This window comes from Tasmannia lanceolata, unplaced genomic scaffold (assembly GCF_043159265.1).
Source record: "Tasmannia lanceolata isolate RefF3 unplaced genomic scaffold, GAP_Taslan_0.1 ptg000023l, whole genome shotgun sequence".
NCBI classification, from domain to species: domain Eukaryota; kingdom Viridiplantae; phylum Streptophyta; class Magnoliopsida; order Canellales; family Winteraceae; genus Tasmannia; species Tasmannia lanceolata.
The window spans coordinates 25,142,303-25,214,391 of record NW_027518700.1 but is presented as its reverse complement, the minus strand read 5'-3'; the positions used below and the strand labels follow the sequence as shown (position 1 = coordinate 25,214,391).

At 40.3% G+C, this 72,089-nt stretch overlaps 3 protein-coding genes across 3 annotated transcripts; 1 reads left to right on the top strand and 2 right to left on the bottom strand.

Moving 5' to 3' along the window:
- Positions 1-13,708: 13,708 nt before the first annotated feature.
- On the top strand, positions 13,709-19,718 carry LOC143856497 (chlorophyll a-b binding protein CP29.2, chloroplastic-like). Its single transcript, XM_077366737.1, has 3 exons — positions 13,709-14,081; positions 17,730-17,963; positions 19,359-19,718. The coding sequence occupies exons 1-3, from the start codon at positions 13,842-13,844 to the stop codon at positions 19,716-19,718; spliced, it is 834 nt and encodes a 277-aa protein (XP_077222852.1). The 5' UTR covers positions 13,709-13,841.
- A 6,331-nt stretch (positions 19,719-26,049) lies between these two features.
- On the bottom strand, positions 26,050-54,028 carry LOC143856260 (cis-prenyltransferase 4, chloroplastic-like). Its single transcript, XM_077366427.1, has 3 exons — positions 53,344-54,028; positions 53,189-53,256; positions 26,050-26,882 (listed from the first exon to the last, which is right to left on the bottom strand). Exons 1-3 carry the CDS (start codon positions 53,806-53,808, stop codon positions 26,426-26,428), a joined length of 990 nt encoding a protein of 329 aa, XP_077222542.1. The 5' UTR covers positions 53,809-54,028; the 3' UTR covers positions 26,050-26,425.
- LOC143856261 (uncharacterized) lies at positions 43,919-53,169 on the bottom strand. The gene is made up of 2 exons (XM_077366428.1): positions 45,066-53,169; positions 43,919-44,416 (listed from the first exon to the last, which is right to left on the bottom strand). The coding sequence occupies exons 1-2, from the start codon at positions 45,396-45,398 to the stop codon at positions 44,120-44,122; spliced, it is 630 nt and encodes a 209-aa protein (XP_077222543.1). The 5' UTR covers positions 45,399-53,169; the 3' UTR covers positions 43,919-44,119.
- Positions 54,029-72,089: the final 18,061 nt, after the last annotated feature.

Here is a 72,089-nt window from a genome sequence, read left to right as displayed (position 1 = left end):
TGAATACACATTACCCACAAGAAATCTAAATGATTGGACCGAAGCCGAACAAAAAGCTTCAAATTATAATGCCAAAGCTATGAATTCCCTTATTTGTGCTCTATCTCCCGGAGAATTCAATAGAGTATCAAATTTGAATTCGGCTAAGGAAATTTGGGATACCTTAGAGGTCACCCATGAAGGAACCAATCAAGTCAAAGAATCTAAAATGAATCATCTTTTTCGGCAATATGACCTCTTTCAAATGACCCCCGATGAAACAATTGCCGACATGTACACTAGATTCACCAATCTTGTAAATGGACTAAGGGGTCTTGGAAAATAATTTTCTAATAGAGATTTAGTGACCAAAATCCTTAGGTCCCTACCTTTGTCATGGGAATCCAAAACCTCCGCAATCACGGAAGCCAAGGACATGAATACATTAAACCTAGATGAACTAATAGGGTCTTTGATCACCCATGAGATGATTTTCAAAACAAAAGCACCCGAAATTGAAACTAAAATTGAAAAAGGAAAAGGAATTGCTTTTGCTTGTAATGTAGGTGAAAATGAAGATGCAAAGGAAGACATGGAAGATGAAGTTGCCCTCCTAACAAGAAGGATCAAATTCTTGCAAAGGAATATGGGAGGAATGAGAAATAGAAGGACCAATCCTCCATTCAAGAAGAAAGAAGAACTTGGTGATGGATCTTCTCAACCCCGATGCTACGGTTGCAAGAAGCTTGGACACATTCGCCCGGATTGTCCACTCAACAATGAGCCTTCTTCAACCAACCGCTTCAAGAGAAGAGAAGGCAAGAAAGGAATGACCGCCACTTGGGATGAGGAAATTGAAAGCGAAGGCGAACAAAATGATGGCGAAGATTGCTTGATAGCAAGGAACGTGTGCTTCATGGCCTCAACAAACGACAATAACGAGGTAAACACTTTAAATGATGTCATTGTATTAAAAGAAGTTCTAGATTCCTTACAAAATGCAAATGATGAACTTGAAATTCAATTTGATAAAATTGCATCACTTGAAATTCTCTTGCTAACATGACAAAAGAATTTGGTTGGTTAAAGAAAGATCATGAATTTTTAGATGATAAAAATGAAAAATACAAAGTAAAAATTCATGAGTTAAATGCTTCTATCAAAATCTTAAATGAAAACCGACAAGAACTTTCTAATGAAAACAACAAGCTAAATCATGAAAATGGTAAACTATCTTTTGAATATGATGAACTAAAGAAACTTTTTGAAAAATTTAAAAATAGTTCATTGAAATTGGATTATCTAGTTAATATACGAAGAATGTCAAGTGACAAAAGTGGACTTGGACATAAATGGAATACTACAATATCTAACTATAAAAACAAACTTGAAAAGGCTTCTTCTAGTAGTACCAAGATTTGTTTTTATTGTGGTCTAGAAGGTCATTACAAGGTTTCTTGCTTGCATGCTAAACAAGATAAAATCAAATTGAACTCTAAAGTGAAAATAAATGAACATAGCAAGATTAGGAAGTTTTGGGTACCTAAGGGATCTCACTTGCCTATTCATATGTAGGTATGCCTTAAAAGCCATAACAAGAAGAACACATGATACCTTGATAGTGGATGCTCTAGACACATGACAGGAGACCTTACATAATTCGCATCCCTATCACTCAAGGATGGTGGAGACGTTACCTTTGGAGATGATAAGAAAGGAAAAGTCAAAGGTGAAGGCACCATAGGTAACTCTACCTCTCCCATACATGATGTACTATTTGTTGATGGCTTGTCCCATAATCTTATTAGCATTAGTCAATTATGTGATAATGGGTTTGAAGTAGTCTTCAATCCCGACAAATGCATTGTTAAAAATAAGATAGATGGAAAAGTAAAATTCATAGGTTCTAGAGACAATAACATTTACACAATTAGACTAGATGATCTTAGACTCCAAAATGTGACTTGTCTTAATGCCATTAGTGAGGATTCTTGGCTATGGCATAGGAGGTTGGGTCATGCCGGAATGGAACTCATTTCGACCCTCTCCTCAAAAGAAATTGTTAGAGGATTGCCTAAGTTCAAATACACCAAAGATCACATTTGTAGAACTTGTCAATTAGGAAAACAATTGAACAGCTCATTTGCACCTAAAAATATGATTTCAACTTCCTACCTCTTGGAACTACTTCACATGGATCTTTTTGGACCAATGAAGACAAGTAGCCTAGGTGGAAAGAGGTACGTGTTTGTAGTTGTGGATGACTACTCACGATTTACATGGGTCATATTTCTAGCACACAAAGATGAAACTTATGAAAACTTCCTTATACTGTGCAATCATATACAAAATAAAAAAGGTATTGCTATCTCATACATTAGAAGTGATCATGGAACGGAATTTGAAAATGTACATTTTGACACTTACTGTAATGAACATGGCATAAAACATAATTTTTCCACACCTAGAACACCTCAACAAAATGGAGTTGTAGAAAGAAAGAATCGAACTCTCCAAGAAATGGCTAGAACTATATTGCATGAAAATGATCTCCCTATATATTTTTGGGCGGAAGCGGTTAGCACCGCTTGCTATATCATAAACAGGGTATATTTAAGGCCAATTTCTAAGAAAACACCTTATGAGCTTTGGAAAAACTTGAAACCAAATATAAGCTATTTTAAAGTGTTTGGATGTAAATGCTTCATTTTAAACATTAAAGATAATTTACACAAATTTGATAAGAAGTCGGATGATGGAATATTCTTAGGGTACTCTTCACATAGCAAGGCATATAGAGTATTTAATAGAAGAACCCTAGTTGTCGAAGAATCCATGCATGTGACATTTGATGAGAGAGAGCCAACACCTCAAGAAATGCCACATGATGAGGATGAACCTAATGAACATCTCTTACCTAAGTTAAGTGCTCCTCCTCATGCATCTACAAGTCATACATTACCTAGTGAGGAAGCAGAAAATGTAGATGATGACTCACCACCTAGGGATAGGAGAACATTGGTAGATCATCCTGAATCCCAAATTTTAGGTGATGCCACATCGCCAGTGAGAACTAGATCATACTATCGTAGTGTGAGTAACAATTTGGCGTTCCTATCCGAATTTGAACCTAAATCCATCAAAGAAGCTGAAAATGATGAATATTGGTTAATGGCTATGCAAGAAGAGTTAAGTCAATTCGAAAGGAACAAGGTGTGGAGGCTAGTGCCTAGACCTAGTGATCATCCAGTCATTGGCACGAGATGGGTGTATAGAAATAAATTGGATGAAAATGGAATTATCACTAGAAATAAAGCTAGGCTGGTAGCCCAAGGGTACAATCAAGAGGAGGGAATAGACTATGATGAGACATTTGCTCCTGTTGCCCGTATGGAGGCTATTAGGATACTCTTGGCATATGCATCTCATAAAGGATTTAAATTATATCAAATGGATGTCAAAAGTGCCTTCCTAAATGGCTATATCCAAGAGGAAGTGTATATTGAGCAACCTCCAGGTTTTGAAGACTTCAAACATCCAAATCATGTCTTCAGGCTTGATAAAGCTTTGTATGGGTTAAAGCAAGCTCCTAGAGTTAGGTATGAGAGGCTTTGCACTTTCTTGGTTGAAAAATGATTTGAGATGGGAAAGGTGGATAAAACATTATTTATCAAAAGAGAAAATCAAGATATCCTCATTGTCCAGATATATGTAGATGATACCATATGTGACTCAACTAATCAAAAATTGTGTGATGAATTTGCGACTTTAATGAAAAATGAATTTGAAATGAGCATGATGGGTGAGTTAACCTATTTCTTAGGACTCCAAATTAAACAATACAAAAATAGAATATTTTTAAATCAAGAAAAATATACAAAGGAGTTATTAAAGAAGTATGGCATGGATAGCAGTAAGACATCAAGAGTTCCCATGAGTACTAATGCTAAGCTAGAAAATGATGAATTTGGCAAATCTGTGGACCAGAAGATGTATAGGAGTATGATATGTAGTTTACTCTATTTGACAGCCAGCAGACCAGACATTATGTTTACTGTCTGTCTCTGTGCTCGATTTCAATCGGATCCAAAAGAGTCTCACCTATCAGCAGTCAAGAAGATCTTCAAGTATTTAAGAGGAACACAAAGTCTAGGACTATGGTATGAAAGATCATCTTCCTTTACTCTCATCGGATATTCAAATGCAGACTTCGCCGGATGTAGAGTAGATAGGAAAAGCACTAGTGGGACTTGCCAATTCTTGGGTAAATCACTTGTTTCATGGTTTAGCAAGAAGCAAAATTCAGTAGCTCTGTCCACAACAGAAGCAGAATATGTGGCAGCTGGAGCTTGTTGTGCTCAAGTCCTATGGATGAAAAGCACATTGAAGGACTATTGCATTAAAATGGAAAATATTCTCATCCAATGTGACAACACTAGTGCTATAAGCTTAACAAAGAACCCCATACAACACTCAAGAACAAAACACATTGAGATTAGGCACCACTTCATTAGAGATCACTCACAAAAAGGGGATATTTGCTTAAAGTATATCAACACTGAAGATCAATTAGCGGATATCTTTACAAAACCCCTTAGTGATGATAGAATTTGTTATATCCGAAGTGCCTTAAATATTTGGAGTGCGGATCAAGTCAAAGAAATTGCCAAATAAATACTTTGTGCCATTCACCAGCTTATCTATATAGTATTTATATATATCATCTTTGTTTGGTAGTATCTGCATGAATGAGATGTCAAATATTAATCTTAAAAGTCACTCAATTGGTACTCTTAGCCTTCTTAGTTTTCTAAGTTGGAGAGGTACTTTCACTTTAATTAAAATACCTAACATTTTGACATATGTCAACATCTCGATCATGAGCAGGTATATGTGCATCACTTGGTTATATATATATTTTTATATATCTTTATACCATAAGCATTGATTTAGGGGGAGTACCTAACTCAATCTTTATCTACTCCTAAATTGCTTTATTTTTTACACCATTTTCTGTCGATGACAAAAGGGGGAGAAGTTTGAAATTGATTATCTATTCAATTGACTTTATGCACCATATGCTTTTAATTGTTATCATTTATCTGTGTGCATATATTGAGGGGGAGTTCCAGTATTCACTTGCCTACTATGTCACTCCACACACACCTCATAATCAATTTCGTTTGTCATCATCAAAAAGGGGGAGATTGTAAGCCTAATGGTCTACTCTCTTATCTTGTTTTGATGATTCTAAACATAATTGATTGTGTTTTTGAATACTAATCAATTTGCTTTGAAGTGTTGTGTTTAAGATAGGATTGATCATTGAAGAAACCAACACACAACATGGTCATGCTTGAAGATGTACCCAACAAGAGTCAAAGGAGCTAAGTGGAGCTCACATCATCTCTCAAGCAATCATACAAAGATGGAAGATCAACTTGAAGACCAAAGCTAAAGAGAAATTGAATGTTGCATAGGTATCATTGTACATCTCCTCTCTTTAGATTTTCAAGTCAAGGCAAAGTATTTTCAAAATATTTTTCAAAGAACACTTAAAGAACTTTAAAGGTTTAGTGAATGATTATACGGTTGACTAACATGTTGGGACCCTCATAAACATTCCATAATTATCATAGGAGTTGAGTTCCAAAAGCCAAAAATCAAACAAGCAATAAAATCTCAAATTTGCTGATTTTTTAGGCTTCTCGGAACTCCGAGAAATGGTCCAGTAGAAATTTTATTTCTTCTGGCCGTTCTCTCGGAACTCCGAGAATTTATCGGAGCTCCGAGAATGGTTCTCGGAACTCCGAGAACCTCGCGACAGGTGAGAATATAGCCGTTGGGATTTGAATAAATTTGTGATTTTTGTTATTGCCACCCCCAAACGGTCATATATAGAGAGGCTATATGTACAACATCTAGAGGATTCATTTCCTCTCTCTTGATGATTTGAAAACCTCCTTGAGCATTAAAGAAAACTTGCAATCCATTTGTGCTAAAGATTTTATTTTCTTCCCAAACTTGCCTTGCACTTGCAAATTTCTTGAGTTGGGATATTTAGAGCTTTCACTTGCAACTACCATCATTGAAGAGAAATCAAGGGTCTACAAAGAGCATCAAGCTTTCAAGAAGAAGCCAAGCTATTCAATCTTCATTTCTTGCAAAGGTGGCTAGGGCATCCTACCTTAATACCCTAGGGAGCACCGCTTAGAACTCTGCGGAGAAGGAGAGTCTTTTGTAAAGGTGTAAGGGCATCCTTATTTAATATCCCTTGGAAGTGTAACCGCCTCGGAGCCGGGCATCGTGGAGGTCTCCAATAGTGGAAATCCTTAAGGACGATCTTAAGAAGAGTGGAGTAGGGCTTTGCCCGAACCACTATATATCGGTGTGTCATCTCTCATTTTTGTACTTTCATTCTTGTTTTTGGTTTGGTATATCTTTTGTTTTCAATCTTACTTGCACTAACCAAAAAACTAATTTAAAGAAGAAAAATTCTAACTAGGTTCACAAGTAATTGTCAAAAGGGATAATTTAGTGTTAAAATTCAATTCACCCCCCCTCTTGTTAATTTAACTTAGGATTTTAAGAAATCCTTGAAACATTGCAAAATATGGAGTCCGACTGGTTTTTCAGACGACCTTCCTATTTTGACGTCCTTCAACAGAAGCTCCTTGATGAGCTCTTTTGGCCGGACTCGTATGTACGAGCACCTCTGGCCGAGCTACAACTTAGGATTTTAAGGAATCCTTGAAACATTGCAAAATATGGAGTCCGGCTGGTTTTTCAGACGTCCTTCAACAGCAGCTCCTTGACGAGCTCTTTTGGCTTGTGCGAGCACTTCTAGCCGAGCTACAACTTAGGATTTTAAGGAATCCTTGAAACATTCCAAAATATGGAGTCCGACTGGTTTTTCAGACGGCCTTTTTATTTTGACGTCCTTTAACAGCAGCTTCTTAACGAGCTCTTTTGGCCGGACTCGTATATACGAGCACCTCTGGCCGAGCTACAACTTAGGATTTTAAGGAATCCTTGAAACATTGCAAAATATGGAGTCCGGCAGCACTTCTAGCCGAGCTACAACTTAGGATATTAAGGAATCCTTGAAACATTCCAAAATATGGAGTCCGGTTTGTTTTTCAGACGACCTTTTTATTTTGACGTCCTTTAACAGCAGCTTCTTGACGAGCTCTTTTGGCCGAACTCGTCTGTACGATCACCTCTGGCCGAGCTACAACTTAGGATTTTAAGGAATCCTTGAAACATTGCAAAATATGGAGTCCGGCTGGTTTTTCAGACGACCTTATTTTGACGTCCTTCAACAGCAACTCCTTGACGAGCTCTTTTGGCCGGATTCGTCTGTACGAGCACCTCTGGCCGAGCTACAACTTAGGATTTTAAGGAATACTTGAAACATTGCAAAATATGGAGTCCGGCTGGTTTTTCAGACGACCTTTTTTATTTTGACGTCCTATAACAGCAGCCCCTTGACGAGCTCTTTTGGCCGAAGTGAGTATCCCGGGGACTGGAAGTAGAGGTATGGCGGTTTGGAGCCAAGGAATCCAAGCGTGACACGTGGGTGGTGCCGATTCGTGGGAACGAAAGGGCGTAGTCAGGACCTCGATTTTCACCCACTGCTTATATAAGCCTGAGGTAAATCCACATTTTTCACTTTTACCTTCTGTTTCTACCCAAGATTTTTCATTCGGGTGCCTCTTTGGGGAGTTCAGCTCTCTTTGTTTTCAGGATCGAGAAACCCCGTTTTTCTCCGTTTCCGAGTAGGTATTCTCTACTTTTAGGTTGTCGCCGTGCTCATTTTGATTTGGTTTTCTCCTTCTTCTTTTTTATGTCTTCCGAACTTGGATCTCCTTTGCCCCAGGGGGGCATATCGCTGATGAGGTACGGGCTGATCCTCCGGGAGAGGTCGCGGTCTTAGATGAGCGAGAGGGTCCAAATATGATAAGGGCCGAGGCCATAGTAGCCGCCCCTGAGGCGAATAGGGTCGTCGCTGACTATGAGCGCAACCTGCTGAAGCTTAGTTACTTAGAGTCCGTTAGGGAGGAGTTTCACATCCCTTTGGAACTCCAGCTGAGGCTGCCCCGGCTCGGGGAACGGGCGAGTTCACCTTTGCCCGATGTCAGTCTGTACACAGAAACCTTAAAGGGTGGTTTATAGATTCCTCGTCCACCCCTTCATTGTAGAGGTCTTGAATTACTATGGTCTTGCCTTAACCCAAGTAGTTCCGAACTCCTGTCGAGTGCTAGTCGGTTTCATTTTTGTCATGAAATGAAGAGGGGTGAATCCTACGATCACCTTGTTCCGCCGGTCTGTCTCTTCGAAGAGGCATAAGGAGTACGGCTGGATGTATTTCAGCTAGCGGGTCGGTGTGGGGCTCGTCTGTAACTTGCCTACTTCCATCCACGGATGGAAGAATAAGTACTTTTTTGTCCGTTCTAATGTGAACTGGCCTTTTACTACAAGATGGAAGGACCAGTACGTAGACGAGGTCAATAAGATTCCTTAGCTGAGTCCCAAAGAGTTGTTGATCTTTAAGGATCTTTGTGATGATGACCTGATAGACTGTACGGAACTGACAGAGGAAAGGCTCTTGAAGTGGTGCGGGATTAGCTCGTTTATCGAAGCTCGTGAGTGTCCATAGGCCGAGCTATGACTTAGGAAATTTTGCTTTGTTTTCCCATTCTTTGTTTTCCTTCTCACGCGGTTCTTTTCTGTTGGCAGAGATGGATCCTGCTGATCAGGCCGGCATGAAGAAGGCTTCGCAGAAGAGAAAGAGGGGCACGGCTTCCTCGTCTACCTCGCTCCCTGCAAGACTGGATCCACGCAATGCCAGACCGCCCCCGGTCCAGGTTCCTCGTATCGAGGTGCCCCCACGACCTTCTACAGCAGGGAAGTCACCGGCGGACATAAGAGCTTTGCGCGAGTCCCAGATAGGATCTGGAGCTCGAACCCACCCTAGCGGTGGTGACATAGCCGTACTGGCTCAGCCTGCTCCAGGGGGCCAGCCGTCCCGCCCAACTGCTGGAGAATTTAACGAAGTGTTCGAGCTGGACTGGAACGTCAATAAGACGGACACCGGCGTCGGGGACACTTACGTCGCCTACGAAATTGTTTCCAAGGCTCGCCTTCACAGGATATTGCCATGGTGAAGCATCAGCCCGTGGGCCTTCTTCGAAGAGGATGGGCTTCTTCTATGCATAGTGTAAGTTGTAGTTCGGTTTGCTAGCGTTTTCTTTTGCCCGTCTGTTTGCCTTCTTGAAGTGATCTTCAGTTCAGGCAATGGTTTATGGTGGTTCTCTGATGGACCAATCTTTTTTGGTCGGTGAGACCATCACCGACTTGAACAGTAATGTTGCTTCCCTGGAGTCGAAGAAGGCTAAGCTCGAGGCCGACGTTCGGACTCAGGATGAAGTAATCAAGAAGCTACGGGCCGACCTTAAGACAGAGGCCGAGAAGGTAGTCCGGGAGAAGAACAATTCGGAAGAGCTCTTGCGGCGAGCTGAAAGGGCCGAGGCAAAGTTAAAGAGTAAAGAGGACCAAGAGGCCCGGGCCATAGCCGAGGCATTAGATCGGTTCAAGGCATCACAAGAGTATAAGGATGCCATGTACGACTTTAGCACCCTTGCTTATGAGCAAGGTTTCAATGATTGCAAACGGAAGGTGGAGGAAAAGTATAATGATCTTGGGTTCGTGATCGATGATATCTTCATTTCTGGGGATGCAGGCGGTGAAGAGGAGGCTTTGGCAACCTCTCCGGCCCGCATTGATGGTGACCAGGAGGTGGGCTAGAATTCGGCAACCTCTCCGGACCGCACCGACCCCGCTCTCGTTATTCATGACCTCGATGCCTGACTCGTACTACTGGGCTGTTATTTTGCTTCTTTTTTTTTTGTAACTCGGCCTAGAAGCCCACTGTGTATCTTTTCATATTATTAATGAGAATGACTTTTGTTATGAATTTGGTTGATTCTCAGTTCGTCCTTTCTCATGGCTCCGCCTTACCGGCGACCCTATATTGGTCGTCCTCCAACCGCTGATATGAGGAGTTCGTCCATTGGGTGGACGAACTGATCCAGACGAGCTACAACTTGGGATTTTTTAGAATCCCTCAAACGTTGCGTCATATAGGGCTCTACTAGATTTACGGACGACCTTACGTTGATCGTCCTCCAACCGTTGATATGAGGAGTCCATCCATTGGGTGGACGAACTGATCCATACGAGCTACAACTTGGGATTTTTTAGAATCCCTCAAACATTGAGTCATATAGGGCTCGGCTAGATTTATAGACGACCTTACATTGGTCGTCCTCCAACCGTTGATATGACGAGTCCGTCCATTGGGTGGACGAACTGATCCATATAAGCTACAGGTTAGGATTTTTTAGAATCCCTCAAACGTTGCGTCATATTGGGCTCGGCTAGATTTACGGACGACCTTACATTGGTCATCCTCCAACTGTTGATATGAGGAGTCCGTCCATTGGGTGGACGAAATGATCCATACGAGCTACAACTTGGGATTTTTTAGAATCCCTCAAAAGTTGCGTCATATAGGGCTCGGCTAGATTTACGGACGACCTTACGTTGGTCGTCCTCCAACCGTTGATATGAGGAGTCCGTCCATTGTGTGGACGAACTGGTCCATACGAGCTACAACTTGGGATTTTTTAGAATCCCTCAAACGTTGCGTCATATAGGGCTCGGCTAGATTTACGGACGACCTTACGTTGGTCGTCCTCCAACCGTTGATATGAGGAGTCCGTCCATTGGGTGGACGAACTGATCCATACGAGCTACAACTTGGGATTTTTTAGAATCCCTCAAACGTTGCGTCATATAGGGCTCGGCTAGATTTACGGACGACCTTACGTTGGTCGTCCTCCAACCGTTGATACGAGTGAAGATTTAAGCGTTCATTCTCATTGCTTATATAAAAAGAAACTGATTACAACTGGGTCAATTACACTGACTTCCTCTTCCTTCTTACTGATAGAACCTCCTAAGGTTCTTGGAGTTCCAGGCATGGGGGATCGTTTGGCCGTCCAGTTTTTCCAACCAGTAAATCCCAGGCCCGATGATCCGTACTACTTTGTACGGACCTTCCCAATTTGGAGTGAGCTTCCCCACCTTTGTGGGTTGTGAGATAGCGGTCCTCCTTAACACTAGGTCTCCTACCCGGTGTAGCCTCTCTTTTACCTTAGTATCGTGGTACCTGGCTACCCTCTGCTGGTATGCCGCCATCCTGATGCCCGCCCTTTCTCTTGCCTCTTCCAGTAGGTCCAGGTTTCTTCTTAATCCTTCTGGGTTGTGATGTTCGTTGAAGTTCTCGTTTCTAAGGGCGGGAGCACCGATTTCCACTGGAATCAGCGCCTCCGTTCCGAAGGTCAGATTGAAGGGGGTTTCTCCTGTCGCGGTCCTTGCTGTTGTTCGATATGCCCAGAGAACATAATACAACTCGTCAACCCATCGTCCTTCGTGGTCATCCAATCGCTTTCTTATCCCTTGCAGTAGGATACGATTGGTTACTTCAGTTTGCCCGTTAGTCTGGGGATGGGCTACCGACGTGAACCACTGCTCTATCTCAAGGTCTGTGCAGAATTTCCTGAACCTGGCATTGTCAAACTGTCTGCCGTTATCGATGATGAGGATTTTGGGGATACCAAATCGACAAACCACCGTTTTTCAGAAGAAATTCATGATGTTTTGTTCAGTAATTTTTGCCAGGGGTTCAGCTTTGACCCATTTTGTGAAGTAATCGATTGCAACGACGTCGAATCTTCTTTGCTCGCTAGCTGGAGGGAAAGATCCCAAGATGTCCATTCCTCACATTAAGAAGGGAATTGGGCTTAGGATCGGGACTAAGGATGTTGCGGGGAGATGGTCCGTCACGGCGAACTTTTGACATTTTTTGCATTTTCTGACAAGCTCCGACGCATCTTTTCTGAGAGTAGGCCAGTAGTATCCTCTTCGGAGTATCTTGTGAGCAAGGGCTTTTCCGCCCAAATGCTCCCCACATATGCCCTCATAGACTTCTCGGAGTGAGCATGTTGCGTCGGTGAGTCCCAGGCATTTCAGATAGGGCCAAGAATATGATCTTTTGTAGTGAAACGGGCAGATCGTTGGACGATCTTACGAGATTCCTTTTTGTCTTCTGGTAGTGTTCCGTTCCTCAATTACTCGACAATGTCGTCTATCCATGAGGGTTCTTGGTTGATATGTAAAACCGTTTCCTCCTTGATATCGACACTTGCCTTCTTTAATACTTCTATGTGCACTACTCCCAGGTTTGTGTACCCTGACGAGGCCAATCGCGAGAGGGCGTCGGCCTTTGCATTCTCTGATCGAGGTACTTTGACAACTTCGAATCTTTTGAACATCTGGGCGAGGGTTTTTATCTTCATCAGGTATTTCGACATCCTGGATTCCCTGGCCTCATATTCTCCGAGGAATTGGTTGGTGACTAGCTGAGAACCACTGTGAGCTCGCAGGTCATCTGCTCCAACTTCGAGTGATAACTTCATCCCCGCAATGAGGGCTTCGTATTCGGCCTCGTTGTTGGAGGCTTTAAAACAGAAGCAAAGCGCGTATTCAATTGAGAGTCCGTCTGGGCCGGTCAGTATTAGTCCAGCCCCAGACCCTTGTTTATTCGAGGAGCCGTCAACGAAGAGGCTCCATTCGGGATCGCCGAATTGCTCTGCGGAGTTCATTTCTCTTTTGAGATCATCGTCACCTGCTGCGTTCGGCCTCTAGGAGATTATTGTTTCCCTTGCTGTGGCTGGTTCGTTAAGTACTGGCTCTTCCCCTTTGGTGGGTTCGCCTGGTATGCTACATTCAGCCAGGAAATCCGGCAATACTTGAGCCTTAATGGCGGGGCGTGGTTTGTAGCGGATATCGAATTCGCTGAGCTCTACAGACCACTTCACCAACCTCCTAGAGCTGTCTGGCTTGTGTAGTATCTGTCTTAATGGCTGATCTGTCAAGGCATCAATAGTGTGTGACTGGAAGTATGGCCTCAGCTTGCGAGCTGCCAGTATCAGCGCATAGGCTATTTTGTCAACTCGTTGATACCTGAGCTCCGCGTCATGGAGTATCCGACTGACATAGTACACCGTCTTCTGCTGTCCATCGTGCTCTCGTGCCAAGACAGTGGCTAAAGTGTTTGCTGTGACGGCCAGATAGAGAATGAGCTACTCTCCAGGTTCTTGTTTACTAAGCAAAGGTGGTGAGGTGAGATACGCTTTCAGCTGGTCAAAAGCGGTCTGGCACTCTAGGGTCCATGGAGAATTTTTAACTCCCTTCAAAGCTTTGAAGAAGGGGAGACACTTCTCCGCATATTTCGAAATAAACCTTCCCAAGGTGGTGATCCGCCCAGTGAGCCTTTGGATTTCTCTGACCGTGTGCGCCTCTCCTTTGTCCCCTCTCCTTTGTGCTAAGCTGGCAAATGTGTGGCTTGCAACACATGTCAATACTGCAATTGTGTAATACTTAGTGGACCCCAACAGTGTGGATGCTGCAAATTGCAATCGTGTAATACTCAGTGGACCCCACGTCCAAGATTTCTTCCCCCTGGAACAACACTCCAAAAATACTACTCCACAGAGCATGAAGTCTCAGACAACATCAACAAAAACCATTGCCACCTGGACGACATAACGATAAGGCAAAGATAAGGTCACAAACCTCATAACCGTTAAATGTACACCACATTCATTCCAACGGCCCCAGATCAACACCTTAGATACCCCTCAAAAACCCATCTATATAGCCATTGTCCTCTCCTCTACCACACCAGAACCAAAACCCATCTCTCCAACCCTCCCTGCGCACGTTAACCAGAACCCATGTCCACCACCACAGTAGCTGCCACCTCCAGCTTCCTCGGAACCGAGCTCAAGAATACGCCCTTAAATGGCGGGAAATTCCAGGCGCGGTTCGGGTTCGGCAAAAAGCCCGCCAAGAAGAGTCCGGCAAAGCCCACTTCGACCCGGCCCTTGTGGTTCCCGGGCGCAGAGGCTCCGGAATATCTAGACGGGAGTTTAGTGGGCGACTACTGTTTCGACCCATTCGGGCTGGGGAAACCTGTAACACCCAGCCCCAATGCTTGAACTCGTTTTAACTTCTTGAAATGGGTGTCATTACCAAAAATCAAGCTCAGGATTTATTTGCTTAGAAATGAGTGTCGTTACCAAATCGAATATAAGAATAATTACTTGGAAGTGGGTGTCTTTTTCAATTTGAAGCATAATGTTTAGGCAAGAGACATTGAAAATGGTAAAGGGTGCTATTATCATCAATGGAGTAAAGTCCATTTAAACCTTCTTTTTAAAAGGCTGCTCATTTTGGAAAGCACCATAAGATTGACCGAAAATAACATCTCCACTAAAGTTAAAATTGGCTTTGAATAGAATCTCTCTTTAGTAGGTAGGATTTTTTTGGAAGCTCTATCATTTCAAGATTCAAGCTTCGTAGGTTTCCTCCTATAGTTTTTCAACTAGTAGAAAATAAGGTAGCTTCTATTTATTCAAAAAGAAATATTCCTTGTTAGAAATATTGCTTGCATAACAAAAAAAAAAATTTTAATTGACAGTAAAGTGGTATCAGAGCTTAGGCTTTAGATCCTTAAGAAGTTTGAAAGTTTGAAATTAAGATGTTAGCGCCATTCAAGTTTTTCATAGGTCTCTTAGAACTCGGCTTGTGATATTGTCGATTTTGGAATATGACTTAGAAAGTAGTGGAATGTTAGTCATTACTTGCCTGGTGTGAGAGCTTAACTTATTGTGTTCTATAGGAATCTAATTTAGACCCTTGAGAAATTTTTGGAGAACTTAATAATGACTTTGAGAATTGTTAAGGTACTACTTATGATTTTACGAACTCTCGGAGCTTAGGCTTATGATCCTGTAGGCTATGAAAATACAATGGATGACTTTTAGGAAATGAGAGAATAAAATATGATTTTGAGACGAGTCTTTGAATGGTTGAATTTTGGGAAACTAGAGAATAAAATACGATATTTAGATGAGTCTTTCAATCTACATAGGAATTATTTAACATTTATTGATTAATTGAAGACAGATTAATTGTGTGAAAATCTCGAGTAGTCGGAATAGAAGATAAACAGTTATCGGCAAATCTTACGGTATTGAAGATGTAAAAAAAAAAAAAAAAAAGGCATGTGAGCCTCATCGTTTTGGACAGTTCCTATGGGGGACATTTTGGGTTATCGTATCTATAGAAAGGAGCTGCTTCATAGGCTTATGGGGGGTCCTTGCTTCCATAGTTAGATGGGATTCCATTCTTATTAGAGGAAGAAAAGAAAGGTATTTTGTTTGTGAAAAGAGGTATGGATTTGAAGGAGCAGCAAGTAGTCTATCTAAAGAAGAATACTTGGAGGTGAAGAGACAATTCAAGAATCTCCTCTCATACATCTAGTAGCCAACGAGGTCATTGATATATGTAAGTTCTATATTCCAAACTCTCTTACTGCCATTTTAATTTGACACCAATTAAGACTCCTATGAGAAATATCTATGTAGAATTTTCATCATCCAAGCAGCCCATTTGCAACTAAACTTTAGCTACCTGATGTCCTTGTTTCAACACTCCCATGGTTTGAAAAACCCACCCATATAAGATACAAAACAAAGTGTGATGACCCTTCGTACACTCTTTCCTGATATGCTTAAAACATTGCAATCACAACACCCATCTGAAATTAACAACACAATTAGAGTGACGACTGCACATCATGCCCATAGGATGGTTCTAACCCTTCAGGGAAGAGGGCCCATAGTGCCAGGTCTTTTGGTTGCTACCTTGCAATTGTCTACACATTTTTGTTCTGACACAATCAAGCCAAATAGCCTTGTATCTCTTTGGTGAACCCTTGTAATGCTCGGATCACTAGTGTACTGTACCTTGAGTAACTCCTGGAAGGGGGCTAGCATATGGCCAGCCCAACCTCTAAGGCAAACCATATTAGAACCTATGCTGTGTAGTTGTCTGGTAGGATTAGTAGCAATCTAAACAATGGTAGTTTGTTTCAATATTAAAATGGAATAGCAAGCACTTAAATTGCTCAACCTCAACCACATGAACATTACTGGTTGGTATTTGTCAACAACAGGAGTGCAACTACTAAAACAGAGATGAATTGAGTGTTGACTTTTGAGTTCCAAAATTTAGGGCACCCACTCTCTAAATTTAAAAAGGATGGTATTAAAACCCTCCTACAGCACTATCAAAATGTTGCCGTGACATCTTTCTCCACATCAAAGCGTCTACTTAAAACTTTATCAAATATAGTAAACTGAACTTCGCAACCGCAACCTTGCAGGCGAAACCTGTACCTCTGGGCACTAACAGGTTGGTCATTTTCATAGGATCTTGATCTTGGGATTTGCGCAAGAGGTAGGTGATCCTACCCTATGTCAGTGTATTACGTTTATTTGCATATATTTAGATCTGTTGCAAACTTTTATTACAGTTCATTTTATGGAACTTGTTTTGAAAAGGTTTCTCACTGATATCTTTTAGCATGTCATATTAAATGGTTGATTGTCATTATCCATGAAATGTTTTTAGTCTTAACATGCTTCCTTATTTATACAAAAAAGAGTTTTGTGACTAACATGTTTTTGGAAACTCAAATTCATGAAACACTATTGAAAAGCATTCTATATATGATATGGTTTCAATGGTTTGGAACGGGGGAGCCCCCAATGGTTTGAAACGTCTTCAAAATTTATGGCACGGTATTGAAAACATTAAATTGCTTTTCTCTATATTTGTATACAGTCTTGGTATGGAATGGATTCCGCCAGTAAGGTTGATCTCTGGTGGGGATCTAGTGCCCAACCTGCCAGTGGGTGAGTACACTGGACGTGATCACGTTGACCGGTCAAATTTTATCTGCCCGTAAGGTTGATCTCGGGCGGCCAGTAGGGAGTCCTCTGGCTATTGATAATATTAAATTGCGCGCTTTAGGACCTGTGAGTCCTGCGAACGAGTGTTCGCCTTGGGTATGCTACTTGCCAATAAGGTTGGAAATTGGCCACAGAGAAGACTGTTAAGTATTTGATTTCCAAGTGGAAAGATGCAAAATCAAGTGTTTGAAAATATATATTCTTGTCATTGATTTCCAAGTGGAAAACTGCATAACCGAGTGGTTGGAACTGTTTTTGTAAAAACATGTATCTTTCTTATATAGCTTATGTAGAAATGATCTTCTTAATTCTTATCAATTTCTGCATTGGCTAAATTTTATGGCATGTTACTTCTTTTCCGCACCAGCTTTGTTTTCGTTTTCCTATTAGCTGGCTTGGATTTGAAAAACCGGCTGGGCTGTTAGCTCATTATGTGGTTTAACAATTTTCAGACACAGAGGAGCGGCAGTAGACTTGCTGAGATCAGGCACTTGGATTGGAGCTTAGGAAATTTCTTGCTTTCTTTCATTATTCGAGCTAGAGACTTTTATTACGTTATTAAGGTGATTGTCGTCTAATAAGAATTGTTTGGATTTAGACTTATGGACCTAATCCATATTTGTATTTCATTTGAGCTCTAATTGAGACTAAAATTTCCGCATTTACTAGTTACTCTGAATGTTGAGAATAGTTGATTGTAAAGGAGCCTTGTATGCTTGTGAGGGCGACCCTATGGGTATGCGGCGGCTGTCACGTGCACCTTACCTCGAATTCTGGGTTCGGGGCGTGACAAAACCCGTTGAGTACTTGCAATACGATCTAGATTCATTGGACCGGAACCCGGCCGGGGAGATTATTGGAACCCAGTTCGAGAGCTCAGACGTGAAATCAACACCTTTCCAACCCTACAGTGAAGTGTTCGGGTTAAAGCGCTTTAGGGAGTGTGAGCTCATACACGGAAGGTGGGCCATGCTCGCCACCCTCGGCGCTCTCGCGGTTGAGTCCCTCACTGGAGTCACGTGGCAAGATGCAGGAAAGGTGTGAATTCTCTCTCCCTGGAGGCCCTGTTTCAAGAGTGTTGTTTGGATGGCTAGAAAAACAATTCTGTTGTAAAAAAATTGCTATATTTTTATACTTTCTACAATTTAGAGAGGGAAATGATATCATTATAGTTAATTTAGAGGGATATTATCATATAGATTGAAGGCCCATCTATGTAAAATTTAGGGGTGCAACTCCGGTTGGGTTGAGGCCAACCCGACCCGACCAACCCTTTTTCCAACCAGAATCTGATTTCCCAACCTGACAAGGGTCAACCCGACTCGACCCACGGAACGCTTGTCCCAGCTCGAACCCGATGCCCTGACCTGAGTTCAACCCGACCCAACCCGAGATTTTAAGCCTAAAAAAAAAAAATCGATTAAAAATGTCGGGTTTCACTCAGGTCAGGTTGGCCAAACCCTCAACCCAGGTTCGGAAAACTCAAACCTAACCCGACCCAACTTTTTTTCAGATTGAATCCGACCGTTGCTGCCCTAGTAAAAATTGAATACGGTTGGTTGAAGTTATCCGGCCTCTTTTTTGTGAAACAAGTAGGAAATTTTAGAACTAGTTTCCTTTTCTAACCTTTTCTATTGAATTCCTGCAATCCAAACAGGGAAAGGAAAAATATTTCTAAAATATTCTACTTATTAAACAGTAAAAATGACAAATTGAACCAATCCTATTTATTTTTTATTTAGAGGGGCCTTCAATTGGTGATGATACCCCTCCAAATTAACATGTTTATATTGTTTTCGTCAAAATTTTCTCAAGAAAAAGTGTATCGTTAAAAAAGTTTTTCTTGATATCCAAACGAGCCTAAGGCCCTGTTGTATTCCAGGAATTTTTTGGAAAATTGGAAAGGAAAAATATTTCTATAACTTCCAACCTTTTTTTTTACACGTGAAGAAAAATAACTTCAACCATCCTTATTCAATTTATGATGATATCCCTCTTAAGTTAACCCAAATTTTATTATTTCCCTGCAAATTATGGAAAGAAAAAAATTCCCAGAGAAAAGATTTCCTGTCAAAAATGATTTTTTTTCTTTCAATCCAAATAGATTAGAGGAATTTTCTCTGGAAAAGTTTGAACAGGAAACTACTATAATTTCTGACTTTTTTTACTCACCAAGAAGGTAACTTGAAGTCTTGAACCAACCCTAACTAATCTTTTACTTAAAGGTACCTTCAACTTATCGTAATATCTCTGTAAACCATAATCATATTAATATAATAATATCCCTGTAAATCTTCTAAAGAAATATTTTTCCCAGGAAGATATTTTCCATCATAAATATTTTTCTTACTATCCAAGCAGGGCTTAAACTTGTGCATCTTTTCTTGCATTTCTAGGGGTAACTTAGTCTAAATTGGAGTTTGCATTTTTCAGGTGGAGCTGGTTGATGGATCTTCCTACCTTGGGCTTCCTCTTCCCTTCTCCATTACTGCATTGATATGGATTGAAGTGCTAGTAATTGGATATATAGAATTCCAGAGGAACGTGGAGTTGGACCCTGAGAAGAGGTTGTACCCAGGAGGGAAGTTCTTTGATCCGTTGGGCCTATCATCGGATCCAGAGAAGAAGGCCACACTTCAATTGACCGAGATCAAGCATGCCCGCTTGGCCATGGTGGGCTTCTTGGGCTTTGCCGTACAAGCGGCAGTTACCGGAAAAGGCCCACTCAACAACTGGGCCACCCATTTGAGTGACCCACTTCACACCACCATCATTGACAACTTATCCTCTTGAGCAATAATCTCTTCTTCCATCTATAATTCATGTACTCTTTTATTGATGTGATTTTGGTCGACTTATCTAAATTGCAATCCATATTACCTACCATCTTGTAAATCTAAGAACATATGACATCACTGATCCTTTGCCCTTTTTTTTTTGAGTTAATGTTGTTGATCTGTAAAGCTGAAAAACCTTTTGTGTATATCCACCCCCTTTGTTTGTCCTTTCATGAAAATGAAGTCATTTTCAAGAAAATAACAAATGGGGTAGAAATGTTGAGAATAAAGGGTGGTGTCATTGAGATTTTTCCCATCTGTATGTGAAGCTATATTATGTGTATGTGATACTATATGTGACTTCAATTATAATTATTTAGGTCTACTTAGCAAAAAAGAAACTAAGCTAATTATTTAAGTTGTATTTTGGGAGATGATAAGTGGAGCCCCTTTGTTTACTTGGAAAATTCACTTTGATGACCAAAGGCATAAGAAGTTAGGCAATCATAAAAGCATTATAAGAAGGGTTAAATTGGGACAAATTTGTAATGCTGGTTGATGGTAGTTACTAGCAAGGTTTCAAATTTCGGTTTCAGAATGCATTCCGCTCCCCACCGAAATTGAAATTTCGTGCGAAATTTCAAAATTTTAGCCGAAATCCAACGAAATAACAAATATACTATTTTATTCCGGCAGAAAGTTTATTAATTTCGGCTGAAATTTCAGGAAAAAAGTAAATAATGAATAAATCCCGTATTTTTTTGGTGATTTTCCTTAAATTTTGGACTGAAATTTCCGGAAAACGAAATTTCGATCGAAATAAAGTATGGTTTCGGATATTAACGATTTCGATTTCGGCATTGACCGGAGATTTAAACCTTGGTTACCAGATCCACAAAGAATTGTGGTTCGCTGAGGCCCTATTTTGGGATTTCCAGTAAGTTGTGCATCACTGATAAGGTCATGATTGGGCCTCCGACCCATATTTCCGTCGTGGTGACTCTAAACAATAGATGCTCCATCCCATTCTCACCGGACCTGAGACGTCCCTCTCATTCTCTGGAAGGTGCATCCATCTTCGCAAAGTTTGTGTATATCTTCCACCAGACCAAAAAGAAAAAGTGCTCTCCAGTAGGAGCCTAGAGAACACGCGCATGCCATAGTGCCAGAAAGAAACAGGGTGGTTCAGAATTTATATAGGAACCATAGCACACCTCAAATTTTATTGATGAATAAGAGAAGTACAAGAGAGGGATATACCACCTTACCTCAAATCCAAAATAAAACAAAATTTACTTAAAACAAATATGAGAGATGACCAAAGAGTCACATCTTAAGGTACCCCTAGTCTTGCTATAAAGGTCCTTCTACTGCCAGTATATATGATTCTCTTTTCTTTTGCGGGCAAAATTAGACAAATAGTCAGTAACCTGATTAGCTTCTCTAAATTGATGCTAATGCCAATAATATTCAATGGACCATGGGGATCCTTCTTGTCAATGACCACATCGATCAAGATCTTAATGTCTGCTTCAAGCCAGATGTCGAATAGACCAAATTCTTTACAGTACCCCAATCCATCTAACATACTTCTAGTCTATGCCTGCAAGTTAGTGTCATAAAAATTAGAAAAAACAAATAAAATATCACCTTTATGGTCTCTTATGATTCTTCCTCTACTTGATAGACCAGGATTACGTACCTTTAGAGGCATCATCCTTATTCAATTTGAACTCATTCTTCGTAGGCTAAATACGCTTCACATGGCCCTCAGAATTTTCACCGGGTTTGACGTCATATCAATAGCCCCAACTCCCAAGTGCCCAAACTTGGGTCAACAAGCAATCTAAAGAAGCTTAAAGAGCTTTTACCCGTACCATAACTAACTCGATGATAATCTATATAGGTTTGGTCTTACCATCCATGCAGCAAAGGCTGTAATGTGAACTTTATAAAGGATAATTCACTCCTTTCTGTATAACTCTCACTAATTAATATATTAAATATATTAAATCACGCCCAATGGGAATAGAAAAGGCTCCAATGTATTTCTAAAATCCTTTTAAACATTTCCTATGTTTCTTCTCCATCGGATCAAATCCGTAATTGGTTATAGATAAAATGCAGGACCCTCATTCGTAAGAATGTACTCAGTCATTCGAGTTATGAGTGGGATTGTTGCAGGGATCAGACGGTCGATCCTGCATAACTCAATGGTGGACTCCACTGTGATCTCGCTCCGTAGTTATAACTACAATCGCATTGAGTCGGTATCCTCCATCAAGACGTAACCTTGAAGATGATCGTCAAATCATCTTACCCCTAACCACATCTAGTATGTGCAAGTCCCTTCTCCGATCTACATCTGCTGAATTAAGTCCTACGGGGGGTGGACACCTCTTAGCCCTTAGGCCCACTCACGGTATACCATTCCGGTCAAGCGGTGTAAGCCTTACAAATGAATTTGCAAAACTATTTAAACTTCTTAATGATTCAAAACCTTTTTGATAAATCTTTTATCAAATCCACATGGCTAAGTATTTTAATAGGCTTACCCCTCTGGCTGAAATTGTAGATGTCTTTCCCTAAAGTTTAGGATGGAGAATTCCGTGTTGGGTATCCCTATTGATCTCGAGGGTTTGTCTTTAGATCCGGTACTATCCGAATGTGGCTCTAAACAAGAACCACTATAAGATAGACTAAAACCCTAGAATGGGGTCACAGATCAGTATAACCCCTCAAGTTAAAGGACATATAAAGGGTCATGTCTTGTAGAACAACCTTATAATCTCATGTCCGCAGCTTGTTCCAATATGATCATGCTCAGTGTGCGATCCAATCGTCGCACCCACTCTTCTTGCTTAGGGTCCATTACCCAGATGACCGAGATAAATCATCTCATGGCACGTGCATGTAGACGAATATAGTGTTGGTTGTATACATGAAGAGATGTCCAATCTTAACCCCAACCAGGAACTTTTAAGGTTTGCAAAGAACCAAAATGTCATATCTCCTTGCTCCCTTGGATCTGTGAATCCTTGAGCATGGCATTCCTACTTTGCTACCTAAGGACGAATGTGTCATAAAGTAAGCACATCACACACATTCTTTTGATTAATACCCATAATATGTCATGAAATAAAACTTTATTGAAACTTTAATTGAAAGGAAATACAAAATGCACTGACTGTTAGGGTACTAACTCTAACAATCCAGCCACGTAAAGCACCTAGGTCGACTAGTTGAACTCGGCTTCTGCTTCTTGCCCCTAGTATGCTCATCTAGAATGGTACACTCTGAATGTCGAATTCATTCCCCTAATTCCATGGACCAGTTGACTAAACTCTCTGAAGTGGCTGGCTTCTATAAGACCTAACTTCGTGGTTGATCGGTAAGGATGTTTATGGCATGAGTCTGAAAGTACAACCTTAGCTTACAGGCTGCAATCATAAGGGCCTGACTGAAAGTACAGCCTTAGCTTATGGGAAGCAATCACAAGGGCGTAAGCTAACTTCATGATCCTTTGATTCCTCATGTCGGTATTGTGCAACTACTCACATAGTAATCGGCTTCTGCTTCTTTCCATCTTTTCGGACCTATGGACACTTTATTTTGCCACACACAGCTGATGGAGCGTGCAGCAGCCAACCCAACGTTCAATCCCCTTGTCGGTAGGAGTAATACCTTCTATACGTTTGCGGAATGATACATAATTTCAGGAAAAAAAATGCCATTCTCAAACCTAGATTTTGAAGACCTGATCAATGAAGCAATCACACTTATTTTCCAAGGACCAAAACACCTTTTAAAGCAAAAACACTCGAGCCCCATGTTACTTTTAACTGGATCGAATATGGATTTAAGGTGCAAAGGAGGGCCTTTGAATCAGTAAATAACAAAATTCACCCCTGTTAGATATTCTAGGAAGCCTTGTTACTAGTTATCAATGGTGATTAAAAGAAATTCATAAAGGTATAAATAAAAAACTATACTGATTGCATGAGAGAACAGCCACAGAGGCTCACTTTTCAATAGATTTTGTCTTATTCATTTAATTCGTCTGAGGTGGATCTTCTCCTTCAAAAGTGAGCTGTGAAATGGCTTTCTGCGAAATTTCCTACCAATCACATGTATAATCAACGCAAAAGATGTAAGTGTGACTCCAACTCGATAAAGTCCTGTGACGGGTCAGCTACTGTGTAACTGAACTTACATCCTGTGTACAATGGAAATAAAAAAAACTTAGGCCATGTTTGGATTGCAAGAATAACATTTCTAACAAAAAATATCTTGGATAATATTTGTCTTCTCGCAATTTAGAGTGAAATGATATGATTATAGTTAATTAAGTGGGATATCATCATAAATTGAAGGTCACTCTTAAAGTAAAATATTGAATAGGGTTGGTTGGAGTTATCATTTGTCGTTTGTAAATAAAGTAGGAACTTTTAGAAATATTTTTCCTTTACTAACTTATCTAGAAAGAGAATTCTTGCAATCCAAAAAGTGCACTAGAGAAACTTCAATGTTGGGGGGTAAAGTCGGGCGACCGATAGCCTGAGGCCATGTGGGGCATCTGTAGACACCCCATTTTGTCAAGGTCACGACTTGGAGTGGTCACCCCATTTTGTCTACAGATGCCAACTACTCCGCCTCATTCGGTCAAGAATAGTGAGACTTTCGTCGAGAGGAAAACACCAAGAACTACATCCAAAGGCCTCCTTGCGGCCCCGGCCCCACCATCCCTCTGCCGAGAGGAGAGCGCCTAACCGACACCCTACGACTTGCAACCGAGTGCACCATGTGGCTCAACTTGGAGCCGTTGTAAGTCGAGAGCCTGAGGCCCTCGGCCGAGTGGAAGCCTTCAACAATCATATGGACTATCCCTCCAGCTCACTGTAAAAGAGGACATTATAACGTCACTTCACCCACCTGCCACCTATCCATCACCGCAGGTTTGGCTTCATCCTTCATACCGCCGGATCGGCTTCATTTAGGGCCGTACAAAGTCCCATCTCCTGCCGATGACCGAAAGGTCACATTAGCACAATGCATCTCATATTACATCATATCAACGACATGTCATCTCTAGCCAGTAGCCCTATGCCAACGCCCGCAGCCGCGCCCTTTTCTGTTATCATTCCGGCATCACGTCGATATCACATGACTGCCCACGGAACCTCCGACTATAAAAGGGAACCCTCTATTTCAAGATAAACATATCCAAACATGATAGCCAATCCCAGAAACAGCTCACCCAAGGATTTCTATCCCCGTAGTGAACAGACCCAAAATATTGAACCGACTTAAAGTAAAATCTCAACCTGAAATCTCAAAATCAACCCAATTCACATCAAACACCTAGAGATATGCATTGTTGTGCATGCCTAAAATGGTAAAGAGAATAAAGTACCATGTAATGAAGTATAAGAAAGTACAATGACCAGTCTTCCCTCTAAAGACCCCAACTCTATGGCAATACTACATAGAGTTACAAGGTATAATGGTCACATGCCAATTTGACATCCCATGCATAAGATACAGTTACTTTGTCGTGCAGTTCAATGATGTTGCCTACCAAATATCAATCTCTAAGTTAATGAACTGCAAATCATAACATAGTTCCAATTTTATGTCGTTTCAACCATTTCAGTTGAATTTCAAGAATTTCGGTGGAATTTTAGGAATTTCGATCAAATTTCAGAAATTTCAGTCAAAATTACAAAGAAATAATGATGTGAAAGGATATGTAAAGTTCGTTTCAGTGGGAATGGAAATGGAATCATTTCGAACGTTTTAGGGAAATTTCCCTAAAACCTGATTTATGTACACAAATACCACAGCAACGGAAAATAGAACAGAACTCAGCAATTCTTTGCTATAAATGCTTATATTCAAGCCATGTTTGGCAACCGAGAAATCTTTTTATGGAATATTAGTTTACAGAGTGGTGAGAAAGAGCGAGGGAGAGTGGGAAAGGGAAAATTTTTGAGAAGGAGGGAGGAGATGGCCAGAAATGGTTGATAATAAGGGGGAAAAAATCTATTTTGAGTATAGATTTTTCTTCTCCCTGGTTTCAGCCACCTCTCACTCATATGCCCTCTCAATTCTCTCCCTCTCCCATCCTCCTCGCCCCTTTTCCACCACTAGAGGAATGATAAAATTTTCATGGCTGCCAAACATGGCCTCAGTGTAATTCAAATGTAGCGGCACAGATGTAGGAAATCTAGACAGATACCACTGCAACAGAAAATAGACTAACTCAGCAATTCTCTGCTATAAATGCTAACAATTCAAATGCAATGGCACAGATTTAGAAATTTTATACACACCACAGCAACAGAAAATAGATTGAAACTCAGCAATTTTCAATTATAATAATCAGTGTTATTCAAATGTACTGGCACAGATACAGCGAACAGCAGACCCACGGATCTGCATGGAACTTAATGATCGTAGAAATTTTATACAACTCTAGTAATAGGTGTAGGAAATCTTCCATACCCTACCAGATACTATACAGGTCGCGATCATATCATCACGAAGTAAGCAGCTCCACAAACTTCATGCGACAATTAACTCAATTTGAAGATGTTCGATGAAGAGCAATTGGGATGGCTTCCTGGTTAACCTCCACAGCATATATACATCTTTATCTGTAATTAGATAATTGGGAGTTATCCATCTACTGTTTCCATATCTGAAACATGTATATCTGGTTTTTCATTCTTCAGAAACTCGTCCACCAAATCGCCTCTTCCTATGCTGAAACGACAGTAAAGCCTCCGCATACTCATCCTCTCCAAAATCAGGCCAAAGTGATGGTGAAAAGAAAAGTTCACTGTATGCTGCTTGCCACAACAAGAAGTTGCTCACTCTCAGCTCGCCACTTGTACGGATAAGTAAATCTGGGTTGGGGCTATCAACTGCGCAGTTCGTTGCTAGTTCTTGTTCGATTACGGACTCAGTGATGTCTGCAGGTTGAAGCAGACCCTCTTTTACTCTGTAAGCAATCTTTTGGCATGCTTGCACTATGTCATTCCGTCCACTGTAACTGAGAGCCACAATCAGTTGGAGCTGCATGTTGTTCCTCGTCCTCACCTCTGCTTCCTTTATCAATTGCTGTAATGAATTTGGGAGCTTTGAAGTGTCTCCAATTACACTTAGTCGAATTTCTTCCCTGTTAAGAACCAAACAACCCATTAAATTTATTTTGTAATGTCAATGCTACAGGTAATCATGAACTAAATAGGTCAAACAACTTGTCAGAAACATAATACAACGGGAAAAAACAATTATTAGTCATATTTTTTTAACAATAAACAATTATAAGTTATAAACACAAAGTTGATTCGGAGCCATTAATTCCCAGTGGAGATTCAAATCTTGAAGTGAATGATTCATCATTGCAAATCCAAAGATAGAAAGCCTGTCATCTAGCCTCTATTATTCTACAAAGCAAGCAGGCCATAGCCCCAACGACGATGGACAAAGATGTATTGGAATCTTCAACCAAACCATTTGCACTATTCTTTTCAATAAATGAAAATTTAACCCCTTACTCAATATTACGCTTCATCACCGCTACGGCTAAGGCTCAGCATCCTAGGTAATCTTGTATTCAAACAAGGATTTTATAACACATAATAAACACATTCACCTACAGTCCACTCTTCAGACAGACTGAGTGCTTGGAACTTCTACATATTGATAAACATATATTTGACCCAAAGAGTGCTATATGTTATTTCTTTTCCCCTTGGTCATGTGTCTAAATTTCCTAATTATAATGCATAGTAAGTCTAGATTTCCTAATTATAATGCATAGTGGTCTCCAAAACATTTTTACAATGCTCTATTCACTCTGCATCTTTCCTTTGCTATTTCGCATGCCATCAACCAGAAGTTGGAATTCTAAGCATGGCCATTTGACCACCCCTTAGAACTTGCTACATGCATGCTTGGAGCTTGCCACTTTCTCCATTGAGCCTTGCTACAGTGACTTTGCTACATTGCGACATACTTGGAACTTTATTGGAAATCTACTCACTTGGAGATTATAATCTTGGGAATTATTTTTTTGTTTTCGAATTGTACAAGTCAATTACTTTATTTATGTTTGGCATTTGAAAGTGTGTTAGTAATTGCTTAAGAAAGATAAGTATAGTTAAGAACTTTTAACTCGGATTTGAATTGTGGGCTACAATTTGGGGCTTGTATCTGCTTCTACAACAAGAAATTATAGTGAAATTCGAAGTCTTTTGAGTACTATAACAACTTGGCCTTTGTTTTTTGTGTGTTTGACATTAAGAGAACAATTTTCTTCTCTTGAATCTCATCTTCTCCCTCCATCTAGTTGGTTTCATTCCAACAAAGTGGTATCACAGCAAGGTTGACGATGAATCATGATTTCCAACATGTTGCAACCTATTGTAGAAAGAAGTTTTTTTATACGTAAAATATGGTAAAAATAAGTTTTTTTATAGGTAAAATCATGAAATTCTCTCCCTCCATCTAGTTGGAAATCTACTCTCTTGGAGTCATAGCACTAAGTATTGTAGAAAGAAGTTTCCGGAAGAAAACATGAAAGCATCTACTTTCATGCATTAAAAAGATAAAAGTAAGTACCCGGGGAGGGGTACGGGGGCAGGGATTGCAAAAATTCCCCGAAGCGGGGATGGGGATGCCTCTGGACCCGCCCCGCCCCGCCCCGCCCCATAATCCTCATCTATAAAATTACATAAGTATCCCTATAAGTGGTTGTCTTTCCATAAATTGTTATACTTTTGTTTAGAAATTTGTATTCTTATTTAATAAGTGTTTAATTAGATTAAAAAAAGTAGAAATTTTTATTATAGAAAGGCGGGAAAGGGGCGGGGAATTTTTCCCCGTAGTGTGCGGGGCGGGGATGGGGATTAGATTTACACCGCAGGGAGGGGACGGGGATTCCCCACAATCCCCAAAGCGGGGACAGGGCGGGGATGGGGAATTTTTCTTGAGGCGCGGACGGGAACGGGGAGTGCAACATCCGGCCCCGCCCGGTTGCCACCCCTAAATGTGCAAGAAGTTGCTCTTGATAAGCCGTGGTACCTTGATAGTGGTTGTTATAACCACGTGACCGGCAACAATGGTATTTTCATAAACTTAGATGAATCTCTCCAAAGTGAAGTCCGAACGAGTGATGACAAGAGACTTTCCGTAATAGGAAGTAGTGATATTCTCGGACAAACAAAGAAATTTGATCTCCAATGTATTCTATGTTCCATCCTGTAGACACCCCATTTTGTTAAGATCGGACTAATGATAGGTAGCTACAAGGATTACTCATATGATGACTCGCGAAGCTTCTCTAGTCCTTCTCTCTGTATTTCTCTCGATCTTTTTCTAGTTTTTAAAACAAGAGGTAAACAAAAAACAAGTGATCCCTTTTACCAAACCCGCATTTAAAACCACCCGAGTCCACCAGAATCTTCAAAAAATGAGTCCTGAGTTTACCAAACCAAGATCACGGAGATCTGACCCAAAAGCCCGTTAGCACACGGCAACCCGCCTCTTACGGCAACCCAAGATCCCAAAGATCCAACCCCCCAAATGATAGGTAGCTACAAGGATTACTCATATGATGACTCGCGAAGCTTCTCTGGTCCTTTTCGCTGTATTTCTCTCGATCTTTTTCTGGTTTCAAAACAAGAAGTTACCGAAAAACAAGTGATCCTATTTACCAAACCCGCATTTAAAACCACCTGCATCCACCAAAATCTTCAAAAAACAAGTCCTGAGTTTGCCAAACCAAGATCATGGAGATCTGACCCAAAAGCCCATTAGCACACGGCACCCCGCCTCTTATGGCAACCCAAGATCCTGAAGATCCGACCCCCCAAACTCAGAAAAACTCCACCAAAAACCACTTTTCGGAACTGGAAACCACTTTCGAAACCGAGAACCACTTTTTTGGATTCGAAAACCACCTCCAAAAACCGAGACCACTTTTTGGGAATCAAAAACCACTTCAAGAAACTGAAAACACTTTTTTGAGAACCGAAAACCCTACCTGTGATTTCCAAGGTCCTGCAAATCAAAGCCCACGATTTTTAGAGTCCTGGAAATTTCCAAAGTCCTGGACATCGCAGGCCACGATTTCCAGGACAGTTGGAAATCGCAGCCTGCGTTATCCAAGGCCTGGAAAATCGCAGGATGCAATTTCCCCACCCTTATAAAGGCCATTCGACCATATGTTTGGAGGGTAAAAATCAGATTTTTTAGGTTTTCCTAAAATTCTAGAGTGAAAATCACAGGATGCAATTTCCCACCCTTAGCCTATATAAAGGCCATTTGACCATTTGTTTGGAGGGTAAAAATCAGATTTTTAGGTTTTCCTAAAATTCTAGAGAGAGAAAGTAGAGAGAGAAAACTTGAGAAGCTTTTGGGATTCCCACCGAAACTGGGAACAGTCACCTCTGACCACCCAGTTTCTTTCAGAATCCCTTGTAAATCTTGGGACGTCGGCATTCTGTTGAAATTCTGGGGAGTTGGAGCGGCGCCCACTTTCATATCGGGAGGCAAAGGGATTTCCCAATCCCTAGTTGGAGTGTCAACGGATCCACTTCGGATCGGATCCAACTATGTCTTAGTCACGATCCATTCAAATCCCTTATTGGTCGGATTGGATTCGGAGTGTTCTTTGGATCCTACTTCTTGTGTCCAGGTCACAATCCATTTCAAATAGGACTGTCCATCGGAGTGTTCTAGTAGGTCCTACTTGCAAAACAACAAAAAATCTCAGCTTTCTTCATTTGAAATGAACTCCAAAACTTCCTCAATTTAGAAAAGAATTAGTCATTATATTTTGTAGCAACCCATGATTTTGATGAAGAATAGGATTTTATTGTGAAAAGAACTCCAATGCTCGAGGGAGCGTGACGATAAAACTTTCTAGTAACTAGTCCTTGTTGAGGATGAGTGAGATGTTTGTAGGAAGAAAAACGGATTGAGGAAAGGAAGAGAAAAAGGTGTCCGGATAAGGGGTGAAGTGGAAAGTCGTAAACTAAGCAATATTTACTTCATTTAAATGAAAATATCCCTCCTTAAGACTGAATATAAGAAATATTTTGAGGGTATTTTAGTAAAAGGACTTTGGATCGTCACTATCCATCGGATCTTTTAGCCATGTCTCGATCACGATCCAAAAATTTTCGGATCTTACGAAGAGGATCCAAAATATGTCCATGGATCCTTCTAATGTGCCCAGATCCTTTCTATTAAGGTTCGGATTCGGACTATCCATCAGACCGTCTAGGTCCATTGACACCCCTAATCCCTAGGTATATTTACTGCTTTCTTTATCGCTTTCCCCATTTCAATTACAATTCAGTAATGGGAAGCTATAGGGTTTGGGGATCCGATGGCCCCAAACCCTATAGCCTAAAGCCCCTCCTTTTTCACAGTTAAGGTTCTTTTATTTTCTATTTGTAAAATTTTTCAAACATGGGCTGCGCTCGGCATCCTAGCGAGCTAACCGCATATCGACCCTCGTGTGCGTCGCGCACATTAGTCGTAGCTAGGCTGTGGGCAGCTATAAGATTTGAGGATCCTCTGGCCTCAAGTCGGATAGCTAAAAGCCCCTCCTTTTCACAGTTAGGGTTCTTTTCTCTTCTCTCATCCCCTACTCTATCTCGGGTCCCACCATAGGCCGTGAGATAGAGAAGAGAGCTTGATGCTCCAAAGGTGAGGAAAAAGAGAGAAACGAACCTGTTTCTTTTATTTACTCGCTTTCAGTCATTTACTTTATGTCATTTACTTTCCACCATTTTACTTTCTTTTCCGTTCGAGAGTAGCTATAAGATTCGGGGATCCTGTGGCCTCAAGTCATATAGTGAAAACCCCTCTTTTTTCACAGTTACAGTTCTTTTCTCTCTCCTTATCCTACCACTCATTCCCGGGCCCCACCATAGGTCGTGAGAGATCGAGAAGAGAGCTCGATGCTCCTAAGGTGAGGGAAAACGGAGAGAAACGAACTCACTTCTTTACTTTTCATCAGTTTCTTTCCATCATTTACATTACGTCACTTTTTGTCATTTACATTTCGTTCCACCAAGATCGAGGGTAGCTATAAGATTTGGGGATCCAATAGCCCTGTGTCATATAGAGGAAACCCTCTTCCTTGTGCAAATAGGGATTGACCATTTCCCTCATTTCTCTATTTCTTTCTTTCTTTATGTTTAAATCCCAACCTGGAAATAAGCTTAATAGTAACATGAGTTTAAAACCAATTTTGCTAAGATTTCTCCTATCCGCCAAGTCAAGTCAAGAGACCGGATTAACCCAGGCATGAGGGGTGTCCAACACCTTCCCCCCATGTAACCATATCCCTTACTCAGACTTCGGTTGAGACCAAGCTTAAACAGAGTTAATTATGGGTTCTACGCCCTAACCTAGATGGCGACTCTGATTATTGCTTTTCTGTGGAATTCAGATTTGTATCCCAAGTTCACAGGAAATGCAAGCATAATCCCACATCTCAGTCGGGTGGAGGAAACGAGTACAATTCGCTTACCGATCTAGACAGGTTGAGAGTGAAATGTACTCCAGTTCAGATTTCATTTATACATACACCCGCACCTCACAAAACAAGGAAGACAGACCGCGGAGCGGACCCCCATGGGGTGGTCAGAGGTCATCCGGCCCCCGACCACGGATCCACACTGTTGGAATATGTAATAAGCCTAAGGGCATAACGGACTTTGTACATTTTTTGGGTTTAATATAAATATTTGAGTAAGGGGGAGATCTCCCTAACTCATTCATTCTTTCTCTAACTCTTTCTGAACATGGTATCAGAGCCCTAGGGTTCGCGTGCCCTAGGGACCTCCATTGACGACCCCTTGTCTTCTTCTCCATACAATTGCCATTCATCTCCATGCCCTAATCTCTTCCTTTCTTCTGTTTTCTTTTCTCTTCCTTCTACCTCTTCTCTTCTTCTCACCCTAACCCTAAGCCTAACCCTACCCTCCTCCATCTGCAGCCCCTCCCTCCCTTGAGTCCCCAACCCAACCCCCCTTCCTCCCCTTGCCGTACGCCCCTCCCCCATCATATGCAAACTCCCCCCCCCCCTTTGCCGTACAAACACCCCCCACCCCACCCCCTGCAACCTCCCACCCTTTTCCCCCATTCCCGTACGCCCCTCCCCCTCCCTCTGCAACCTCCCGCCCCCTCCCCTCTTGTCGTACGATCCCCCCCGCCACCCTTTGTTCCTCTTCAGCCCCTCCGCCTTCCCCATTAAACCCCTCCTCCACTCTCCTTTGAACTTTTCAAATCTTCCCCCTCCTTTGACCTAGAAGAGTAGAGTTCTTCCCTTCTAGCCGTCGTTTCTTAATGCCCTAGATCTTCCCGTTACATTTCTCCCTCTCCTTTTTTGTCGCGGCTCCGCTTTGTGATCAATTGCCTCCATCTGCCATGGTTCCTTCGACGTCTGTCCCTATTGGAGCCACGTTTAGTTTTCTCGGCTTGCCCTAGTTTGCCCCCCTTCTCGTGGCCTTTGCTTGTTTGGTGTGCACAACTGTTGTCTGAGCCGATGTTTCCTTTGTCGTTTGTTATTATGGATCCAGTATTGAGAATCCTTCGACCGGTGTGGTGCCTGTTGTCCGTCAGACAACTTTTCTGGCATCGTCTTCATCGTCTTCTCCCTCTGTGGATTGTTCATTCCCACAGATGACTACTGTTAAGTTAGATGGGGAAAACTATGTTACTTGAAAGGCAGCCGTCGAAACCTACCTACTTGCTCGTGGCAAAGCCCACATTATTCGTCGTGATCCTCCTGCGAAGACCGACCCTACCTATGATCGATGGGAGCAGGAGGATGTTCGTGTTCGCACTCTTCTGTGGCAGAGCATGGCTTCCCACATTGCCGGCCCTCTGATGCTTCTTCCTAACGCCAAACAAATATGGGATCAGATCACTCTCGTTTACTCTGGTGTTGCCAACATTAGTCGAATCCGCTCCACTTACTCGGAGTGGGTTCGCCTTCGCCGTGGTGATCTGTCACTTGCCACTCACTACAGTCGATTTGTGGCCTTATGTCAACAGCTTGATGTCTTTATGCCCCTCACAACAGATCTTCTGTTGCTGCTAGTCAGAGGGAACAGATTCGTGTTGTTCAGTATCTTGAGAGTCTGGGTCCGGAGTACACACATCTCTGCCAGCAGATTATTGGATATGAGAATATTCCTTCCCTCACGGAGGTCTACTCTAGGGTTCAGCAGTGCTCCCTTGGTGATCCTTTGACCTCAGTGCCTGTTGATGGCTCCGCTCTAGCAGCATCCGATGGTAGTACTCGTCCACCTCGTGGTGGTGCTTCCTTTGGCCGTGGGCGGGGGGCGTGGGCGTGGCGGCCGGGGAGGTGGTTGTACTTGCGGTGGCCGTGGCCGATGGTTTTGCACTCATTGTCAGAGGGATGGTCACCACATTGATATTTGTTATACTCTACATCCTAAGCTTCTTCAGTCACGCTCGGCACATTTGGGTGCCGCTCCTCCGTCTGAGCCCATTCAGCTACCTGCATCTGTTCCTGCGCCAGTGGATGACACATTTACCCTATCTCGTGCAGATTACGATGAGTTCCAGAGACTCTGTCTCAGTGCTCACCCTCCTACTACAGGTTTCGCACAGCCAGGTAGCTCACCTACTACTCTTCTATCTAGCTCGGGGTCCTGGGTCATTGATTCTGGAGCCTCCAACCACATAACTGGTAACTCTTCCCAGCTCCATTCTTTTCGTTCATTTCCATCTAGCTCTCAATCCATCAACCTTGCTGATGGGTCCACTACTCCCATCACGGGTGTTGGCACTATCTCCCCTCACCCTACTCTTACCTTATCATCTGTTTTATGTGTACCAAGATCACCCTTTAGTTTACTTTCAATCAGTCAGATTACTAAAGCACTTCACTGCTCTGTCTCATTTTACCCCTCTTATTGTCTGTTTCAGGATCTCTCGACTGGGAAAACGATTGGAACGGATCGTGAGGTAGATGGACTCTATCGTCTTGACTGCCGGCCGCCTACTGTCATACATAGCTCTGTGGATACCTTTCAATGGCATTGTCGCTTCGGACATCCTTCACTTTAGCGGCTTCAGCAGACCCATCTCGTCCCAGCCCCCTTTTCCTCTTTTCAATGCGAGTCATGTGAACTCGAGAAACACCATCGCGTGTCATTTCCATCCCGGGTCGTTAGTAGGGTGTCTAGTCCTTTCAAGTTAGTTCATTCTGATGTATGGGACCCTCTAGGGTCGCGTCTTCTGCTGGATTTAAGTACTTTATTGTTTTTATTGATGACTTCTCTCGTATGACTTGGGTGTATTTGCTTAAAAACATATCTGAGGTGTTCTTTGCTTTTCACACATTCCATTCTGAAGTTAAGAATCAATATAATTGCAATGTTAAATGCCTTCGTACCGATAATGCCAGAGAATATTTTTCTGGCACACATGGTCTTCAGGACTATCTCTCCCATCGTGGGATTCTTCACCAGTCCTCGTGTGCGTACACCTTCCAACAGAATGGTGTTGCAGAACGAAAACTTCGTTACTTACTTGAAGTCGTGCGTACTCTCCTCTTTCAGATGAGTGTTCCTAAGTTATACTTGAGTGATGCCATTCTCACTGCTTGTTTTTTGGCCAATCACCTCCCTTCATCAGTTCTGCATGGTGCATCCTCCTTTGCCATCTTGGCTCCCGGTCAGGATCCATTTCCTCTCACGCCCCGTGTTTTTGGGTGTGTCTGTTTTGTTCATCAGTTAGGTCCAGGCAGGGATAAGCTTGATCCTCGATTAGAACGATGAGTGTTTCTGGGGTACTCACGTACGCAGAAAGGGTATCGTTGCTACAGCCCTTGCCTGGGACGCCAGTTTATTTCGGCTGATGTTACGTTCTTCAAATCTGAACCATTCTTACATCAGGGTGTGGAACCACGTAACTCTCTTCTCGATTCCGCGGTTTCTCTTCCTCTGCCGGTGCTGCCCGAGTCTGACTCATTTCAACCTGTTCCACCTCCGTCTCCAATTATTGATCCTCATTCTATTGTCCCCTCTGCAAATCCAATTCCTCCTAAACCTACAAAGTAGTATCAGCGCCGCAAGCAGAATGCTAGATCCAGGTCACCTCCACCCGAACCGTCATCTTCTCAGCCGATGATTCCAGTCTCTAGCTCCCAGGTATCATCTATCCCTCCTCCGCTGTGATTTTCGACTCCCCTATTGCATCTCGTACGCGCTCCCACTCTACTACACATCCAATTTCAAATTTTGTTTCCTATGATAAATTAACCAATGCCTTCAAAAGTTTTCTCTCTTCTTTGTCGTCTGTGGCTGATGCTCTTAAGCATCCTGGCATGCACGATGCTATGACACATGGGATCTTGTACCACTACCCTCTGGTGCTCGTCCGGTTGGGATGTAGATGGGTGTTCTCCATCAAATATCTACCTGATGGTACTATCGAACGCTTAAAAGCACGCTTGGTCGCAAAAGGATACACTCAGACTTTTGGGGTAGATTATACTGAGACTTTCAGCCCAGTTGCGAAGATTCCCTCTGTCCTTGTACTTCTGTCTCTCGCCGTGAATCATGGTTGGCCTCTGCATCAATTGGACGTGAAAAATGGGTTCCTTCATGGCGAACTCACTGAGGAGGTATATATGGAGCAACCACCAGGGTTTGTTGCCCAAGGGGAGATGTCCTCCTACGTGTGTCGCCTGCGCAAGTCACTTTATGGTCTCAAACAATCTCCAGGAGCGTGGTTTGGAAGGTTTAGTGAGGCAGTCATGCGCTTTGGAATGAAACAATGTGGAGTAGATCATTCCGTCTTCAGTCATCACTCTTCAGCTAGGTGCATTCTGTTGATAGTATACGTTGATGACATCATCATCACAAGTAGTGATTCACGAGGCATACAACAGTTAAAAATTTTCCTGAAAAAGGAATTCTCCACCACGGATTTGGGTCATTTCAGGTACTTTCTGGGTATAGAGGTAGCTCGTTCTTCCATAGGCTTGTCTTCATCTCAGAGAAAATATGTTTGGATTTGTTAGAAGAAACAGGCAATCTTGGGGTCAAACCGGCACCAGCACCCATGGATCCTAATGTGAAACTGGTTTCCAGAAGAAGGTGATTTGTTAGGAGATCCTAGCAGATACCGAAGGCTAGTTGGTAAACTGATATATCTCACAATTACTCGACCAGATATTTCATATGTCGTGGGAGTAGTCAGTAAGTATATGAGCTCTCTACGTACCTCTCACGGGGGCTGCAGTAGTCCAAATTCTTAAATATTTGAAGGGAGCTCCAGGAAAGGGGTTGTTGTTCAAAAGTCATGGCCATATGAAAATCGAAGGCTTCTCTGATGCAGATTGGGCTGGATCCCCAGCAAATAGGCGATCCACCACAGGGTACTGTACATTTGTAGGAGGCAGTCTAGTCGCATGGAGAAGCAAGAAGCAAGATGTTATAGCTAAGTCCAGCGCAGAGGCAGAATACAAGGCAATGGCACAGATAAGCACCGAGCTCATTTGGCTGCGCTCACTTCTATCTGAGATAGGTTTTGGCTCATCCTCTCCATCGCAGTTGAACTGTGATAATAGAGCGGCAATACACATTTCTACCAATCCAGTATACCATGAGCGCACCAAGCACATTGAAGTGGATTGTCATTTTATTCGTCAGAGAATTCAGAAGGGAGAGATTTGCACTGTGTTTACTAAGTCAATGGACCAGTTAGCAGATATGTTTACAAAGTCCTTGAACAGGGCCAAATTGAGTGATATATGTAACAAGCTGGGAATGTATGATATCTACATTCCAGCTTGAGGGGGAGTGCTGGAATATGTAATAAGCCTAAGAGCATAACGGACTTTGTACATTTTTTGGTTTTAATATATATATATATGACTAAGGGGAGATCTCCCTAACTCATTCATTCTTTCTCTAACTCTTTATTAACACACACATACATAAACACATTGAATGTTGGGAAGATTTTAATGAAAGGAAATAGCGTCCGTTTCAAGGAAGACGTATGTGAAATCAAAGAAAAATCATTCTCTTATTGCCAATGTGAGAATGACTCAAAACAAGATGTTTCTTCTAAAGTTTCACGACGAAGTTCTTTCTTGCTCAACATTATTGTCAAAGATAAATTAAGGCTGTGGCATCTTCGATATGCCTACTTGAGCTTTAGCACTTTATCTCTAATGTGCAAAAAACATATGGTTAGAGCCATGCCTAACACCGACCATCAAGATCAAGTGTGTAAAGGACATGCACTTGGAAAGTATCAAAGAGACACTTTCCCTGTTGGAAAAGCTTGGAGGGCATCAAATCCTCTTGAACTATCCTCTTGAGCAAGCACATTCAAATCCATGAGGGCCTGTGCAATCAGCATCAATTGGAGGTAATCGATATTTTCTCACCTTCATTGATGATAATAGTAGAAAGACGTGGATTAATTTTCTTAAAGAAAATTGGAAATATTCGGATCTTTTAAATCTTTCAAGACCTTAGTTGAATAGTACAGTGGTTTCATGTTAAAATCTTTGCTTTCCGATCGAGGGAGTGGATATATTTCTCAAGTGTTTGTGAATTTCTTGAAAAAGAATTGAATTAGGTATCAACTTATTACTCGGTTCACACCTCATCAAAACGGGGTCACCAAAAGGAATAATGGAACAATTATAGAATTAGCTAGAAGCATGTTGAAAGCCAAATGGATGCCTAAAATATTTTGGGCGGAAGTCATTTGCATGTGTGATATATCTGTTCAATCGTGCATCATCAAACATGAAGCTTAGAGTAGTCATAAACCCTGTATTGTATACTTCAGAGTTTTTGGTAATATTGCCTACTACTTGCCATATAAAAGAAGAATCAAGTTAGATGATAAATATGAAAAATGCATCCTAGTTGAGTATAGGGAATGCTCATAAGCATACAAGTTGTACGATCTCATCAATAAGAAGGTTATTATAAGTAGGGATGTGAAGTTTAAGGAAGAAGAATCTTGGGATTAGAATCAAAATGAGAAGAAAATATTAATTTTTGTAGATATGGATGAAAATAAAAATACTCAGAATGGTAGAATTGAAGACAATGGCTAGGATATCATTTTTTTTTTAAATCTAACTCTCCATATTATTCTCCATCTTCTTTGACTCCATCTTCTTCTTCATCTTCAACGAGCCTTGATTCTTGTCCTAAGAAAACAAAGGTATGAGAGGAGTCTATGATATTTCAAGAAGAATCCCCAATGAAGATTTGACCAATTTTACTTTATTTTCCGATGCCGATCCAATTAGTTTTGAGGATGCATCTCAAGAGTAAAATTAGAAGCAAGCAATAAAATCAAGAAATTTATTCTATTAAAAGGAACAATACGTGGGAGCTAATGAAGCTTCCAAATGGGCAAAACCCAAAAGACAATTGGGTTGAAGTGAGTATACAAAACAAAGTTGAATGTAGATTATCATCAGGTATTTGCTCACGTTGATCATCTTAAGATGATTTAGATGGTTCTAGCTTTGGCGGCTCAAACAAGTTGGAAGGTCTATCAAATAGATGTCAAATCAGCATTCTTGAATGAATTTCTTCAAGAGGAAGTGCATATCGATCAACCTTTAGCCTATATAAAGAAAGATGAAGAAAACAAGGTGTGTTGACTGAAGAAAGCTGAAATGCAAGTGTGATAACCCAAGAGGGGGGCTGAATTGGTCAATTAAAAATTTTAGGCTTAATTAGGTGGAAGATTAAAAGTTAATCCACTAATTAAACACTAATTAGTCTAACCCTTGTTCAAATAGACATTATAATGCAATTAAGGTTTAGACATTTCAATCAGGCACATTTACTAACCCTTGTTCAATTTAAAACAAAATAACAAGTTAGGGTTAGAGTTTATCAATCACCACAAGTGCAAGAGAAGAAGGAGAAGTCATCCACAAGGAACACAAGATTTATAGTGGTTCGGTCTATCACAAGACCTACTCCACTCTTCCAAGTTTATCTCCTTGGGATTCTCCACTAAAAATGAGGTTCTTCAATGACAAACCTCCAAGCCATACAAACTCCTTCTCCACTCCAAAGGGGACAAACCCTTTCTGCACAAAGCCTTGCGAGGGGACACACCCTCTTACAACGATTCACCTTTCTTATCGGTCCGAATCGGAGACCCTCAAATACAATGGATTCACCTTTGTTACCGAGCCGAATTGATAGCTCACAATCACTCCAAAGAAATATACAAATGCAAAGCCTATGGAGTTCCTCTTGATAAGATGTGAAAATACAAGCTCAAAGAGGTTTAGCTTTTGATAGAAAAGTTTAAGCTTAAAAAGATAGGATTTGATCTTTCAAAATGGTTCAAAAGCTGGGTTATAATGGTTTGGATAGTGTATATATAGCCCACAAGGAAATATGACCGTTTTGGGGTAAAACCGTAAGAAACTGGGTTGAAAAAGTCAACCTGCGCAAGCCCCAACGGCTCGTTTTCCACGCCGCGACGGGCGACCACCGTAAAACCGTAAGAAACTGGGTTGAAAAAGTCAACCTGCGCAAGCCCCAACGGCTAGTTTTCCACGCCGCGACAGTCAACCGAGGTACGGCGGTCGCCCGCCCTTATTGGGCTCTCTTTTGTAAATTCAAATTTCAAACCGTCGCGGTCGAACGGCGAGGGCAATCAGTTTTATTTAAATTTAAGCTCAAAAATACTATCCCGGTCGACCGACACATCGCGGTTGCCCGTCCAAACCATGACGAATTGTTTCTGTTGCGACGGAAACAATTTTGTGGTCGCCCGGCTAATCCCCAGTCGACCAGCCCGCCATTTACCTGCAAATGCTGGATGTCTAGCTACCTTGCCGCGGTCGCCCGGGACACCCCGGTCGACCGGCCCTGTGCAAAATTCCATTTTAATTTTAAAAGTTCAGGGGCTTTTGGGCCATGGTCTTTGGGCTTAAGTCCTAGGTTTTCAAACACATTTTTAGGTGTGTTGATTGTTTCCAAAGATATAAAAAGTTAAGTATGAAAACTATTTGAAAACCTTGTGAAAGTGCATTTAACATAAAATCAAGATGACTCTAAATACATTCTACAAGTAAAGAACCTTAAGTCTTCTTGGAATGTCTTTGCTCCTTTGTACTTGTTTGGACTTCTTCAGCTTGTAAGTGAACTTCTTGAACATGTTTGGCTCTTGTGACTTCCTCCAATCTTCAATGCATGTTGAAAGGTACATGAGGTGTCACCAAGGCATGTTCAACTCCAAGCTCCTTGACACTTGCTAGGAACTTGTGGGATCTTCATATTCGAGCTTCTTGACTTGGACATCTTCAAATGAGGATGTCTTCACTGTAGGTGCAAGCTCTTGGTTCCTTTGCTTCTTTATCCACAAGTCATGTGTTGAAATGAATTGTGTAATGGCGATTATGACATAAAAATCCTGTATATAACACAACACCTCAAAACAACACATTAGTCCATAAATGTTAATCAATTTGGTTTGTTGGCATCAAAACAAAAAGATAAGGTGAATGATTGAACCCTTGGGCTTACATTCTCCCCCTTTTTAATGATGGCAAACAAATTGATTAGGGAGGAAGGAGATATCAAACAAATAAATGAATAAGAATGATATGATATAAACAATGGAGCATAGCTCCCCCTCACTATATGCACAAGTGTAATATGTGAATGTAAAGCATGTGGTGCATATATATTGAACTCCCTAATCAATTCCCAAAATTCTCCCCCTTTTGGTAACAGCATAAAGGAAGGAATATATAACTATGAGAGTGCAAGTGGGGTGTCAAGGTGAATAATAGCTTATATAAGCTATGTACCTAGTATATGATATTGCATTTAAGCTTATATGATGCTTATCAAAAAGAAAATAAAGTAAAGTGCATGATAAGCCTTTTTTATCTAAAGAATTTGAAGGTTAAGCACAAGTAATGGAGCAATAGATCTTGTGAGCATATCACAATGATCTATATAAACATGAATATGGTACCATTAAGCTCTCCCCCTATGTATTTGTCATTGGCCCTAGATGAAACCTATGTGAGAGGGCATGACAATACAAATTGGCAATAGATATGACAGTAATAGCATAGCCAATGGATCTTATCATGATGAATGATATATTTACTCTCAAAATCACATGATAAGAGACAACTTCATAAGCAATGAGATGAGCAATTCAAGCACTATCCTATAAAGGAGAGTTCTAGAGAGTTTTCAAACTCTAGAACAAGATACTTATCATTGGAAGAGATGAAACCATATAAGTATATCCAAGACAAGTATAAAGCCTACAAGGATTTGACATTAAAGCTCAGGCCAAGGGAACTTAACATACATAAGAGATAATCTCAACATGAAGGCATAAGTCAAGACCCAAACCACAACACATATGGAGCAATAGGGCTCCACATTAGTGTACTTATCATATATGATGTAGTATACACATCAAACATCATATGATAAGATGGATGGACAGACAATACACATGTATAGCTCCCCCTCTGTGAGTGACTCATACAAATTATGAATCGAAAGAGCTGTCCAACCACATAGTCACCAAGGGATTTATAGATAAATGATTTACAATCAACCCTTAGGCTACAAATGCATGATTGCTAGGGAAATCACGTGATACCAAATGAAATTAAATGACAACCTAGCATACCATGCTCCCTAACTAAGCACATATGGCTAATCATGGTTAAGATGTTGTTGGCTAGAAGTCAAAGAGATGAGTGTACACTCTCCAACTTACTAGGTAAGAGAACTAAGAGTACCAATTGAGTAGCTTTTAACTTTAGGTTTACCATCTTTACCATGTACGTAATACCTTACAAAGGGGATAAAACTATAGGCTATATAGATATGCCCATTTAGCTCAAATCTATAGAACTCAGACAAAAGAGAAATTTGACTATAGAAGACTATGTCTGAGAGAGACATCCATGGCTCATGTAAGTGAGAGCATACCACTATGGATAATCATGAGCAAGATATGACATTTTAAAGCATTCATAAAGTCTACCACATCTGGATAATCCTTGTTCCTTGTTTGGACACAAGGAACAAGACACATAAGGTTTATGGTCCAAACATCTATGTTTTACATCCACATACCACCTCTCTAAAGATAAGGCACTAAGCACAAAGTGCATAGGCCCATAGAAAACCAAAATGTGAGGGAGATAAGTATTCCCATCATAGTGTATTGCATGTCAACCACCATCATGGGTAAATGCCCAAAAATGATACTAGATTCCTATGAGATTTTCAATTTTACTCAAATGAGTATTATACATTGAATCTAGACTCATTTTCAACTTCCCTAAATAATATATTCTTTTTTTTTGAAATGGCGCCTAAATAATATATTCTTATATGAACTTAGGGAATGATCCAAGGATTTTAAGAATACCAAGTGATAAACACCTTGGATACATGCATTCCAAAATGTACTATCATGACTAGATAATTTCGTCTAAATTTCAAAGTTTATCTTAGTAATGAGAGGATATCCATTTTAAGCTTTTGGAATACATCTACTTTAACCCATTAAGATTTCTTATACATTTAATGATAATCATTAAACACACAAGAATGGGTTGAAGGACAACTAGGTACAAGAAATAGACATATTCACTCACCTACGGCACAAGAGATGTCTAAGAAAGGATTTTGAGTGAATTTTCTTAGACATGGCTTTTAGCTTCTTAATTTTGCTAGAAATGATACTCTAGACAAGTTAAATATTCTTAAGATCTAACAAATGCCAAATTTGTCCAAAATAAAGTTCAAATATGAAAGAAGTGAACTTGATAGATTTGGTTGAACTCATGGGCTAATGGTGAGGTTGATTTTCATGAAAGCACAAACATGATTTTCACATTGAATTTTCTAATGTGGATTTTCTTTGTGGATGAATATTAAGTACATAGTGATGTGATTTTGCACTTAGATGGATTTTTCTAAAGGATATGATCATTAAAGCACAAATATAGTCTAAAAATAAATATAACATTATTTTCTTTATAGACTATAGATAATAAATGATATGATCATTAAGCTCTTATGAACATAGATATATTCAAATTAGAATTTCATACTTATGAATATTTATATTCATGAATAACAAGATATATCAATTAAGCTCATGAAAACTAGATACAAAAATATTAATCATGAAATGAAGTATCTAGAACGAAAAATTCATATAATATGACAGTTAAGCACAACCACATATATCAATATATTCAATAAATGGTTTGAATGGGGGACTTTGGAACCCAAATCACTTTGGTTCCACTCAAGTTTGTTTGTGGGAGTGTATCTTTTCTTATCCAAAAAAACTTGTTAGATTTCACCGATAATTTTGCTTAATATCCTTAATTTTAATGGTGATGATTTTAATATCCTTAATTTTAATGGTACCTTCACCGATGATTTTAATATCCTTAATTTCATCGATGATTTTAATATCCTTAACTTTAATGGTACCTTCACCAATGATTTTGCTTCTTGTATCATCCCCAAAGGTGACATTTCCTTGATGGCGCATGGTGACGAAAGCGAACTTGGTTACGTCTCCCGTCATGTGCCTTGAGCAACCGCTATCCAAGAACCACTTGTCCTTTGAGGGTTTTCCTTTCAAGCATACCTACAAGAACCAACGCTCATGTTGAAGTTTTAGGTACCCACTTTTTCTTAGGTCCTTCAAGGTTAGCAACATCATAGAGCAACCCAAATAAACTTAGATGTTTTTGATTTCTTAACATTGCATGCAAATCTTAAGTGTCCTACTCTACCACAATAGTGACAAGTAGGAACAAATGCACTAGTGCTAGCATGCATGTGAGAAGAATACATTACAAACTTATTTTTGAATGAGGCTTCTCCTTTAGAAACGGGTTGGTATCCAACGCCAACTTTTTCTAGAGAAACAAGCTTATTTTCAAGAATTTCATCTAGTTTATTCTTTCCACAGGAAAATTTTCTAAATGTTAACTCAAGTTATTTGCATTTCAAAACAAGTTTCTCATTTTTCTCTTTCAAGCTTTTGTTTTCAAAAATTAATTTGTCTACTTCTTCATTCAAGGCTTTGTTTTCCAAAATTAGTTTTTCACATGTATTGGTTTGCAAATCGAATTCCTTTTTCATAAATCCAAAATCTCTAGTTATATCATACAATGACTTTTCATTGTTTTGTTTTTGGCAAGCTGTAAACCCAAATTTTCATGAAGTTTTTCACAAGCAATTAATAGTTCATCATTAGAAAATTCATGAGAGATATCATCAACATCATTTACCTCGAATACGGAGATGTCTTGTGTCACATCGGCGAGTCCCATGAAGCAAAGGTCATCTTCATCATTTCCGTTGGATTCATTTCCGGATGAAGCACTTCCTTCATCCCAAGCCGCCGCACACAAAGCCTTTTTGCCACTTCTTCTATTCTTCTTGTTCTTGCCATGGTTGTTGATGAGTGGGCAATTTGGCCTTATATGACCAACCTTGTTGCACTTATAGCATCCAATCTCCTCTTTGCTTGAAGGCCTATTTTCTTCCTTGGCTAGAGTTGCCTCCTCTCTTGAACTTGAGAAATTTCTTGAATCTCTTGGTGAATAGAGCAAGATCATCATCTTGTATGTCTTCTTCACTCTCAACTCTTGCTTTAAAAGTTATTCCTTTCTTTTTTATATCTTCCTTTTGTTTGTTTAAAGTTTCTCTTCCTTTTAAAACCATTTCAAAAGTTATCAAAGAACCTATTAAGTTTTCTAAGCCCATTTTTTATACGTCTTTTGCTTCTTCAATGGCAGTGACTTTGAGATTCCAATTTTGGTAACTAATTCCTTGTTTACCTAATGATTTCAAACCATTGGTAATGTTTGTGAACCTAGTATGCATTTCGGCAATGGTTTCATTAGGGTCCATCATGAATAGTTCACTCTCTAAAAAGAAGAATCATCTTGGACTCTTTCACTTGATTTGTCCCTTCATGAGCTACCTCTAGCATATCTCAAATCTCCTTAGTAGTTTCAAGAGTAGAAACTCGATTGAACTCCTCGGGAGATAAGGCACAAATCAAGACATTTATTGCTTTTGCATTGATAGTGGACTCTTTTCTTTCATTATCATCCCATAGGTCCATATCAACACTAGGTTCTTTATATCCATTTTGGATGCTTCTCCAAACATCAAAATCTAAAGATTTCAAAAACACTTTCATTCTAGCTTTCCAATATGGATAATTTGAGCCATTGAAGAAGGGAGGTCTAGTAGTAGATTGCCGCCCATTGCTATGAGAAAAGGTTGCCATTTGGATCTTTCCCTTGTAGGTTTTTACAGAGAAGTCCTATGTAAGAACTTAAGCTCTGATACCAAGTGAAATTCCACTTAGCAACCCAAGAGGGGGGTGAATTGGGTGTCTTTTCAAATTTTAAGGATTTTGAAAACTTTGTTTGCACTAGTTTTAGATTAGTTAGAAAATCAAAATTAAGATTCAACGCAAGAGTAAAAAGCTTACCACAGGAGAAGAAGTTGAGAGACAAGATAAAGAGACAAAGATTTTTATAGTGGTTTGGTCTTATCCAAGACCTACTCCACTCTTCTCAAGTTGCTCTCCTTGAGGATTCCACTATCTTCTCCAAGGAACTTAAATACGGCGTTCCTTCCGCCTTGTACAAACCGAGCTTCGCGCTCCAAGGGTCTTCTACGGTGCCCTTTGTACCAAATACAAAGAAGGGAAAAGGGTTTAGCTTGCTTGCCTCTAGATAGGCTAATTACATGTAAAGCTCACTCACTCTCACAATAAAAAGATCAACAAATGAAAATCCTAAAGTCTTTCAAGTATAAACTAAGGTCAAGGCACAAGAGAAAGAGGGGGAGTGAAAATCTTAAGGAAATTGAGTGTAAATGCCTTTGAAAGCACTTAGAATGTTAGGTAAACTCCTTAGATAAATTCCCAAGAGTCCCAGGGTTCATATATATAGAATGGAGAAAGATATGCCTTTTTTAAGCTCCCCAACGGTCTTCTCGGAGTCCGGGCTCAGAGCTCCGAGTGAACCGTAGTCCCTTTATTTTTTGAGCTTGGAACAATTTTCGGAGCTCCGAGAATATTTTCGGAGCTCCGAGAATATTCTCGGAGTTCCGAGAATATTCTCGGAGTTCCGAGAAGCCTACAAACAGCATGTTTTCCTGTTTTGTTTGCTGATTTGATTTGGGCTTTTAGAACTTACTTCTATCATATTAAATGAAATGTCATGAGGGTCCAAAATGTGAGGACGCCACTATGAGCATTCACTAACCATTTAAGTTCAATTTTAGGTTAATTTTAACTCCCTTTTGTGCCTTTGACCTAAACTATGCATGATGGACCATATACATTCTAAATTTGCTTGGTCTTCACTCTTGTTGGCACTTTGTAAAAGCTTTGACTTGTCTTCAATCAACTCTTTTGATGCTTGAGCCTTGCTTGACCTTCTGAGTTGATTTTCATCCTTGTAGAGCTTGAATTCAACCTTGTTCTTTGAATGACCTTGTTTTGCCTTTGTGTTGGTTTGCCATTGAGGATGATTCCTTCTTCATGCCTTTGATCTCGACTTGAGCTTGAATGATTTTGCCATTTCTTGTGCAATCTTGAATGTACTAAAGCTATGAACACAATAACTTAGCCAATGAAAATCATTAGTACATAAAACCTTTTTATATCAAATTGAGTTTGTTAATCATCAAAACATGTCAATGGGAGTACTTGTTGAACCCTTGGGCTAACAATTTTCCTTAGAATAGACTTCTTAAATATAAGCAAAAGGTAGCGCTAGAATCAATCATTTTCACTACCATTCTTTTTAATGTAGTTGACTTCAAGCCAAAAAAAAATGCCTACACACACAGTAAGGCAACATATAAAAAGTAAACAAATAAATAAAAAATTCACATCTAAATTCAATTGATTTCAGACAAAAAGAATCACCCATCATCCCAGAAACTATCATGCTTGCTGACAATTCAATCCCCAAATTTAAGAAAAAAAATTGTCACGCACCTAATTGGCCATAACACAAATAAACAAAGTAAGAGAGAGAAAAGGAGGGGGGTTGATTTGAAGCAACTGAACCCAAGGTTTAAAATTTCAGTTTCAGAACCGGTTTCGGACCTTGAAATTTCGAATTTTGGTCGAAATCACAAAACCAGAAACTATTATTTTATTCAATATTAAAGTTTGGTGAAATATTAAATTAATATTAAAAAAAAAGATTTTTTGGGTCAAATTTCGAAAAAACCAAAATTTCGGTCGAAATTTCGATTGAAATAAATGACCGTTTCTGTTTTCATCAATTTCGGTGTCGGTCTCCACCGAAATCCGAAATTTCGATCGAAATTTAAAACCATGACTGAACCTTCAATGGTTCAATTCGAGAGGAACACTAACTCTCCTAAAACATAAGTTTTTGTTTGGTTGTAAATTCTATTTATTTTCATTAGAATATACTTCTTAAATATAAGCAAATGGTGGTGCCACATCGCAAGCCCATCTACCCACTTGCAAGACACATCACCAATAACTAACACCCACAAGCCTAAAATAAATAACCACCACAAGATCAACATTTTTCAAGATTTGACTTTTCTTCATCTTTGCGCATTTCCTCATTCGCTATGCTGATTTTGTTCAAGCCTTCCACAAATCAACATTGCCCTTCCATCAATTTCGAAACAAGTAGTTTGATCTGTCGGAAGTCATCACGTATGGATTCCAAAAGCTCCCAAGACATAGCTATGGTGCAAGATCGACCGTTCTGATACCACTTGTTACATACCTAATTGGTCGTAACACAAATAAACAAAAAAAAGAGTGATGTGTCACTCCAATAACTACTAGAAAATCTTATAGTGAATAAATCTCCTAGTTTTTTGGCATTTCAACTGTTTTATTTGAGTCCTTAGACTTGTGGTTGCTGTTAGGGGTCGTGTTTGATGTTAGTTATCTTGATTTCTCTCATTGTGACTAATCTCTTGTCATGCCAATATCCAAGTAACTGTTAAACATGGTGTAAGCCCAATGGTTCAACGATCACCCGTGTTTTGATTGATCCCAAATCCAAATTGATTGAAATTCATAATCTAATGATTTGCTTGTTAATATTGTGGATCAAGTTCAGGTCAATATGAAATTACTCCACGAGCAACTCAAATAGAAAGCCTCATGACAAGCACATCAAGGAGTGTAAAATAATTGTCGATGATGAATCAGAGAGAGAGAGAGAGACCTTGTGAAGATTCAAAGTCCAAAGCAATCAAGGCTCACAAGTTGAAGACCCTGACCTAGGATGTGATTTTCACATTTTAAAATGCAACTCAACCCTCCATAGGTCTTAGTGGTATTCAAGGCTCAAATAACATCTTAAATAGACATAGCACACCCTAAGGAATCACTAGAGGAACCCCAAAAAGACCGAACAAGTATTTAAAAGGAAGTTGCAAAAATGGTTGGTTCGGACGCCCAAAGCCCGAGGGTCGGGCGCCCGAATACAAAGAGAAAATTTTATCCGAGAGACCCAAATACTCGGAGACGCCCGAAGCTACCTTCGGGCGCCGAGGTCGGACGCCCGGGAAAAATCTATGGGCACCCGAAGATAGTATTTTTCAATTTGTCTTTCTGCAACGGTTAGTTCTCGAACTTCCGAATGGCTTCCGAGAGACTTCCGAACTAGCCGTTGGAAAGACAAAAAAGTCTAGCTTTGTGCTTTCTCTATATAAATGCCTCTCCCACCTAATTTATTTTTGTTCCAACTCTTGATTATCATTTACTAAGCCTACAAACAACTTGTGATTCATTAATTTGGCATTAAATACCTCACAAACCCTCTTGAGCCTTGACTTTCCCACTTTGATTTTTGAGAGGATTTGAGCTAGAATTTTTGTAATCTTTTGAGTTTGTGAGAGAATGTTATCATTGTATCATTTGCCTACTAAGAGGCACAAGAGAGCTTTTCTTTCATCTTCAAACACTTGTATAGAAGGGTTGTTACCCTTGGAGAGTTTCAAGACTTGGCATTGTAAAGAGGCCTCGGATCCGGCCATAGTATGGAGTCCAAATATTGGAAGAGCCCAAGCAGATAAACTTGGAAGAGTGGAGTAGGTCTTTGGAATAGACAGAACCACTATAAAATTGGTGTCTTGTAGATGATTCACTCCTTCCTCTCTTCTCTTGGTAATTGGTAATATCTTACTTTGCTTGCTTTAAATTTCAAATTAACAAGGGTAAAATTATTGTTTTTTAAAAACTAAATCACACATGCAAATTTATAATTACCCAATTCACGTCACTCTTGGGTTGCCTTTGGATTTCACATGGGATGAAATTTCTATATTTACAAGAGATGTTTATCAATAAAAAAGGGAAAAACCAACTATTAGTTTTATTGGAGGTTTAGCTTCCCTTGAAGCAAGCTAAAGTGTTACAATAGGTCAAAAGAAGAATCACGCATCAAATTGGGTATCAAAGCCATGAGATTCTGCAATGGAGGCGGTACGAAGATATCTAAGTTGGATGAGGCGGTGGCATAGCTTAAGGAGATGACCATATGACAAGGTCAACAACTCTGAAACTTCAGGGAAATGGTTGCCGGGCAAAGTCAATGGTTGGGTGAAATTCCTCACAAGATGTCACCAATAGATGTCAAATATGACTAGTTGTGCTGCCAAGTGCAACCAGATAGGTAAAAGTCATCTGTGTATCGGTCCCTCAACCGCCCAGTCAATACTCCACCCAGCACCTCCATCAAGACCATCCAGAACAGTACCATGCGATTGGATTTTCCCAGATTTGATGGGAACAATCCGCTCGGGCGGATTTACAAAGCAGGCCAATTTTTATTATCATCAAATTCCATATAATCAACGGATGATGATGTCTTCAGTCCATCTGGAAGAAAAGGCGTTCAGTAGTATCAATGGATGAGAAAATCCGAAGCCATCATGGGTTGGGAAGACTTCAAACGAGCATTAGAAATCCTTTTTGGCCCCACTACTTATGAGGATCCAACTGGGTCTCTAACAAAGCTCCGTCAAACTACCTCTGTGTAGGATTATCAAACTCAGTTTGAGGCACTCGCCAACCGACAGAGGGTCTCAATGAGTCCTTCATGGCAAGTTGTTTCCTCATGGGTCTTAAATGGATGTCCAGATGTTTAGGTCTACTTCTCTTTCTGCTGCAATTGGGCTTGCTTGACTACAAGAATAAAAAATCAATGTTCATCGACGATTTTCTAGACATGACTGCGATAAAAATCAATGAGATTCTAGAACAGTTGTCCTCAAATCATCCCACCCAACTATTACACGACTTACTCCGAGCCAAATTCAAGAGAGGCGTGCCCAAGGATTGTGCTATAATTGCAGTGAAAAGTTCCCTCCGAGACACACAAAAGCTGTATCTGATGGAGGGTTTCCAGACGATAGAAATAGATGTCCGGGAAACTAAGGATGAAGGTTGGAATTCAGTTGTTAACCTGGAGAACCACGTTCTTCAAAGGGAAGGGGAATGATGCGTATGGGATGTGGACTCTCTAATAACTACTGCAAAATCTCCTGAGGAATAAATTTCCTAGTTTTTTAGGATTTTTAATTGTTTTATTTGAGTCCTTAGAGTTGTGGTTGTTGTTAGGAGTCGTATTTGATGTTAGTTTTCCTAATTTCTCTCATCATGCCTAATCTTTAGTCATGCCAATATCCAAGTAACTATTAAACGTGAGATGAAGTTTCTGTATTTAAAAGAGATGTTTATCAACGACAAAGGGAGAAGAAACTAGCAGTTCTTAGTTTTATTGGAGGTCTAGGGCGCATTTGGCAATGATTCTAATTCAGTTTCTTGATTTTGATTTTGATTCTTGATTCTATTATTTATTCTGATTCTAGTTCTAAAGAATTAGAATCACTTTTGGCAGCTAACATAGAAAAAAAAATTGTTTTTGAAACATTGAGGAAATATCCAAACAACCTAGCCTAAGAATTAACTTTGTTCCATCAAAAAATTAGGAAAAAAGACCCATAATGAGATGAACACCCAATTGCAAAAGAGTCTATTTTACAAACCAAACCATTACTAAACTGGGTTCTATGTAAAAAAATAATCCATGGAAGACTCTGAGAAGAAAATACATCCATAACTCAAAAACTCCATCTGCACAATTCACATATGCATACAAATTTCATCATAACTCTTGTGGTAGAACATTTTGGAAGTAACAACTCAACACTTCCTGAAGTTCTTCACTACTCACTTATTTCATAGAACCAAATTTCTCAGGTAACTCTTTTTTTATAGTTCAGTGCATGCAAGCAGCCACAACATATATGGAACAACACCCACAAGCAAGCTCATGCTACCACACTGGCATCCATGAACACAAACATATCCTGTCAGTTCATAGATCACAAGCTAAATATTTGCCTCTTGTAGTTGTATCTACATATCTCCTCCTTGTATATGAAACTGCAAAAGCAAAACCCCCCAAATTGCCTAATCACCAAAGCCCTAATTACCAAATTGCCTGATAAAAAACCCCCCAAATTTCAGTTACTCTCCAAATTACAAAACTTAACTTCTTGAGCAAAACCCAAATCACGGTACTCTTTCCTGAGCAGAACCCAAATGACAGAACATTACCGATCGAAGGATGTCGAGATTGAGATAGCCAGACTTTTCGGTGGAGAGAGAGAGAGAGAGAGGTCAAGGTTGACCTAGGTGGTCCGGCGGTCGGCCATTAGAGATTGGCTTTCGGCGATCAGTTTCAGTGGCAGCTCGTCAGAGAAAAGAGGAAAGAGACGTATGCGATAAAGAGCCCCCGACAAATCGATCCGTTCCAGGGTGGAAACGTCTTTAATTTGTTTCATTTTAGACGATTCTGAATCGAAAACAAAAATAACGAAAACGGTTCTCATGAACCAACCGCGCCAAACATGTTTTTCTTAATTTTCTATTCTTAAAATTAGAAAAAATAGAAAAAACACTTTTAAAGAACGGTGCCAAACTTTCCCCTAGATTCCCTCGAAGCAAGTAAAAGTGTTACAACAGGTTGAAAGGAGAATCATGCATCAGAGGGATAGAAGCGGGGGTTGGGGTTGATTCGAGGCAATTGGACCTTCTAACTGATCAATTCGAAAGAAACCATAACTCTCCTAAAACACAAGTTTCTGTTTTGGTTGCAAATTCTATTTATTTTCATTTGAATATACTTCTTAAATACAAGCAGAAGGTAGTGCCACATAACAAAACCGTCGACCTACGTACAAGCAACATCACCAATAAGTAACCCCCACAAGCCTAAAATAAATAACCACATAATAACTAAATTGTAACTACTTAAATATAGTACAATAACATGCACATATCAAAAAACAATTCAGTTGCTTTTGGAAAACATACCTATGGAGATTTTCAACCTCCGTCTGTAGAACACTTTCAAGTAAATACATTAGAAAATCGACCTCCGGCTGAAATATAACAAAGTAACAGAAAAATCAATATAATGTTGAAAAAATCACAAAACACTGAATCAAAAAAAAAAAAAAATACATTACTTTTCCTCGAAGCCAATTCTCATAAGAAAAGGCGAAAACAGTGAGAACCCTAATCCCCCATTTACAGGAGAGCTTGAGGATCTCCTTGAGAGCCTTAACGCCAGCCTCGTGGCCCGATCCCGTAGGCAACCCCCTGGCCCTGGCCCACCTCGAATTACCGTCCATGATTATCGCCACATGTCTCGGAATCGAATCCTTCCGAAGCCCCAGTGGAAGCACAGTATCGCCATCATTTAGCCTTCCCTTCTCCTCTACTTCCTCTACTTCTGCAACTGATGATTCTGAGGCAGAGACCAAAACTCGAGCTTTTGGAAGAAAAATAGAAGAGAAGGGGGTTGAATTTGAAGTAGAGTTTCTGGTGCGAGAATGAGAAGGTGCGAGTAAGAGAGAAGGTTTGAGTTTGCAGAGAGATTGGGGGTTTTGGTTTCTTTGGAAGGCTGGTAAAGGATATTGGAGAGCAAGCATCTGAACTGCTTTTTATTTTCGTAATCTACTTTTTCTAGGGTTTCTGTTTCTCTGATTTGAAATCGGCTATAGATATAGAATAGGAGAATAGAGATTGGACGAGTAATGCGGGTTGCTGTCGGAATTTCTTCTAGTAGATACTGTTTTACTCTCGTCTGCAATTTTTTTCTGGCGGAGAAAAAGGATTCAAATGGATGGTGAAAATAACTTCTACTAGATCTTGTCTGAAATTTTTTCCTGGTCAAAAAAAAGATTCAAATGGATGATGAAAACAAATGTAGGGCCCACCAGTATGGGACCCTGATGTTTATTTTGTAAGCCACTTCGGCCTTTTACGTATTGGTATGTCGCATGAAAACTCCTACGGTGTCGTCTTCTACCAGAGTGCCACTCAAGGGTTGCCGCGTGTCTAGCAGAGTAGGATGCAGCCCAATTATTGAAAGGGAAGTGATATATTCGCCCCCATTTTTTACTTGGGACAGCGCCCGCTAGTATATTTATGACTGCTCTTTTACACTAGAGGTGGCTATCCCCCGTAAAAATAAGAGACAAATATATCATGGGAAATGATATCAACACTCCAATGTCACCGTCGGCTACCCATCCTGCTATAGGTATGCAAGAGGAACTATGGACAGACGGCCAGTGTCCGGAGGCTTTCACTGGAAAAACCAGGAAAGCTTAATCATAGAAGGGAGCCCTCCGACGATCGCCCTGGGACAAGTCTTCATTATCCTCGTTGAGTCGAAGCCTGAGAGCTTCGATCAAATCATCTTTGGCCTCTAAACTGCCCGTCAGGGACTCCTCTCTCTCCAGTTTCTCAGCCTCCTTCTCCAGCTCGACAATTCTGGCCTTGAGGCCATAAACCTCGTTGCCAAGCTCCAATAGGTGAGAGACAGCAACTTTGCGACGAAGCTCTCCCTGTAGGAAAAAGAATGCATGCGTCAGGAAACTCGAATGTGAGAAGAAAGGTACGTAATGGAAGAAGAAATAAAAAGGAATACCTCCTTGAGGAAGAGCAGATAGCCTTCCACAAAATGCCTCAGGACATTCCTCTCCACCTCTATTGATGGGAGATGAGAGGGCCGGCTAGAAGCCTCTGCTTCTTTCCCCGTCCTTCTTCTCGTCCTCCTCGCCACCGGCTCTAGACCGAGTCTCTGTTCCATCTGCTCACTCCCTCCTTTGGAACTTAATTCAATGACTGGGACGCCCGTCTCTCTACCTCTAACGGATGAATGAGAGTCCATGAAGAGATTCTTAAGAAAATGAGAGAGTGAAGAAAGAAAGTTGCACCAAAAAGAGAGGAGAAAAAAAAGTCTGAGAATTTGAAAAGAAAGAAAGGCTGTAATGTCTTTAAATAGAAGATCTAGCAAGGATCATGTTCCCTGCGAACCCATTACTGCTTCAACACGTGGCATGATACACTTCTCTGATATAAATCTCAGGGGGACTGCTAATAGTGAGGAAGTTTTAGAGCTAGAAGAAGAAGAAGAGGAAGAAGACGAAGAAGAAGGGAGAATAAAGGAATTTTGTCTATTTTCTTATGCTTTTCCTGATCTCGTACATGATTATAAAAGATCATTCCCTAACTGATTGATTCTCTTCTGTCAGATGACAGTAACAACTTGCTTTCCCCCTTCTTTGTAAAAGACAGATTACAAAACATATTAGACCACTAATACTGATTTATACTAATTATCTACTAATTATTTACTAATAAAATCCTTCATCCAAACAGGGGTTCGCTTGGTTCTTCTCCCCTGCTCATGACTTGCCTTTTCTTGTTGAGATTCCACCAGATTATCCATCACAGAGTCTTCCGTTATAATCTGTTGAGCTGCAGTTCTATCATTGCCCACTCCTTCGAAACTAACCTTGTCCTCAAGGTTCAGATTTGGATAAGCTGATTGCAGGTCATGTAAGTTCTCCCAAGATCTTTCCTCTGGAAGTAATCCTTTCCACTGCACCAGTACTTGTTGAAGTGGGATGTGATCTTTGAGTATAACTCGCCTGTCCAAAATGGCTAGAGGTGAAATAAGAGGATGGTTATCGAAATTCTGAATTGGTAAAGAGCAGGGAGTGAGAGGGGCTGGACCATAAAAAGGTTTGAGCAATGAAATGTGAAAAACTAGGTGAATTTCACTACTCTCTGGTAGTTTCAGATGATATGCAACCTTCCCAACTCTTGATTCGACTTGGTAGGGTCCATAAAAACGTTTGCTAAGTTTTTGAGAAACTCTGTTTTCAACTGTATGTTGCCGATATGGTTGTAATTTCAACAATACCCAATCTCCCACCTCAAATTGTCTGTCAAGACGGTTTTGATCAGCCATACACTTCATTCTTGCTGGAGCCTGAATAAGATTAGCCTTAAGCTGATGTAAAATGATGTCTTGTTGTTTGAGCTCGGTGTCCACTATTTCGATTGAAGAAGACCCCGAAATGTAGCAAGGTAAGGATGGTGGTGGCCTCCCATAAACTGCTTCAAATGGAGTCATTTTTTTGGCTGTGTGAAACGATGTATTGTAAGAATATTCCGCCCATAGTAAATAATGATGCCAGTGCTTTGGGTTTTCTTGAGAGAAAGCCCTCAAATATTGTTCAATACATCGATTCAGAACTTCTGATTGGCTATCTGTCTGCGGGTGATAAGAGGATGATAAGTTTAACGAAGTACCACTAAACTTGAAAAGCGCGGACCATAATTTGCTGATGAATATTGGGTTTCTATCAGAATTTGAACCAGGGAGGTGGTGAATCTGATGGTCCACGTCTCTACGAGGAGGTACAGATGTAGGTAACTGAAATACTGAAGCAATCTGTAACAAAAATTCAGAAATTGTTGTGGGTAAATCAGGTGGTAAAGCTGTTGGGGTGATTGCTACATCAGAAGGGTTGGATTGCTCAGAGGCAATGCAAACTAATTGAAAACAAGAGGCAACTGAATCTGTCCTATCCAAACTCTTTAAATGAGTGGCTTTGAGAGGGTAAGGGTTTAAAGCCGCCTTCCCTGTGAGCTTCCTTTTTCGGCCCTTCCAATTGAATTCCATAGTGGAAATTTTGTAATTTGTAACAATGGGACCTAATTCTTGTAACCACTGAATACCCAAAACTAAATCAGCCCCCTTGATAGGTAGAATGAACAAGTCAAATGAAAATTCATGAGATGGTAATGTCACCTTGACATTGAGGCATTTCTTGTTACAGAGCAAAGATTCGCCATTGCCAATCAACACCTTGACTGGAGCGGTATGTATAATTGGCCAATTTAGAGATGTAGCCACCTTGTCCTTCACAAAATTGTGGGTTGATCCACTGTCAATCAACACATGGAGGGACTGAGTTGCACATGTACCAGGTATGCGTATGGTGCTGAGATTTTGTTGTCCTACCAGAGCTTGGAAACTAATTTTGACAGAATTTTCCTCCGCTAATTCGTCAGGTAATTTAGTGATCGCAAGTTCTGTAGTGTCTGTGAACATGGGTTCGAAGTCCTCCTCAATGGCAGAAAGGTGGTACAATCGTCGTCGGCAATCATGCCCAGGAATGAATTTCTCATCGCAATAGTAACAGAGGCCTTTGTCCCTTTTGGGTTTCATTTCCTCTCTCGTTAATTGGCGAGTTCGCACGGGAATTTGTTGAAGTGGGGGTGGAGGCAGTGCTCTGAGAGGGTTAATTAATGGTGTAGGGAGTAAGCCCGGTCCTCCCATGTTTTGTGCGGGGGGACTTTTCCATGATTTTCTCAGATCCTCGTAGTTTTGTTCAAAAGGGCGGGCTAACGAGAAGGCTTGTAGGGGAGAGGTGGGTGGTGTAACCAATAACTCTCTCGCAAGATCTTTGTGATCTTCATATAACGAAGGGCCGAAGCGTAATTGAAGAGAATCAAGAAAACCCTTCCATGAATGCAACAAATTATTTGATTTTGCCCATTGAAACCAAGAAAGAGCAGGACCTTCCAGGTGAAATGAAGCGATTGTCAACCGTTGTTCTTCAGGAGTGCTGTAATAATGGAAGAATTGTTCGACTTTGAAAATCCATCCGACTGGATCGGATCCATCAAACTTCGGAACATCCATCTGTATAACCCTACGGAAATTCATCGGAACTAGAAGGAGAGCGTCGTCCACACTACGAGAAGAGTGAGCATCGCTATGCGATTGTTGGTTGGTCGGTGGTGGAGGTCGGACCTGCAACTGCTTAATCATATTGACTAATTTTGCATGTTGTTGAGATTGGAGAATACGCAGATCATGGAGTTGTTGCTGGTGGTGTTGGAGCTGCTCGTCGATCGTCGATTGAGCACGTGTATTTTCCGCCATGGAAGAAGGCTCAATGAAAGCGCCAATGATACACTTCTCTGATATAAATCTCAGGGGGACTGGTAATAGTGAGGAAGTTTCAGAGCTAGAAGAAGAAGAAGAGGAAGAAGACGAGAAGAAGGGAGAATAAAGGAATTTTGTCTATTTTCTTATGCTTTTCCTGATCTCGTACATGATTATAAAAGATCATTCCCTAACGGATTGATTCTCTTCTGTCAGATGACAGTAACAACTTGCTTTCCCCCTTCTTTGTAAAAGACAGATTACAAAACATATTAGACCACTAATACTGATTTATACTAATTATCTACTAATTATTTACTAATAAAATCCTTCATCCAAACAGGGGTTCGCTTGGTTCTTCTCCCCTGCTCATGACTTGCCTTTTCTTGTTGAGATTCCACCAGATTATCCATCACAGAGTCTTCCGTTATAATCTGTTGAGCTGCAATTCTATCATGGCACCACAGGAGATGCAGCGGGACTAACGCCCCATTGTGACAGTGATATTCCATACTCAACATCAAGTGCTTTCAGCCAGCGTTTCGAATTCCCATGAAGGGATAATAATTTCACCCGCCGACTGCTAATTTTCAAGCTTATCCATATGACTCTTCAATTTCTCCAATAAAAACTTGGACTATCACTGATACAAGTGACGATTCTCCGAGAAGGACAATCGGTACCGAATCCCCTTATCAAAGCTGAAGATTTCAAGGTTTTTTTTCCTTTTAACTACTTCTTCGATCTATAGAAAGATCAAAGAAGTATGGGGCAATCTGTTAGGGGTCAACTTGGGTTTGTCCTTCACGATTCAAACATGTGGCAAAGAATGATCCAACGGAGTAAGTTAGATCACCTTTCGTTTTCCTTTAATAACAAATCTCATGATTTCCTTTAACCACGTGAGCAAAAGTCGTTAGAGATCGGGTCTCACGATCACTTGACAACGACAATAAGTTTCAACTGGCACGTATACCAAATATGGTTCAGTTAGTTCGGGACTAATCAAAGAGTAACACGTAGATCATATACGGATGAAAGATGTATGATCCCCTTTTAAAAAGAGGACTCTCCCGCTCATTTGAGGGGAAGAGAAAGTAAATCAAAGGAGAGTTTCTTTATGGTAAAAAGAACTTATCTTCTCCGGCAAATTCCAATTCATATCTTCTCCGGCAAATTCCAATTCATACTCCGTCAACTAAAAGTTATGTTTTCTGATTAGCTTTCTGATTGTTACATTTTTATTGTTTGAATCTCTGAATGTATTCATTGAATTTTAGTCTGATTAATTAAAATTACCTATCCTTTGTAATTCCTGTAATTTTTATGAATTGTTGAATGAATTCTTACTAACCGTTAGATCAAAAGGACAAAATTTAATGATAACACACAATAATTATGAGGTTGTTCACCACTGGGACAGAAATCCTTCGGATAATCTATTTGTTGGATTGGATATTCTGCTTGAATAAGTTTGTGTTGAATTTATCTGCTATGTCATATTGAGAAGTAAGCGAGGCTGTCCACGTAGGATTTGAACAGTAACATGGTTGCTGAGAAGAAATTGCTGCTTAAGACACCATGGATAATATGTAGGGGCTACCTTCTTATCATGTTATGCGTTAATCCCTGAAATTAAGCGTTTCTTGACATTAGTATTCTGATATGTTGTAAGGACCACCACCACCATCATTTTGGATAGTAGATTAGTACTTACTGCTATGTTTAAGCACTACCATCATGAAAAGTTGTAGAGATTGGTATCTCATGGATCATCTGCACCCTTGTCATCTTCATCTCAACTTTACCTGTCTTAGAGGATGATAAAATTTAGAAGAGATTGCCTTTAAACGTCATGGACAAACTCTAAGGGCTGCTTCCTCTCGTGATTAATCCCTGGAATTAATAGTTTTTTGAGTTCTCCGTACACCGGACAAATTCAAGAGCCAGCTTCCCAACTATAACCATGGAATTCTACAATCAGATTCTTCAAGGCGACTTAGTTGGGATGGATGGTTTATAGAAGAAGATGGAAACGGGTGAAGCAAAGTTTGGACCCCTGGGGATACAGAGGTAAACCAAACAAAAAGAGGTGGTTGAAGCATTCTGGAAAGGAATAATGGGCTGGCATTATCAATTAATAGGAGATTTATGGTGCCAAATGGGAAGAGCTTCTCTAGGTGACATTTGGGGAAAACAAAAGGGGTGGCTGCCATGTAGGACTTGAATGCTAGCATGGTAGAATTGGGGACTGTCCACATCAGCGGTGAATAGTGAAACAACCCTTCCTCCTTATTATATATAGAAGATGTGCAACATTACAAAGAGGGAAAGCCGACTACTTTGGCCAATCTTTTTAACCATAGTTAAAGCAGTTGGACTTTAATTAGAAAAGAGTGCCACATAGGCGCCTTGATAAAGGATTATAAGAAGCAGTTGTTGTAACTGCTGTTGAGACAAATCAAGGGTGCATTACGTGAATACATGGAGAACAAAACCTGCATCAAGCAGTTGTAGCAACTGTTGTTGACAAATGGAGAACATGTGCAGAAATATGGACAGCAATGCAGTTGTTGCAGTTTTTGAATAATTGTTGCTACTTTTGAATATTTTACACTTGTTGTTTTCTTATTTGTAAGTTGTAACTAATTTCATTTATTATAAATACAATGGCTACCCAAAGGGAATGTATTGAATCAGCAAAAGTAAAGTTGTTTCATGGTATCAAAGGGAGTTTCCAACACCAACGATCCTTGCTAGGCTTCCTCCTCATCATTTTTCCTTCAAGCCAAAATTCTACTTTCTTTTCTTCTCCTGTATTTTGTTGCACTCCAAACTTAGATCCTCACTATGGCCTCATCTGCTACTGTTTCTTCTTCTGTACTTCCTCAAGGCTCTCTTCAGAATATAACCAATCTAGTTTCAATCAAACTTACTCGCTCAAATTATCTACTTTGGCGCAGTCAATTGCTTCCCATCCTTCATAGTCAAGACCTCCTAAAATATGTTGATGGCTCTACTCTAGAACCTCGTTCCACCATCTCTATTTCAGGTGATGATGGTGTGTCTAAAGTCATTCCCAATCCTGATTTTGTGACATGGGTTCGCATCGATCAAATGCTACTAAGTTGGATCAATGCCACATTGACTGAGGATATGCTTGCTCAAATGGTCGGTCTCAACTCTTCTCGTGCCATTTGGATGGCTCTTGAAGCCACCTTCTCTTCCCCGTCAAATGCAAGGATCAGCAATCTTCGTTATCAACTTCAAACTCTTAAGAAAGGAAACTCTTCCATCGTTGAATATCTCCAACAAATCAAAAGTATTATTGATGCTCTTGCTGCAGTCCAACAACCCCTCTCTGATGCCGACCTTGTTCTTTACACTCTCTCAGGTCTCCTGTCTGAATTTGAACCTTTTTCAGCTGCCATTGTTGTGCGTGAACACCCAGTTTCTTTCCATGAACTCGGTTGGGAAAGTTGCCTTATATCCCAGCACCATTGTGTGGTGTGGAGGGAAAGGTAGAGGCAAAAATAAGAAAGCCTCTAAATTGGGTTTTTAGGTCTGCTAAAAACCAAAGGCATGAAAAAAAAAATGGTTGCAAAAAGAGATAGCAGCGTTTCTCTTGTGGGCAGCGGCAAGAGTCTTGGGTGGGGGGTGTGTCGTCTACCTCTTGACCAAGAAAGAGAGGGAGACAAAGAAAGAGAAGGGAAGGGAGAGAAAGAGAGAAAGAAGCGTGTTTTCTTCTTAGGTCTTTTCTTAGGTTCTCCTTCAGATTTCTCTTGTGGGCTTCTCTTGGGTTACTCTTGGATACGGTCTTAGGTTTCGGAAGCAAGGAAAGGGTTGCGGCTTTTGGGTTTTGGATTAAATCCATTATAATCCTTGTATATTGTGTTTCTCATAGTGGAAGGTCGTGTTTCTCGCCCATGGAGTAGGCTTTGCCGAACCACGTAAAATCTTGGTGTTCTCCTTGTGTCTTGCTTGATTTATTACTTTTCTTTTCCGTTTAATTTGTGCGCGATCAGATTGTTTTACCCGGCAGATTTTCTCAACAAACTCCAATCCCTCCTTCACAGTCAAGCCCTACATCTTGAGCAAGCTCATCTCACTCATCAATCTTTTATCCACTCCACTGCCTTTATTGCTTCCAATGTTCGTGATTCTTCCCACTCTCGTGGTCGCGGTCATGGTCGAGGGAGGGGTCGTTCCTCTATCCCCCTTCATGATTCTTGGCCTATCCATCACGCCTCTCCAAACGGTTTGCTAGGTGCACCGCCATCACCCCACTCAAACCCCACTCCACTTCAATGCCAAATCTGTGGAAAACGTGCTCATGGTGCGTTGTGGTGCTATAACCGCTTCAATCAATCCTTCCAAGATGATGACATCCCCTCTACTCTTGTAAACACCCCATTTTGACCGGACCCAAGTTCGCGTTGCTTGTGCAAAACCTTGCCAAATCAGTGAATTAGGACCCCAAGCTTCATCCTAAGTTAGGTTAGGATCCCACCAGGGTCCCTGCAAAATTTCGCCAAGATCCAAGTGCGTTTGCCTAGCCAACAAGCCGGGATAGAGAGCGTAGTGCGAATCCATAAGGGTGGCGATTTAGCTAGAAAATGGGTGTGCTGGAGCCTAGAAAGCCAGTTCAAATTTTGCCATTGTGGGCTGTCCAGGAGGATATATGGGTACACATATTAGTGTACAGCGTAATTGAGGGGTGCATTATCCGAGGTCAGGGCAATTTTGTAAAAAGTGAAGATGCTTTTCTTCCCATTCAAGTCACCATTAGGCCCTAATCTAGATTACTAAGGGGTTAGGAGCTAGGATTAGTTAGGAGGCATCTTAGGAAGCTTCCATCCTAGATATTTTTAGGGTTTTGATCCTAGCCATTCAATATAAAAGGTAAAATAAGGGCCTAGGATTTATGGAGAAAAGAAAATATTTGCCCCCTGCTTTCTGTTTGGGCCCCCCCTTTGCTAGTATGAAAAATTATTGAAATTCATTAGAGGGGGCTGTCCTGGAAGAAAAGGGGGTCGAATTTATCACTTCCCTCAGCTTAAAAACCATTGAATGAAGGTTTGGAAGGAGAGGTTTTTCATTTTTTAGGAAAGAGAGGAAGAAATTGCAGAGAAAAAGAGAGAGAGAGAGAGATAGAGAGAGAGAGAGACAGAGAGACAGAGAGAGAGAGGGTTTAGGAGCTCTCTTCTCCGGTCAACCCTCCCGCCGGCCATAACCCACCGAAACCTCTATCCCCAACCACCATTGATCTCTACTCCCAGTAAACCCATCTCGTATTTGTTTATCTTCACAGAAACCCTCTTCATTTGTAAGCCCAAACCCATTTTCCTCAACCCACATAAATCAACGACCATCTCCTTTCCATCAGCCCTTACCACCAGCCATCGCCATCCTCTCCGGCCACGCCTCCGCCTTTGCCTCTGTTACAGCCATTATTACCATCAAAACCTCCTTTTTAAGCCTCATTTTCTAATCATTAACACCCAAGATTCCCCAAGTCATCTCCAATTCTATCTCTGCAAACCCATTTTGCCATTACTGTAGTTGGTAAAACCCTCGGTATCATTGCTCCCTTGTTCCAATTACTTTCCAATTTCTTCATCAAATCTATTCTCTGCTCTATCTCAATCTCCAATTTGTAAACCCTATCATCAGCTATTTCCTTCTCTTTTGGCCTCATGCTTAAATGGGGTTGGTGAATGAGAGTTGGAAGTGAAATTGAAGTAGGGTTTGTTTGAGTAGTATCTGAAGGCGGTAATGGTTTGATCTCAAGGAAGAGAATGAGATTTCCAGCATCATTTTCGGTTCCCGTCTCTCGCCATTGTCGTCATCATCACCATTGATGTCGCGCTTAACCTAAGTAAAAAAAAAAAAAAAAAAGAGGCTTCGAAAGAAGGTATTCTTCACTATTTCCCCTCTTATTTTTATCATCTCTGGTGTTTGATTAGCATCTAGAATTCAGTTTATTTGTGAATTTTATTTCCAATGCCTATGTCTGAATGGGGTTTTGAATAAGGTTTGATATTTTGGATTCATCATATCTTAGACTTTCTTTTCATCCTTTTCTTTCATGAGAGATAATGTCCCTTTAGTTGCTTAATGTCTGCTATGACTATTTGGTAGGTTGTTTTTTCTCTTTAAGAGGGGGGTAGTTGAATGGCAATAATTGTTCATATTTTAACTGCATTAGAGTCCGACATTGTCCTCTTGACTAGATGATTTGAGATTGCCATTGGATATTTTTGGGGCTCTAACAGAAGCCACATTAAAATTTCCAGTCTTGATTTTTATTCAGGCTTAAGTTTCGATGTGGTAATTAGAAGAGTTGATAGGAATTGGACCTCGTCTATTGTCCAGATTTTGATCTCGCCAATGTTGATGTATGTATCCGGAGCATCTAAATATGGGTTTGACTATCTTCTGTTTCATTCATCCCATAATCTTTGAACTATTATGCGCACATGCTATTGGCATAGAGTTAGGACGTGCTCTTTAGCTATAGTTTCCACTCACTCTTGGCTTTAGAATTGTTCTTCAGTCAAACTTCTATGGTTTTCTTTAATTCTGAATATCCATGTTGCAGCCCCTGTTTTACACAAGGTTGAGTCCATGTTTTAGCCTTGCATTGGCACAAGTTTCAGTCCATGTTGCAGCCCCTGTTTCACACAAGATTCAGTCTATGTTTCAACCTTTGTTTTGGCAAGTTTCAGTCCATGCATCAGCCCCTGTTTTAGCATAGGTTCGGTCAATAATTCAGGCTTGTTTTGTCACAGTTCAATTTAATAATTCAGCCCTGTTTTGTCACAATCCAGTTTTAAACAATACAATAGTATATGTGGGTGTGTACATGTGTCTATGAATGTATATATGCGTATCTATGTGTATGTGTGCGGTATGGCTCTCGTTAGCAAAATATAATGTGGTGGTCAAAACATTATGGTGTCCATAGAACCTTGTATCCATGTAACTAAACATAAGCCTTGTTTAGAGTAAACTTGTCACTTGAGGAATAGCATCCTCTTGGATATTTGAGCAATTAGATGTGAATTTTTTTTTTACTATGTGCTTGTCCTTGTCAATATGACTGTACGCTTATTTTGGGCAAAAATTCACAAATCTGAGTTGTTAACCCTCTGTCTTATCATATAATTCATAGTGTAGCGGGTTTTTCATATTGACCACATATTTTCTCTTGATACTCTGTCCTTGTGCATGTGATATTTTGGGTACAAAACTATGAGTATGTCATTAATGAGATGATCAATTGTTCACAAATTAAATTTTCATTCCCTGTATGTCATTAATGAGATGATGAAATATTATTATCATATTTGAGGAATGGGAGCTGAACTGGTTGTATATGGTCTCAACTTCTGTTCGTTTGGTTAATTATAATCCTTGTCAATCTGTGGTTACAAATGTGAATTAGAAAAAACTCTTGCTGAGTTTTCTGTCATAAAAGGGGGATTTATGAGTATAGGCTTTCCTGCGTGAAAATTTATTGGGGATTTACAATCTGTTTAAATAATTGATATGACTCTTAGGATGGTGAAATGATTTCAGTTATGGTGTTGAAATAAGATTGAACTCATTGCATAGTTTTATTATGAATAATAGACTATTGTTTCATGATTTGTTAGTGTGTGAATATGAGGATAGCAGGAAATTGTCATGGCTAATTCAGGTTGCAGAAAAAAGTTGTATTTCTCAAATTTTTTTTTTTTAAAACATGGGTACAAAACCATTTTATTTGACCATTGTGAAAATACAGGACTTGTTTGAACATTAAATAGCTTCATATTCTAGTTATTATAACAGGGAGATGCTCATCTATGCATCCCCTGGTAGTGTTACATTAACTCTATGATTCATTGGTATTGGATAGAGTGCTATGATGATTACTCTTGGTCAGGTTTTTTTATTAGACACTTTAGTACATATTAGACTCTTGTCATTCATGTTTTCTAGACAATCATGTCTGCAGCATAAAAATATAGCTTTGTTTCTTGATGTCTTAGAGTTTTTAACTCTCTCTATTCATTGCTAAGGCGATGAAGGCGCTAGCCCGAGCCCATCGTTTAGAGCAAGTCCTAATAGCATTTCCCCTCTCATTTAGAAAACTTTCTTAGTCTTTTAGACACCTTTAGATGGTAGTTCTTCCCTTCTCATTGCAAGGGCAATGAAACAGTCATCTAGAGCCCTTTAGTATTTTGTAGTTAGGATTTTCTCCCTAGTGTTGTCGTCGCTCTTCTTTGTTAGGGACTATCCCAGTCCTATTAGAGATTTGCTTGTTTGGGATATTAGATCATTTCCTTGTCTTTGACATTAGTGTACTAGGTTTAGGGGTTTCCCCTGTTAGCCCTAGGGTTTGGCCTAGGGTGTTGCTTTGTGTTTTCCCTTAGGTCTTTGACCAAAAGGGTGAAAATATTTTAAAAATTCAAAAACACTTAAAACATTTTAAAAATATAAAAAACATCAGAAATTCGAAATCCAAAAAATTAGAAAAAGCTTTAAAATCCAAAAAACATTGGAATATTTTAAAATTCAAAAAAATATATTTGAAAACCATAAAAAATTAAAAATATTTGAAAAGCTTTAAGATTTTAGGAGTGTAGTAGGACCATCCAAAGACTCGGGTTAAATCGTTTAGAGTCTTAGAATTTATTGTGTTGTGTCGTATGTGATATCAATAGGTTATATTGCATGTTTTGTTGTGCTTTTCTTACTTTCCTGCGCAGACCTTATACCTTTAGCTGTAGTATGCATGTGCTTGTCCACCAGAACTTAGACACTAGTTAGGAATGTCACTCATAACCTAGCTATGCTTAGGTGACACTTCTTTCATTATTTTGTGTGCGCTTATTATTCCATCTCCGAGCTATGCATGTTTAGGTAGACCTCCGCTCAAGGATTTTTTGTTCTCATTTTACGTGATTTTCGCCCAAAACTCTTCAAGGTTAATAATAAATGGCATAAGAAACCAAGTGCTTGTACTCGGACGAGTTGGGGGTGCTCTTCGGACCTTCTCCATTTGTAATCAGGCACGAGCCCTTACATATTTCTAGTTATCCATTGCACAGAGCATATTTATTTTTGGGGTTCCATGGCCTATCCATGGATGGCGACTCTGAGTTTATTTTAGGTACGTCTTAGTTTCGAGCCTTGGCTCCGGATCAAGTCGTATCTCTTTCTTTTTATATCGCCACTCGTGTATGCTATGAGGGTGGCATCCATTTCGAGAGTTCCTTGGTAGAGCTCTCCTTCACACTTGGATGATCCTAGAGGCCACTGGGGGCTCGTCCCCTCATCTCTCTCCCGGATCGAGGTCCACAGGCTGGCGACTCTGCTGGGGAGTTCTTGAAACATTGCCTAACTCTATAAAAATGCTATTTTAATTAATTTTGATGAAATTTGGGCAAAAATCATTTTAAATGGGAACTCTATCGTTAGAATCTAGGGGCACCAAATAGGTGCGTAATTAAAACGAGGGATTCACACACTGCACAACATACATTATCATATTCTTTATTTTAATTATTTTTCATTATTATTGGTTCAACAGGATAGATTCGATGCATATCAGATGGGATGTCATTACCCTGATGGTACTGTTGTATCTATTTCCAAGCTATGTGTCGGTGCTGCAGCCGTAAACACTAGGTGTACTTGTGTTTACAGCGGCCGATGAGCAATGAAGCATACTATGTATAACACTAGGTGTACTTGTGTTATACATATTAAGTATGGTTCATACGCATAGTACCCGATAAATTGAGTCTGGAGCCCTACTTTATTTCATATATATTGTGTACATAAATATATGTGTTGATTTAGTGAAACCCAACTAGGAAGTGCATGTGTGTGTATGTGTGTGTGTGTGTATATATATATATATATATATATATATATATATATATATATATCGCATTCATATAGGACGCATATGTGTGATAGAAACACATGTGAGCCTAGGATATAAGTCAGACTACCCATGTAGTATAAAAGGATAAGTCACATTGTGGTTACCCGTCGCGTTGTCTAATACACTCATATATCAGTCTTGAGTCAAGTGTCTTGACTCCGCTAGATTAGATTAAGGGCTGGTGCCCCTGGTTAGGATGTATATATATATATATATATATTGATTATATATATCAGAATTTTTCTCTTAGTTAAGGTTCCTTATTCAATGCAATCAGTTGTATCCAATCATTATCCAGATCTAGATCTAGTCAATGGCTTTTGCTTGCCATTACCTTCGCCATGATTTGTCTTTCGATCTTTCAGCCATTGGAACTGACCCATTGTCATATATTCTCATCTATGGTCAGTCATTCATTTGATTATTTTTCTCCTGTGACCACATTTCGTTTATCGATTGTGAGTTTACCTTATTACTGTCAGCCGAGTATTAATATTCTTACTGAGAGTCTTGTACTACTATTTTTTTCATTCACATATCCTTTGGTTGAGCTGTGGGGATCCCTTGTATAGCCGTTATGCTGCCAGATTTTATCCAGATCATTTTGAGCATGACCCCTATTATTTAGAGTTAGTTAAACCGTGAGTTTACCTTACTTTGACTTTCTTGTCTAGCCATTGTGCTGCTGAATTTTTTGCAACACATTTTGAGCATGAATGCTACTCTTTAGAGTTAGTTCACCTTGTCTCGATTCCCATGTATAGCCTCAATTAGTTTAAAATCCATTTATAGTGAAAACTTTTGGTTTGATCAGTCATATTTACATTCTTTCAGTTTCACTAGGTTAGTGGCCTGTACATGTCGTTCTCGTGGTCACAATTTCTTCGTTACCCTTTGATTGTATATCTATTCTTTTGTTGTGTCATAGATTCAATTTGTGTATCTATTATTCATTAAGGTATATGCTTGTCTGTATACCTGTTTCATCTTGAGATCTGGCTGATAGCTCATCCGTTGTCTTTATGGCCATGGTCTATCATTTTTTATTATGGTGATCGTATAGTTGTTGGTATTCATCGCTAGATTTAGGTCCGGTCTATGACCTACTTCTGTCATTTTGTGGCCGTGGTCTACCCTTTCTGATCTGCTAACCACCTTTGATCATTGGTGGAAAATTCTGTGTCACCAATTGTATCATTCACATATGATTGATCGTTAAATTTATCCTTGTCATTTATTTATACCAAGTTATATCTGTTTTCTAATAATCTTATCATATCTCTATGTTAGGTTTAACCATGTCAAACAATGTGTTGAGGAGTTGGATAAAGGAGACTATTAAAACTTTTCCGCGTGAGCATTCAGAGAGGAGTATGGCTGAGAAGTTTATTAGTACATTCAATCATTTGAGCATTCTCGGCATAGACTGGAAATTTCTCCAAGCAACTGCCAATCTTTGGGATCCTACTCTTCATGTCTTTAGATTTAGTTTCTTTGAACTTTGTCCTATCTTTGAAGATTAGTGCGTCTTATTAGACCTCCCATGGGAGGGACTCTTGGGTCCAACCTCTGAGTCCAGATGACTCTCATTCCCTTTTCTGCAAATTGTTTAAAAATACCTCGTTGATGCTTTGTCATATTTTACAAGCACAGGTGTGGGAGTCTAGGACCTCATCAAACTTTTTTCTAAAAACGTCGACCCAACTGACTCCCGTTTTGTCGGTGTAATGCTTTAATTTTTGGTGTCTTCGCACGTTATGTCCTTTGTGGAGATTCTTATAATGCTCATTTGGCCTTGTTAGCTGTGGTAGATCAAATCAATGAAAGAATGAATCATGTTCCCACCATACTAGCAAAAACTTTCTCCGGACTAGACCTTATTGCTCGCCAGGAGGTTCATGATAATTTCTTTGGATGTGTAAAATTGCTGTACGTTTGGCTTTGTGAAAAACTCACTATCTTCCAGCCAAAAAGCCATGACAAGTACACCCTGAAGGATTCCCCGTCCTGGTAACCAATGGCCAACCAACCGTAATCCATTGATGAGTGGCGTAATTGGTTACAGCACGTGGAGAAAAATCAGTTTCGTTGTGTGAGTCATCCTTGCTTGCAAGTTATCATTAGCACTTACCCGTTTCCATTTGTGTATCTCATGGGTTTCGAAAAGTCAACATTTTATGCACCAACCCGTTTGCTTCATCAGATCACGGGATATCCATGTCCTCCCAGAACTGTAACACCTCCTTCTTGTGAAAAACAGTCTCATGATCTCATTAAGACCATTATAGCTGCTTGGAGAAATAAGGTTGTAGAGAAGATATTTGCGTTAACATCTACGGTCCGATGTGAGGAATTACCAGGAAAGTTTGAGGGCAAAAGAGCTCGGATTGCAGAGCTTTGAGGATCTTCGGCATGAGATTATCATTTCTTTATTATCTTCATTTGTCTTACTTAAATATAGCCAAAGTCAAAGATTGTAATCCTGGTCTCATTATTGATGAAAATAAAGGAGTTTTTACTTGATACATGTTATATACAGTCAGCGATCCATAGTTTCATCATTCTATATGTAACCAATCGCTGGCGTTGTAACCTGTCAATATAGTCAATACAAAGGGTGTTTGTTTTCTTTTCTCTCTATTGGTGCAAAATATCTTATTTCATTTGTCAATCATTTAATCTAGTTTTTTACCTTCCAATCATGATTCTGAAAGATAGCAACCATCGCTACGAAAAAGGACGCTTAGATCATACCTACTTGGTCTAGACCTACATCAGTGTCTAGACTTGTTCGTCACTTTGATTCCCCTGTGTCATCAACAATACCTTTACCATCTTCACCAGAGTCGTCAGGTTCTTTTGAAGTAAACCAAATGGCGGACCCAACTGACCTTTTATTGAGTATGCAAGAAATGATGAAAAACCTCACTCGAGACATGGCAGGAATGAAGGAGGAGATGGCTCATATGAAAACTCAGATGAGTGATAAGGCTTCAGCATCTAGAGGTCCCATACTTCCACCTCCTCATGTTACATCTCTGGAGTTGAATAGGCCCGCTATCTCGCCTTTTGAGGTCGATCTAGATGATGAACAGTAAGCCGCAGAGTATTGTGCTCCAAGGGTTGATAGAGAAAAAGAGATGTATGAGAAATTTGAAAAGGAGATGTCTGAGAAATTTGGCAAATTAGCTCAAGAAATGGAGCAGATGAAAGTCCAAGGGCCTAAGAAGTTTGATGTCTCTGAACTAATGATGTCTTCGACAGTCTCTTTGCCGCCAAATTTCAAAGCTCTTGATTATGATAAATATGACGGAACCGAATGTCCGCGCAATCACATGAGATGGTTTATCATTCTATCGCAGCAGTATGGTCTGAGCCGTGCTGAAACCGGAAGAGGTAAGAACCTTGGAAGATATTTTTGAGAAACTAATAGAGCAGTTCTCGATGGAGGAAGGCATTGAGGTCACAAAGAGAGACCTAAAACAGCTGAAGCAAGGTCCTCAAGAAACCTTCACTTACTTTATCAGGCGTTGGAGACGTAAGTCTGCTCAGCTGAGCCAGAGAATGTCTGAATCAGATCAGATAAAACTAGTTCTGAAGAGTTTGTCTCCTTAGTATTTTCATTTCTTGGCACCGCGGCATTATCCGAGCTTTGATCATCTGATCAAGACCGGTACTCAGCAGAGGATGCCATAGCAAAGGGTTTGAGAGCCAAAGTTTCTTCTGAGATCAGAGAGGGTAAAAGGCCTGTAATCCAGCCCAAGGAGGTTCACGCTGTCAGTTATACCAGGCCTATGGCCAGAGTTGTTACAGAAGCTGGAAGGGCACCAAGGAGGAGTACCTTTGACAGAAAGTTTGATCCCCTTCCGTATCATATAGCAATGATACTCAAGAAGCTGATAAAAGATAGAAAGATCCGGCTCCCGAATATTAAACCTCCCCCTATTCCCTTACCAATATTCTGGAAGATGGATCAGTATTGTGAATATCACAGAGGTCCAGGGCATTTAACTGAAAAT

Excerpts from the sequence above, each read along its gene's own strand:
- LOC143856497 (XM_077366737.1), top strand. The coding sequence starts at position 13,842 with ATGTCCACCACCACAGTAGCTGCCACCTCCAGCTTCCTCGGAACCGAG. Across the intron at positions 14,082-17,729 it reads CATTCGGGCTGGGGAAACCT|TACTTGCAATACGATCTAGA; the intron begins GTAACACCCAGC and ends AAACCCGTTGAG. Across the intron at positions 17,964-19,358 it reads CGTGGCAAGATGCAGGAAAG|GTGGAGCTGGTTGATGGATC; the intron begins GTGTGAATTCTC and ends TGCATTTTTCAG.
- LOC143856261 (XM_077366428.1), bottom strand. The coding sequence starts at position 45,398 with ATGATGATCTTGCTCTATTCACCAAGAGATTCAAGAAATTTCTCAAGT. Across the intron at positions 44,417-45,065 it reads AAGACATCTCCGTATTCGAG|GTATGCTTGAAAGGAAAACC; the intron begins GTAAATGATGTT and ends TGGTTCTTGTAG.
- LOC143856260 (XM_077366427.1), bottom strand. The coding sequence starts at position 53,808 with ATGCTTGCTCTCCAATATCCTTTACCAGCCTTCCAAAGAAACCAAAAC. Across the intron at positions 53,257-53,343 it reads AGAATTGGCTTCGAGGAAAA|CCGGAGGTCGATTTTCTAAT; the intron begins GTAATGTATTTT and ends GTTATATTTCAG. Across the intron at positions 26,883-53,188 it reads GAGGTTGAAAATCTCCATAG|GGAAGAAATTCGACTAAGTG; the intron begins GTATGTTTTCCA and ends GGTTCTTAACAG.